The 64,964-nt window shown below is 38.0% G+C and overlaps 8 protein-coding genes across 13 annotated transcripts; 5 read left to right on the forward strand and 3 right to left on the reverse strand.

Moving 5' to 3' along the window:
* Window positions 1-4,898: 4,898 nt before the first annotated feature.
* LOC121989777 (putative DNA glycosylase At3g47830) lies at window positions 4,899-9,641 on the forward strand. Its single transcript, XM_042544014.1, has 5 exons — window positions 4,899-5,380; window positions 5,481-5,681; window positions 6,260-6,316; window positions 6,391-6,607; window positions 8,590-9,641. Exons 1-5 carry the CDS (start codon window positions 5,054-5,056, stop codon window positions 8,694-8,696), a joined length of 909 nt encoding a protein of 302 aa, XP_042399948.1. The 5' UTR covers window positions 4,899-5,053; the 3' UTR covers window positions 8,697-9,641.
* LOC121991617 lies at window positions 8,775-9,367 on the forward strand. The gene is made up of 2 exons (XM_042545601.1): window positions 8,775-8,801; window positions 8,852-9,367. The coding sequence occupies exons 1-2, from the start codon at window positions 8,775-8,777 to the stop codon at window positions 9,365-9,367; spliced, it is 543 nt and encodes a 180-aa protein (XP_042401535.1).
* Window positions 9,642-10,632: 991 nt separating the features above from the next.
* Window positions 10,633-14,990, forward strand: LOC121989778 (chaperone protein dnaJ 16-like). 5 transcript variants are annotated; one of them, XM_042544018.1, is made up of 12 exons: window positions 10,633-11,007; window positions 12,532-12,655; window positions 12,817-12,899; window positions 13,004-13,115; window positions 13,188-13,292; window positions 13,484-13,534; window positions 13,730-13,816; window positions 13,911-14,019; window positions 14,085-14,233; window positions 14,316-14,369; window positions 14,465-14,663; window positions 14,716-14,990. In XM_042544018.1, the coding sequence occupies exons 1-11, from the start codon at window positions 10,850-10,852 to the stop codon at window positions 14,657-14,659; spliced, it is 1,227 nt and encodes a 408-aa protein (XP_042399952.1). In that variant the 5' UTR covers window positions 10,633-10,849; the 3' UTR covers window positions 14,660-14,663; window positions 14,716-14,990. The 5 variants fall into 5 exon arrangements, with proteins under 5 accessions (XP_042399952.1, XP_042399951.1, XP_042399953.1 ...); XM_042544017.1 differs by having other exon boundaries at window positions 14,727-14,990; XM_042544019.1 differs by having other exon boundaries at window positions 14,742-14,990.
* A 348-nt stretch (window positions 14,991-15,338) lies between these two features.
* On the reverse strand, window positions 15,339-16,045 carry LOC121989780 (copper transporter 5.1-like). Its single transcript, XM_042544020.1, has one exon. The coding sequence runs from the start codon at window positions 15,936-15,938 to the stop codon at window positions 15,510-15,512; it is 429 nt and encodes a 142-aa protein (XP_042399954.1). The 5' UTR covers window positions 15,939-16,045; the 3' UTR covers window positions 15,339-15,509.
* A 735-nt stretch (window positions 16,046-16,780) lies between these two features.
* On the reverse strand, window positions 16,781-19,953 carry LOC121989781 (THUMP domain-containing protein 1 homolog). Its single transcript, XM_042544021.1, has 7 exons — window positions 19,815-19,953; window positions 19,593-19,709; window positions 19,038-19,406; window positions 18,077-18,216; window positions 17,862-17,982; window positions 17,427-17,567; window positions 16,781-17,127 (listed from the first exon to the last, which is right to left on the reverse strand). The coding sequence occupies exons 1-7, from the start codon at window positions 19,881-19,883 to the stop codon at window positions 17,044-17,046; spliced, it is 1,041 nt and encodes a 346-aa protein (XP_042399955.1). The 5' UTR covers window positions 19,884-19,953; the 3' UTR covers window positions 16,781-17,043.
* A 154-nt stretch (window positions 19,954-20,107) lies between these two features.
* On the forward strand, window positions 20,108-22,302 carry LOC121989782. The gene is made up of 4 exons (XM_042544023.1): window positions 20,108-20,265; window positions 21,762-21,801; window positions 21,868-21,977; window positions 22,053-22,302. Exons 1-4 carry the CDS (start codon window positions 20,167-20,169, stop codon window positions 22,158-22,160), a joined length of 357 nt encoding a protein of 118 aa, XP_042399957.1. The 5' UTR covers window positions 20,108-20,166; the 3' UTR covers window positions 22,161-22,302.
* A 2,718-nt stretch (window positions 22,303-25,020) lies between these two features.
* LOC121989783 lies at window positions 25,021-35,436 on the forward strand. Of its 2 annotated transcripts, none has more exons than XM_042544024.1 (11): window positions 25,021-27,973; window positions 28,187-28,426; window positions 29,418-29,547; window positions 30,777-30,929; window positions 31,115-31,359; window positions 31,448-31,514; window positions 32,522-32,728; window positions 33,491-33,726; window positions 34,284-34,362; window positions 34,783-35,055; window positions 35,148-35,436. In XM_042544024.1, the coding sequence occupies exons 1-10, from the start codon at window positions 25,248-25,250 to the stop codon at window positions 34,936-34,938; spliced, it is 4,239 nt and encodes a 1,412-aa protein (XP_042399958.1). In that variant the 5' UTR covers window positions 25,021-25,247; the 3' UTR covers window positions 34,939-35,055; window positions 35,148-35,436. The 2 variants fall into 2 exon arrangements, with proteins under 2 accessions (XP_042399958.1, XP_042399959.1); XM_042544025.1 differs by having other exon boundaries at window positions 31,454-31,514.
* A 714-nt stretch (window positions 35,437-36,150) lies between these two features.
* LOC121991618 lies at window positions 36,151-37,461 on the reverse strand. The gene is made up of 5 exons (XM_042545602.1): window positions 37,454-37,461; window positions 37,362-37,407; window positions 36,872-36,979; window positions 36,535-36,600; window positions 36,151-36,222 (listed from the first exon to the last, which is right to left on the reverse strand). Exons 1-5 carry the CDS (start codon window positions 37,459-37,461, stop codon window positions 36,151-36,153), a joined length of 300 nt encoding a protein of 99 aa, XP_042401536.1.
* Window positions 37,462-64,964: the final 27,503 nt, after the last annotated feature.

Here is a 64,964-nt window from a genome sequence, read left to right on the forward strand (position 1 = left end):
TCTCTTGCTCCCCGAGCAATCTTTCGCTTCGGCTTTCATGCCTCGGAACCACCGCACGTTTCCTTCTTGTCCGCCAGTGTACTCTTCCGCAGCGCCTCGTCCCTCGGACGCACCGCGTGCCGTCCTTCTCGCTAGCTGCATTTTCTGCTCGAGTACCTGTGCTCCTAAGCTCCTGCACACTTAGACACAAGGTTAGAAACACACAGGACCTAACTTAACTTGTTGATCACACCAAAACAACCTTGGGGTTCCAACACTTGTGTTCGGTACATGTCTTTCTAAAGTAAAATACTTTCTTTTAACTATTAATTTCTTGTACTTGCACTTGCTTGGTATTTAACCAAACACCTTATGTGCGCTTAATTCCCCCGTACTTATTGGGATGCACTTTAGGCACTTGATTATACTTCTTAGTCCCAAAACTTAATGGGAAGCAAATCAAGACGATCTAAACATGCTCTTAATCCCAAAAATTTAGAGGGCATCATACATAACATGACATGCTTCTTCCTTAACACGTCTAAATCATATCTCAACATGCATCTTCTAAATCATGCATAAAAGACATTACAAAATGCATCTTTAAAGCTACTTATATTGCATGCGAGAGATACTTACATCCTTTCGCTATTCCTTACGAGTATACCACTAGGGTTTTGGGAGAATAAGCCTCCCTAATATGCCTTGGTCTCCGGATTTCTCCTCCCCCACGTATTATTCCTCGTGGGGAAGCCTCCTCATAGGTTTTTTTCTTGAAAAGCTTTGGAAATTTGGAACCCTAGGGTTCTTGGCCGAAAAATGACAAGAGGGGAGAGGGAATTCGGCTAGGGAGGAAGAAAGGGAATCAAGAGTTAGGTTTTTAGTCTCTTAATTTCCTTTTTATACTAAGTGGAAGTTAAAACATCTCTTCACATAAAATCTGCTTATAAGGAATTGTTTTCTATTGCAAATGTGATGCTTTACCACCACCCTAATGACAACTTTAACCAATCTTAAGTAAGAGGTCTAGAGTTCAATCCTAGCCTATGCCATATATAAATTTATTTTTATTTCTTTTCTATTCTTCTACTTCTTTTTGCTCTTTGTAAAAATAAAAGAAATTTACGGGTGTTATACCTTCTATAATCAACAACATACCATATAAATAATATTATTTCCCAACTTATCAGACATATTGATTTAACGAATAAATTTCACCATTTGATAAATTAAAGAAATAAATACTAAGTACATGTGCTTGTTATTATATCGGGATTAAGAGTACGCACATCCATAATAACAGAGGTTCTGTTCTTTTTATACAGTCAGTGTAAAAGGAACAACCTCAAATGATCCTGCTCTATATACATATAGTGTACTAGTGTAATTTTATAGTCAAGATAAACTAATACCAAATTATATTACAACCATTCTAATGGTTTGTCCTAATCCATCTTGGTTGTGTGCTTCTATTTATAATTTATAAGGAACTGATAACATAATCTTCTGTGTGACACCACACACCATGTTATCTATAATATAAATTAAATGGATAACTACATTTAACTAAATACAGACATTTGACCAATGCGATTCTCATTTCAAAATAAATATTTATTCAAAAAACTAGGCTTTTAGTATACATTTTAACAGACTGTTGATGGAGATACGCGTTTAAGGTCGTTACTCGATCATTGATGGAGACACGTGTTTAAGGTCGTCGCTCGACGATTTGACGAAGACTCGGGTTTAAAGTCGCCACTCGACCGCTGATGACGACTTGCGTTTAAGGTCGTCGCTCGACCGTTGATGGAGACATGCGTTTAAGGTCGCCGCTCGACCGTTAATATAATCTCAGGTTTAAGGTCGCCGCTCGACCATTGAGGGAGATGTACTTGAGGACTTTGCTCTTTTATTCAAACTTTGCCATGCGTTCGGGAGACATATAAAAGATATAAAAAGTACAATATTCACTCTCACACCTCTCATCCAGCCTTGTAGGGTTGGAGATGATTCGCGCTCCATGGCCTCTCAAGCTGCCTCTCCTTTTCATCCTCCAGATAATAGGTGTCCGAATGGAACTTCTGCATGACCTTGAAGGTCCTGCCTATGGGGCCTCGAGCTTGGTGACATCGCCAACCAACTTCAGTTTCTTCCAGACGAGGTCGTCGACTTGGAAGGATCTTGGGATCACTCTCCGGTTGTAGTTTTGCTTCATCCGTTGCCGGTACGCCGTTAGCCGATTGTCTGCTTTAGCGCAAGTTTCGTCCACCAAGTAGAGCTCCATATGCCTCTGTTCGGCGTTGTCTTCATCTTAATGTTGTACATGATCGGACTCTACTCCGACTTTTACGAGGACGACTGCCTCTCTGTCGTATACTAAATGGAATGGGATCATGCTAGTCGCCTCCTTTAGAGTCGTGCGAAGAGCCCACAACACATTGGGGAGCTCGTTGACCCAGCTGCCTTCAACGTGGTCGAGCCGAGCGCGTAAGACTCTGAGGATCTCCCGATTGGCGACTTCGGCTTGCCCGTTATCCTATGGGTAGGCCACAAACGTGAAGGCTTGTTGGATACCATAACCTTCGCACCACTCTCTGAGCCTCTGACCGACGAACTGCCTTCCGTTGTCAGATACAAGTCGGCGTGGGATGCCAAACTAGCAAATGATGTTCTGCCAAATAAATTTGATGACCATCTGCTCGGTGATTCTTGCGAGTGGCTCGGCTTCCGCCCATTTAGAGAAGTAGTCGACCGTGACGAGGAGAAACTTCCATTGACCAGTCGTCATTGGGAATGGTCCAACGATATCCATGCCCCATTGGTCGAACGAGCATGATACTATGGATGCCTTCATTTCCCACATACGATGCCAAATATGATCCTGTTCGAAAGTCGATGAGATGGATGCTGGGGATGCGACGCTCCCTCTGACCTCTTGCGGACTTCACTCCGGCCTGCAACACAAGTGGCGTCAGTGCCGAGCCAGGGAAGGGGTCCCCGACGATGATCCTTCGACGTTGAAGTCTGTCTCTAGCGAAGAAAAAAAAAGCAAAGAGCGGAGCAACAAGAAGACTATAACGCAATAGTAAGATATCACATACCTCCGACGATGCTTGGACCTCCCTTTATATAGAGCTCCGGTAGCACACATGCATGCTTCCCAAGGTGAGCACACATCTCAAAGCTTTCCCTGAAAAGACCTGTCAGTAAAGTGTCTCTGACACAATACCTTAACGGACCAAGCATATCTCTGAAGTAACAGTGGAAGCTTCCGTCGTACAATATTCTGTCTGACCATGCCACCTGTCAGCGACACTAGCTCCCAAAAGGATGTCAAAAAGATAGCCTGTTGTGTCTATTGCTTGGCCAAATGGAATAGCTGCTCGGTTGGAAGTCCACTGTCCACATGCTGTCTGTTGTCGAGCCGAGCGGAATAGCGAGCGGGATAGCCGCTCAGCTAGAAGTCCACTGTCTGCATGCTTGTTGTTGGACCGAGCGAGATAGGCGCTCGGCCGGAAGTCCACTGTCTGCGTGTTCGCCTGATGTTGAGTCTGTTGATAGGACGAGCAGAATAGCCGCTCGGCCGAAGTCCACTTACCGCGTGCTCGTCTGATGTCGACTTTGCTGCTAGGTTGAGCGGAAGAGCCGTTTAGCCGGAAGTTCACTGTCCACGTGCTCGTCTGATGTCGAGTTTGCTTTGTTGTCCTCTTATTTTAGTGTTGGGCACTCGATTTATGGCCGAGTTAAAGGTGATATCGGATCGACCGATGATTTTTAAGCGTTGATCGCCTTGACTTGAATCTCCTTTGACCTCTACCATGGTTGCAGGATAGGACCCCTTATCATCACGACATCAATATTCAATAAATTTTAACAATAGCAAAACCACTAATTATAATATAGTTATAGTCCAATATAGCTCACCATTAAATGTGTTTAGTTTGTTGCTTCTTTAATTTAATGTTGTTAAATCTTCTCTTATTTATTTATCTATCATCTCCCTAACTAGGTAGAATTTTTTAAATTATCAAAATTTGAGCTTTAATTATTGATCGAGCCGAGTTTCCCTATCATCTCCCTATCATCTCCCTGTGTCAACAATTATGATGTACAAACTTATTTTGATAAACTAGTCGAGTCTAAAATGAATCTGATCATTGAAATTATTATTCTTGATTTTGCTTATACTTTAAGTTTGATTTATTTATATTCTCTTAACTTGTTTGAATGTTTAAAAAAATTATAATTTTAAGCTTATTCGTTTAGTTATCAAAGTACGATCATATAAACTTATTTATTTTATTTATCATATTGATGAGAATTTTATCCATCAATATAATTTATAAATTTTATTCATGAATATTATTCATGAACAATTCATAAACCTTATTTATTTATTTTTAATTAACATTATATATGTAGCTTACGTCGACTAAATCTAGTATGACGAGCCGACTTCTCAAAAGTTTTCTATCATTTACTAAAGTAAATCGAGAAGTGCTCATAACAGTAACTTATTAGCCAATATTTTTAGGTTAATTATCTATTAAAGGAAATTGAGAAGACACATTATAATGTTATAATGTTAGATGTATGAGAAATTGAGAAGACACATTATAATGTACTGTTATTATACTATTACTCCAGGGGCACAAATCTTATTCACTAAGATTTACAATCCGAAAATATGTATTCAAATTTATTCATTGAGTTTAATAATTATTCAAACTTATTTAATTAACTTGGTATCTAAAGAACATAAATAAATTATTATCAAATTTGAACACCAAATTTATTTAGGGATATTTGTTTCGTCTACCGTCATAGTCAAAATACCTTAATGAGGCCCATGTGTTGTCTAATTGGGCCGATTGGCCCATTATTTATCCCAATTCACTTTTCAAGCCCATGAGGAGCCGGCTTCTGCCAAATGATGATCACGTTGCGCAGCGGCTTCCCGTCGAGCACCTGAACGGCCATCCTGCTCACCGCCGCCTCCGATCGTCGTCCTCCGCTGCCTCCATTTTCCTCGAAGAACCACTCGCGATCCGCTACGTTCCTCTGCTGCAAAATGCCAAGGAACCCTAAGCGGAAGCTCTCGCCCTCGCCTACCCGGTCCATCGAAGCTCTGAAACCCTCCTTCGAGCCCTACGCGGACCTCCTATTCCCTACCTCAGAGCAATGCCAGGCCGTGCGTGACGCTCTCCTTGCCCACCACGGATTCCCCCAGGAGTTCGCCAAGTACCGGAGGTCCACCGACAGCCTGGATGAGGGCGGTGATGCCAGGGAGACGGTCCTTGATGGTCTCGTGAGTACGCTCTTGTCTCAGAATACTACGGAGTCGAACTCGAGAAGGGCGTTCGAGTCCCTTAAAACCGCCTTCCCTACCTGGGATCAAGTTAGTCGTTTCTGGCATCCACAATCCGACCTCCTCCATTTGCCCTAGTAGATAGTAATATTTAATCATTCGCGACTTTTGTGTTTCTTGATGGGAAAAGGCTCTTGTTGCGGACACAAAGCTGGTAGAGGATGCCATCAGGTGTGGAGGATTGGCTGTGACCAAGGCAGCAAGCATAAAGAACATTCTGAGGGCATTGAAGGAGAAAAGAGGCGAAATTTGTTTGGAATACTTGCGAAGCTTGTCTGTGGACGAGATCAAAGCTGAGCTATCCAAGTTCAAGGGAATAGGACCAAAAACGGTACCACTTTTTGCTAATTCTTATTCAATTTTAAGTCTGGGAATCTAAAGGGGAGTGAAGTGAAACCGATTTTAGTTTGATTTCTACTAAGTAGTTCCTTTTCTACTCGAAAGTTAAAATTTTCGAGGATGAACTGTTGGATGAGTCTCCTGGATTACCATGTTTTGGTTACCTTGTTGGCTACATTTGATTCTCGATATCTAGGGTGAAGAATTGAAGATTTACTATGCGATGTGTTTCCATTGAGTTTTGAGCTTATCTCGGGCTTCAAATCATGGGCGTTGTGAGATAGGTTTGATTCAATGCGCTGCTTTGTGCTAATCCAAAGGTTTAGGGGTTTGTGCTAATCCAAAGGCTTAGGGAAAATCCAATTGTGTGAGCAATTGTATTGGCTGGAAGGATGATCAAACAGTGATATTTTTGCTACAAATCTTGATTCGCAAGAACCTTGTCATTGTTCAATTACAAATCTTGTAACTTTGTGAGCTCAAGTTCATCGAATTTGTTATTTTACTATTCTGTGCAATCAAAACGGTCCTTATTTATCAATCATGTTTTAATCACTTTCTACATGCCAGGTAGCGTGTGTTCTAATGTTCCAGCTTCAGCGAGATGATTTCCCAGTGGATACTCATGTGTGCTCTTTTAACTAATCTCAAATTCCAGCAAAGTATCAACTAATATATGCAGAACCATGGTGCTTTTGCAGGTTTTTCGGATAACGAGGGACATTGGTTGGATCCCCATTAAAGCAAACAGAGAGCAAGCATATATCCACCTCAATAATAGAATACCTAATCATTTGAAGTTTGACCTGAATTGTCTTCTTGTAACTCATGGAAGACTTTGTCACAGGTGTTCTGTTAGAAGAGGTAATCAGAACACGGGAGATGGTCCACAGGTTTCCTGCCCTCTCACTCAGTACTGTAAGAATACAACGAAATAAGCTAATCATTTCCAGCTTGCATCTCTGTAAATCTGCATCACCTGCTATCTTTCCCATAAATATTATGAGTGAAGCACTGAAGCTACTGTATTTTATCCTTATGTTGGTTGCAACTCTTCCTTCTTCAATTGCCTGAGCTGTAACACATTGAACTCTACCTAGTCTGTACATCTGCTTGTCATAGTTGGGCCTCATTGGTCATCTCTTAGAGTGCTTGAATAGTCTTTGACCTAAATGAAAGTTACTGAAGATGAACTCATGAAGCTGTACTATGACAATTAGCTATCTTGAAATGTTGCTTTGAATATAGCGCTCCATGAATACATTTAACATACTGAAGTTGGTTGTCCCTTTGTGAGAGAAAAATCAAGGTTTAAAAATCATCACTATATGTATCAGTTCAAATGATGGTCATCTTATCAAGTTTTCAAGAAGCCCTAGTGTTGAAGTTGTATGTGACAAGCTTGGCTGATATGAGGTAGTAGTCCAACTCGAGGGAGAGTGCTAATGAATGATTGTATCAATCAAGGATAGGCAGATAAGTCATTTATATACTTGTATATGCTATAAGATACGGCTAAGAGGGGAAGCCTGAGAGATAATTCTCTCCTCAACAGCTTATCTCTTTAAAGAAAAACATTCTTTGCAATTGGTTATGTCATAAAGCAAACTGTTTTGTCTTTAACCTGTATTGTTTCCTAGAGAATTCAGTCCAAAGCCACCTAATCCTGTTCCTTACTTGAAAAACAATGTAGAAGTTGAAATAGTTCCCTTCCAATTGAACACCCATATCTTATTTGTCCTTGTCCAACAAAAAGGTATTCTTTTTTGGATAGTGTCTTATAGTTCCTTGTTAGTAAATTAAAAAAAAAAGCGATCTTTCATAATTAATGCAATCAATTGATGACTAATTCAAGGATTCTTTTTGTTTTAGTTGTCCACTGGTTCTAACTTGTAACTTGCAAATGGTTGATGACTTGCTAGTCCAATAAAGACATCTATTTAAAAGAGCAATTGGTTGAGTGGGAGTCTTGCAAGAAAGCAGTAGATTAAAGTAACTAATCTTGGTATAAGGATTGATTGCACCAGGAGCTATCGGTGGACTGCGCAACTGAGAACTTTCAAACCAATATGTTAGACGGGGATTTGTCAGGAAGAAAGTGGATGCAATCGAGTTTAATATTCTTGAAAATTTTCTGTTCAACTCTTATTCATTGGCTTGTCTTTGTCTATCATAGAGGTTAGCAACTAACTCATAGGCAATCCTATGCTTTTGGTTCTAAAGAAGATATGTTCTGATATTATCAACATTGTTAATACTTGCTTACATCACTACCCACTCATTATATTCTCTTTTTTTTTTTTCTGGCCAAAATTAGGTTGTGTACCTTTAAGTCACTCTCTTGTCATCTACATTTATAATATTCATACTTCTTTTCCTCTTTGATTCACACTCATGTGTGGGATTATGCAAATAGCTGCATAAGTACTATTATTTGTCTAACTTTACTGGGTACGAGGCCACTCAACCTGCCGTAGTGGACCAGTGCTTCAAGATTTTAAGCATGGTAAGCAAAAAACAAGTTTCTTTCCCATTTTTGTTTTATATTGAATTGGTAGGACAAAGTTGTGGAGCTACACAAATGCATCTCTAGCTTTTCACCTTTTAGGATTTCAAGTGATATGCTCTCTTATTCTCACGTTTATTTGCAACAAAGTTGGATTTTCTGTTAAGTGGTACTAATCTTGTCCTCCTGCAGTTATTAGTATTTTTCCACTTTGTTTATTGAAACGATGAAACTTCCAGAGCATGCTATCATGTAGAAGAAAAATATAAAACAAAAGTTGCATCCACTTGGTGATGCTCTTTGTATCTTGATTTTTTTTTTTCCCTTTGATTGACTCTAGCAATGTATTTGCTGTGGAGAAACATTAATTTACTGATGAGAAAAGTCATGTCAGCTCAGTATAAGGATGGGTTCGATCCGACATTGGCTCTTCATCCAATATCCCTACTGAAGAAATGGAAACTGGTGTGGCAGCACAAGGTTCTGGTTCCAGGGAGCTGAAAGCCAACTCTCTCTATCCAGACAAAGGAGAAGAGAAAAGGATTCGCTTGTTTGGCTTTGAGTTCGATCCAAATGGGGATGGGGAGAGTGGAAACAAGGAGGATGGTGAGAAGATTTCACCTGCCCCTGCTTTCTGCTCTGTCAGTGGACCGGAGGACAAGAAGTATGGGTGCCAATTCTGCCGCAAGGAGTTCCCAAACTCGCAAGCGCTCGGGGGCCATCAGAATGCCCACAAGAAAGAGCGGTTGAAGAGGAAGAAGCTGGAGCTCCAGGCCAGGAGAACTGGCGTCGGTTTCTACCTCCAACCTCTCATCAAAAGCCACTGCTCCGGATTCGACTTATCGGTGCCATGGTACTACCGTGCCACCGCGCCTGACTACCTCTTGTTTGAAGAGTCAAATGGGAACTTCAAGACTGTGGATCAGAATGCCTTCTCAGGCGGTCTCCTGCCATCTAAGCCACCTACCTTTGTGCCTCATCTTCCGGTCGAGCAGCACCCCGGCTTGCAGGGAATGATGCAACAGGAGAAACAATTGCCAAGCTGGCCAATCGCCGCCATATCTTCGTCCTTGTCCAGGTCAAAACAAAGTTACCAAGAACTGGACCTTCAGCTGCGCCTTGCGGTGAAGTCCACTGCCTGCAACACTACCAGAAATGGGTTCCAAGCTTAGCCAAGGGACATGTTCCAGCCTATGAACTCACAAAGTCACAATACACGGATCGACCGATTTCCTCGACTAAAAAAGCTACTTGCAAGGATCTCAATCTACATGGTAGTTTGATCCAATGAATTGTTGCATGTGAATTATATTCTCGCAGCAACTTTTGTTCTCGTAGACTTCAAGAACTAGACAACTGCCCCAACATCGAAGCATCGACTATCGAAGAGGAGCTTCTATGTGAGATGTACATATTTTGCCTCTATAAAGATGAATTCTTTGTTTATATCTTCGTCATCATCTCATCGTCGTTCATTGAGCTCTATGTTGGTCTGTGACTTATTTAACTTTTATGTTAAAGATGATTGATCGATCTATGTAAGGTGATTTGAGATGGTAGATATCAGTAAATCAGTGCTCGAAGCTGTCAATGTTAATCTGGCTGCAACTAAATAATTCTAAGCATTTGGATGTAATTTAGATACTAATTTTATGGGAAAATTTATCTGATTTTCAAAATGCCGTAGACTATAAATTTGTCAAAATACTTTCAAAGCATTTAAAAATTCTTTGCTTTTGATGAAATATGAAATAATAAAATATAATATTTTTATTTGAGTGGAAAATTAATATGTTCAGTTACATAAATATGACTGTATATATAATCAGGAATAAATCGGTTTATATATCTCGGAGCCAGCATCCGGAAAATGAAGATGAATGATCTCTATAAATCGGTTTATATATATCGGTTTATATATGATATTTTAAAAAACATTATTTGAAAGCATGTTCTTGAAGATAGAAGACAAAACTATATGCGTAGCGATAATGGAAAAGCAAAAATACCGATCGAAATACCCATCTCTCTCTCTCTTTTTGTTTCTTTTTGTGTGCATGGTGACCTCACCAAAGGACACCTAATAGAACATAAAGGTATAATTCTGGGTACAACAGATAGTGACCGAGTATTCCTCAGCGGGTCCCATCGGATGCAGGAAATAGTGTACGGTGGACGGACGAGAAGCAGAGCTCCTGCTCCACCGGGCTCCACAAAAAGCTTGCGTTTAAACCCAATCGCGAGTTCGGTATTGGCTTGAGTGGATAGAAAATGAGTCGGAAAAAGTAAAGCTTTCTCTTCCTGAGGGGAAGGATCCACCGTCCGATGTTATAAAATGAATAAATAAACGGTCAGATGTATGATCTCGTATATGTATTTTTATGCGGACGTTAAATGAGCAGGTCGTGTGGCTGAGATTAAGACCGTTCAGAGTGTCCCTGAGGTACATTTGAAAGTCCTCTTCCTCTTTCGCTCTCTTCTCTCCGCCTCTTCCACCGTTCGTGGCGGCTCCGATCACCATCCCGCAACGCCATTGCCTTGGAGTTTGGTTTTGAGAGGTGTAGCCGAGGAAATCCGGGTTGTAGTCTCCGGCGCAGATCCTTTGAAGGAGTTGGGAGTAGTTCTGGGAGGCTGTCGTTCTTCAAAGGAGGTAGATGCCTGCTCCGGGTTTCTCTTCGTCGAAGTCGGAGAAGAAGGTGGATTCCAATAATGCGCCGAATAATCCCAGGAGAGATCCTTACGAAGTTCTCGGGGTGGCTCGCAATGCTACGGATCAGGAAATCAAGAGTGCGTACAGGAAATTGGCGCTCAGGTGGGGACCTGGGTTTAGTTTTGGTTTTGCTTGCTATTTGATTCATGCTTATTTCTTGAATGTCGATCCTGTTGGTGCATTTGTTTTTTTGGATTCGGTTTGTTATTTTCTACAAGGGGCGTGTTTGGATGAGAACGAAATCCAGCCTTTTGGGTTGAATGAAGGACTAATTTGCTAACAGATATGCATAACACAGGAACAAATTCGAAGTTGAAAATTACATATCATATTCCTTTTAGTTTGCAGTTGATCTTACAAAGGATTTATAAATTATAGTAGGAAAAACTTGTATTAAGGTAAACAACATTCAACATGTCAACGACGTCCTTGTAGTCTGCAATGTTAAAATGTACACATTCAACACGTACATTTTAGCTTCACAGTAGAAAAAAAAAATCTATATCCCGATGAACAACATTCAGAATGTCTGTTGTCCAGATATCTAAGGTGTTTAGACTTGACCAGGGTATTTTAGTTTTGGAAACCAAAATCAAGTAGATGCAGCTTTGCTGCTACTACCCGTGATATATAAGAGTGTTTAGAGTTGACCAGGGTATTGAAGTTTTGGAAACCAAAATCAAGTAGATGCGGCTTTGCTGCTACTACCTGTGTCAAGTCTGATGAATATATGTTTCAATATTCACGATTGCACAGCTTTCTCCTCTGCAAATGACCACAAGGCTAGCACTAGGTCTGGACGAAGTTATGTAGATGCTATTAAGGAGCTAAATTATCATCCTCAACACCTACCTTTGGTATATGCAGATTATGTGACTGTGGCATCTTTGAGAATACAGATTACAATTTATCCAACTGATTGAACTCTTTGCTCTGTACCATGTCCTTGCTAACTAATTCTTGAATTATTGTATGAAATCAGCCAGGACTAATAACATGATAATATCCAACTGTGAAAAATCAACTTTGTGATTAAGGTGTTGCTAATTCTATTTTAGGCTTTAGTTCAATGTCATAGGATTCATGGTCAAGGTGAACCATAGTTTTTTTTAATCATTTGCTTCTTGTTTACCACGAAGACTCAAACAATGAAATCCACAAACTCTGAAGCAAATAAGCATCTTTATGTTTGCTAATATATTGAATTCTATATCTTTATTGACAATTCGGCTATAATACAATCCAGATAAAAACATCCAGTTCATACTGACGTTGGTTATGCAGACAATGAGCTAGCTGGTTAGACAAAGAAAATGCTTTAGGTGGATTCAAAGTGTAAGCAAAATCAGTTTACCATTTAACAAAATCAATTTTGGATACTATGTAGTATGCTTCCTACAACTTGGGCATCAAGGACTTGTTTACTTGGACTCATCAATAAGTTAATTTACTAAATTATTTACAGCAAACTTGGTTAATCCATATCTTGGTAGGGAATATTTGTTAAGCTTGTGGTGTTCATTCAATGGTAGCTACTTTCAAGTCATTGCTTGGAAATTCTCTAGTAACAGCAATGAATCGAAACTTCATTGCTTGGAAATCCATGTAGTTGTGCTTACTTTGCAGGTACCATCCTGACAAAAATGCAAATGATGCTGCAGCAGCTGATGTTTTTAAGGAAGTCACTTTTGCATACAGTATATTGTCCGATCCAAATAAACGACGTCAATATGACACATCAGGTTTCGAGGTTTGTGATACAAGTTCATTCATTCTTTATATTGGTTCACTTGCTATTAGCTTTTCTCTCATGATTCTGCATACAGCTATATTTACATTCCGCTTCTTTGTCTATTTCATCGTCTCATTCAAGCACCAAATGGATAACGAGCTAGAATTTAACCTGACCAGGCTATTGAAGCAGAAGGTCAAGAGCTGGAGCTTGATCTTTCCAGTCTTAGTACTGTCAACACTATGTTTGCTGCACTATTCAGGCAAATGCGTTCAGCTACTATTCTTGCATCTCATCATAGCATTTTTGTACAACTATTGAAAAAAGTTTCGATGACTAAATTTCACAATCTGTTCTGCATGTTAGTAAACTTGGTGTTCCAATTAAGACAACTGTTTCTGCAATTGTTTTGGAGGAGGCACTTAATGGTTCAGTTGCTGTTTTTCCGCTTTCGCTGGGGCAGTCAATTTCTAGAAAGGTCAGACTCTGTCTTAGTGGCTTTAGGACTGCATCCCACTTTTCCTTTGTTTACTCTTCCAATGTTGTGCAGGTGGAAAAGCAGTGCGCGCACTTTTATTCAGTAGAAATAACAGAAAGGGAGGCTCACGCGGGAGTGGTTTGTAGGGTCTGCTCATCTGAGAAAAGCAAATTCAAGGTTAATTCAGCATCTTAGTCCACATTTGAATGGAGCATAAATGCCCCAGTTAGCAGTTCTTTATGGATATTTTACGACAAAAAATGATTTTGCTTTTCAATTTGTTCATAACGAGGTTTTAAACTACTTTTTATTTTTTTCATTTCGGGAATTTAAAACCTCTTGTTTTACTTTATTTACCTTTTGTACAGCTCCTGTACTTCGAGCAGGAAGAGAGTGGTGGACTGAGCCTCGTGTTGCAGGTTAGCTAAATGTTGGGCTAATATCTATTATTTGAAATTAAATCTACAAAAGAAGACTGTTTGAAGTTCATACTAAATTGTAATCATGTTGAAATTGTCCTCTCTTTGTAGTTAACTTCATGATGTTATTAGATGATGATATATCTTTTAACTAATAGTACTTCTGATGTTCATCAAACTTAATGAATGGTGCAGGAAGACAGCACTAAAACTGGCAAGGGTGCTTCAGCAGGAATGTTCTTCCTTCGTTTTCCAGTATATCGGTTTGATCCAAGCCATTCGGTAAGGTGGACGACTGTCTCAAAAGTTGTACACCCAACTTTTGGACCATCTAACTTAACCTCTCTTTTGTATTGATCACATTTGTTTCTTCAAGATATCAATTGCTAAAGATCCTGATTCCGCCTTCTTTAAGAAATTGGATGGGTTTCAAGCATGCGAGGTAAATGAGTTGAAACCTGGCATCCATGTCTTTGCAGTCTATGGTAAGTTTTCTAGTCATATTTATATTATTTTGCCGAGTGATTTCTGATCGTAGAGTTCTTTCTAGGCGACAACTTCTTTAAAAGTGCAAATTACACAATAGAAGTTATGTCAGCGGAGAACTTTTCAGTTGAAACAAGAGAACTCCAAGACGTGGAAGCGAAGATATTAACTAAAAGAGCTGAGATCTCCAAGTTTGAGATGGAGTATAGAGAGGTTTATGTGCCTCTTGGTTTACCGATATTTTGTTTACATTGTTCATACCAGTTTTCTTGTCTTCTTCATATGAAATTAACAGGTATTAGCAAGATTCAGAGAGATGACCGACAGATATGCTCAGGAAATGAAAGGGGTGAGTTCTTTGCTTCGCACAACCTGAATAAGTGCACTTTTTCTTATCTACTTTTACTTGGTCTATTACGATTGTTATTGTTACTCCTGCGATAGATCGATGAGCTTCTGAAGGAAAGGAATGCAATCCATGCTTTATACACCACCAATCTTCCTTCAAAACGAACCACCTTCAAGGGGTCTAGGTGTGAAGAAGAGTGCCCGACAAAAGAAAAGAAGCCAAGGGACCGATCGAGAAAGAAGAAATGGTTCAAAATTCACTTGAAGGTCGATCGTCGAAAAGCATGTTAAGACGGTAAGAAATTGCCAATCTTCTACTCGAACTTTCTTACCGTCCAATGGTTTAGCTTTGTTATAGGTTTGCTTTTTGAAGCATTTAGAGATGCTGCAAAGATCAATCATGGATGCCTCTCAAGACCACATTTTGTTCTATCTTTGTAGGGGTCCATTCCTTCCCTTCCCTTTTTCGTGTTCGTCGGTAGATTATCAATCGCGAATTCTGAATGATATAAGCTAATATTATCTATTAGCTGTCATTTTGGCAGTTTGGATATAGGCAATGCTTTGTGTATATTAGACTACCATCAATGGTCTTGATACCTGCCCTGATCCTTTTCATTCATCACTATGAACTTGTGCATCGTAAAACTTATTAACAAGATTCAGCTTTTTATATTATTTTATTTAACTTTATATTGATCTGAATTACATGTTTATTTATTATACAATTAGCATGGCATCAAATAACAACTATTGTTGTTCATTGTGGAGTTTATTCATTATATAATTGAGTGTTACTATAAGTTTCATACAATTCATGTTAAATTCAACCACTAGAAAGAGCGTCATAACCATTATTGACAAGCCTAATCCAAACACAGTAATCACAGATTTAGCTTGATTAAGATGGAAGAATTTAAGTTCATCATTAAATATGATTTAGGGTTTTCAAGATAGAAGATTTGGAGCATATCAAAAAGTGGACAAGATAAATATAGTTATAAAACCTTGTACAAGAGATTTTGCCATAAGGACATCGCAGCCTTTTCAGTTCATATAAGGGAGCAGTGAGATGATACATCAGTAACAAGAGAGAGAGAGGCGTACGTACGAAGAGATCCGGATTCGGATCCGGATCCGATCAAGCGCAGGCGCATGGGTTCTCCACGACGACCAAGTCCTCCTCCCCGCCGCTGCGGAAGAGCAAGTACCCGACGGCCAGGCCCACGACGACGGCTATGAAGATGCCGGCGTTGAAGGACATGACCGCGAGCATGAGAAGGTACCCGATCGCGGAGTTGACGCCGAAGAGGAGGGCGGTGGCGAGCCTGGCCGGTGAACCGGCGACGGCGAAGGAGGCGGGCGCGAGGAGAGGGGCGGCGATCGGGGAGCGCTTGGATCCGACGGCGAGGAACTTGAATCGGAGTCGGCGGTCCTCCATGTATTGGTAGAAGGCGGCGACGGCGAAAAGGGCGACGAGGCTGAGGAGGTAGGAGGTCCAGGAGTCGGTCCGCCAGGAATCGAACAGGATCGTCGCCTTGATGCCCCAATAGAAGGTCATGTGCATCATCTTGAGGGCTGAGATCGGAGGAACCAGCGACGGAAGAAGAAATTGGATAAAAGGAGAAAACTTAAATCGGGAAAGTGTACATAAAAACCCAACGTTCTATCGTCCGCTATATCTCGAACTCTGGGTTCTACCCTGTAACATCTGCCCACGGTGGAAGGACGGATTCGTAATTTTACATTGAGTAATGGGTGCAGTACAACTTGTACTACCAATCCGATAACTGAGATGCACTTAACCAGAATCACGTCCAAATTCCAACTCTTGGGGTCGGACTCGAACCCGGTTCCACACGACACACTTGTTTGATCTTTAATAATTAACATTACCTAAAATTCGAACATATTTCAAATGAATTAAAATTATTTATATTTTTGAATTCCAGATCAAATTTAAATATCATATATATTTTTATATTATTCGGTTTGTTTATATTACTCGGTAGCTTCTGAAATAATGATGTACTGATTAAATCCTCTCATAAATAACTAGAATCTAATATTTAAATTTCAACGAATTTTTCCTTAAATGAGAGCTTAAAATTACTAATTATCTAGATAGATCTAATGAACGATTTACCTTAATCATCGATTAAAAATTTTAAAATTAGATCAATTACTTTCAAGATTAATCGATTGAACTGGATATATAAATTAAAAAAATTACTCGGTAACTATTTCATTTAGTAATATTTTTTAGCTACGTGGAACAAATAATTGGACCAACCTGCATCCGTGCCGAATACTTCATCATTGGGACGGACCACGTTCCACCCTTTTACTATAACCTTCTAGAGGTAAATCACGACACAATGACCCTAGAAGCAGCTTATACAAACTTGCCCATAAACTAAGTAATAAATGAGATTGAAAAATGTCTCTTTAGTCCAAAAATACACGGAAGAATATTTCTAATGATCCCACAATGACACGCATTGATTTAACGAACGAGACTTCCATTTTAATGATACATTGAATGTTCTTTATAACTTACTGAATAAATGGACAGGTCTCTGTTCTATCACACAATTATCGGACCAGGTTATTTCTTGATAATAATAATGCATGTTCTCGTGGATGTATCGGTTTTCATGGAAGTCGTACTACCCTTACTGCTTTGGCGACGTTAATTCCCTCAGGTTGAACTTGGAAAGCTCCTTGTATCTTTCAACCACTCCAATCAAGCAAATCGTCTGTCAACAGATCACCAAAATAATTTCATGATCAGATAAACTTAGCCTGGTTTTGTCAAAGAAAGGCGAAAATATTAATGACCAAGTAAAACTTAACAAGTGAAATCAGTTTCAAGTCAAGAACATCATTTCATACTTCATACTGAGGTTTTGTCTTCAACTGGAAAACTACTACTTCTAATTGTGTATTTATTTTAATCTTATAATATATTTCACTTAGTTTATCTACTCTCAAATGTAAGGATACACAGAACTGAAAGTAGGATTGACAAATCTGCAGTGGTAGAGACGAGAGGTACCTTAGCAATCTGTACTATGATGGACTTATCTGGGTTTTTGAGGTCCACTTTATGAGGCTGGGGAACAGATTTTGCCACTGCATTTATGATCGTCATCCTCTCAACACTGGTATTAGCTCGAGCATCGTATAGTACTGCAAACTACAAGAGCAAGGAGTAGCTAAAGCTATCTTCTATCTTTTTCTTGAATTAAAGAATATTGAAAACAAAAACAATAAATACTTGCATGGAGAAAAGGAGAGAAAAAAAACCCGGGAAATTGTGACAGGAGATACATATAAAATTATGAGCTGAAAGTAACAGAAGTCGCTACTTTCTCAAAACAAAGTGGCAAATTTCTTTATCATTTATTCCTCTATATTTCATCCATGTTCTTAAGAGATGCTTGTAGAAGATATCATGCATAATATCTCAAATAGAAGGATATGACCATACCTTTTGTGGAGTAGGAGCTTCACTCGGAAAGTATTCTGCAACTAATGGTTTGATTGCTTTTGAAATCTCCGATTCTGATGCATAACATGCCAACTCAACTGGTAAAAATCTCAATATAAACCTGGAAGACAAAGTTTGGAATTTGAATAAGTTTGGTCCTTTTATAGTGTTTACCAACAAAATTAGCAAAAATTGAGATGGTATGAAAAATGGACCTTGACATATGCTTCCTTGTCGAAGCAATTCTAGTCATCATGTATTGCACAATTTTACTAGGACCAGGCTCTCCAGCTCGTTTGTGCATTTGAATAAAGATGACACCATTACAACCAGAGTCAAGGCTCACAAAGTGCCTCTGTTTTTAAAATGCAAAGATAAAAAATTAACATAACAAACAAAAAAAAAAAACAAATTCTAAAGCATCAAAGAAACATGAACATAAGTTAGGACAACAAACAACCAGCCTCAGGATATGAAGGATCTAATACACCTAGAAGAAACCCAAATTGAGACCTAGAGCTTACAAAGGATTCTAGTCAGAAGAGAATATATATATATAATTCAATAAAACTACAGTCACAATCTCTGACATAGATTAGTAATGAAAAGGAACCCTATTAATGAAACCCCAGTTCAAGTGCATGGTGCATGGATTAAAATGTCGTCCAAAAAGAGATTGATGGATGTATGTCATTTTTTGCCATAGTGGATATACTTCATTATGTGCTGGCTGGACCATATAATGGAGAGACTGAGATTGAATTTTGGAATACAGCTTTAGCAATTTACAGGATGGACAAAAATAATGCTATATTGAAGATTATGTCTTAGACTAACATTCTTCAGAAAAATAGAAATTGATAAATCCAGTAACTTTTCCAAACAAATTATCATTGGAATGTTTGAGGTCCAAAAAAAAGGTTTTTAAGAAGTAAAGATGCATGAAGTACAGGCAGCAATTAATTAGCACGGACATCAGCAAACAAGGCAGTAATAAAGAAGCATGTAAAGGTCAATTGAGATATCAATTGAAATTAAAGATCATGATTTGAGAGAGTACGACACTAATAAGCTCGATTCTAACTTCCTGATTGTACCATCTTTGAATTTTCTGAGCAAATCAGTATAGCAACAGGATAAGATAGATTTAAAAGTAATAATCAAATTGAAATAAACCTTCTTCCTATCTCCTAGCTCCTTGAGCTCCTCTTCAATCAACTCATCAATAGGTTTATCCTCTTGTTTTCGTGCATCTGCATCTACTCGTTGCTTCTTAGATGGTATCTCCTCCCTTTCATTGGCAAGTTCTGGGATTTCCAATTCTTCACCGTCATGGGGGACAGCGGGGGCATCTTCTTTGTCCTTCCTCGTTTGCAGGTCTTCCTGGTCTTGTGGGCAAGCAGTTGGTTCTTCCGCATGAGCATCATCTTCTTCATCACTAGAAGAATCAGAATCACTAAATTTAATTTTTGTATTTAGTGGTTTGCTAGGAACAGCACTAGATTTCGCATTCGACTCTTTCCCATGCACTAACTCTTCATAAAACTGCACATTGAAGGAAAGCAATCCTACATTAGACCACACATCCATGGATTGCTATGCAACAACAAAGGCCAAAAAGCAGACACAAAAATAAGATGAGAAAGCTCTAATCTTTAATGCTACATAAATACAGTTAACCTAGATATAAAACCTAGGTGGAACCCAATTCAGAGGAGAACAAGAACGAACAGTCTCCAGGAGATTAAGGGCTTCATTTGCCGCCTGGCGCTCCCTCCCTCCGTCGCAAGTAAGGAAAAAACCTTGCACACCTGGACGCAGCGGATATAATCCCTTCCTGACGGATTTCTGCGCGGCAACGGTACAGATCATCGAACACAAAGTTCAGTTGATGATGCATGAGGAGGAGAGAAAGGTAAAAGAAGGTTAAAAGGTGGAGGAGAGAAGATTTACCCCATGGGGAAGGTACTTCCTCTTCTTCCCTTTGCTTCCGTGGACGCTAGCCTTGTTGCTGTCCGCCATGGCCGCTCTCTCTCTCTCTTCTCTGGAAGACCAGTGGCGTTGTCGAGATTTAAACCCTAGGATCGAACCGCCGCAGGTAGTGGGCGAGTGGATCCCGGTTCACCGAACCCGGTTTAGATAAAGGCGGTTCAACTTGATTTTCTACCATCGTGGTCCGTAAAGGAGGAGAAAATCAAAATTGCATTTTTTAGAGGACCAACATAGAGTAAATTAACAACAAACTACAGGGACCAAATTGAATTTTTTTGCTTCTAAAATCGCTCGTCCGATTCGTGGGCGAATAATGGAAGGGCAATCGATGGCGGCGGCGGAGGCCGGGAAGGCTACTTCGGACATGGAAGAGGTCCTCAAGCCCTTCTTCCAAAGGGCTTCTGAAGCTGAGGTACTCTTCTCCATTTCTGCTCTCTTCATCGATCGGAGTCCCCTCTCGGTTTTCGTCCTCTAGAAGTGTTTTTTTTAAGCAACAATTGGGGGAAAAAACTCGATTTTTTGAGCGACACTAATTATTTTTTTTGGAAAACATGGCTCCGATTCTTGTTTTCTCCCCCACGACATGATCTGTCTGAGTCATATTTAGCATGACCTAATAGAGTTGTTTGACATCATTTACTCTTCTCAGTTTACTTGTATCTCCATTTTTCATACTGTTTGATGGTTAGCGATATACTTCTGTGCTATCAGGAGTTCACTGAAGTAATTGATTGTAGTTTCCTTTTGCAAGGACTGTGCACCAGCTGCTCCTTCTCATGTTTGGTGGCACCTTTTAGGTCAACAAAGTTACACCTTCAACTATTAACACGTTATAGAAAGTGGGAAAAAGTTATAGTGCTAATGAAATTAGTACCAGGAGTCTTGTAAGTGATTTCTTAATATCTAAGGCCATTAACTGCTAGGAGGACTGTTAATTGGCATAGAACTTATTGGAATATCACAGACTAGTTAATTCCTTTGCTAACTTTGGTTTTGTACGTGTAGAATAATCATATAGACAAAATTTCCACTTTTTTTCTTCAACTACTATTTTTGGGCTATTTAAGCACTGTTTTAGCCTTCAAACTGTATATATTAGTGCCTAGATGACATCCTAATTACCTATTGGTTCTCAAATAGATATGCTTACTAGAATTTCACAGTATCATTAGTGCAAATCATCATCATCTTCCTTGAGTCATGTTGTTATACCTCAATACTTCCAACTATATAAGAATACTTCCCTACCCTTTTTTTCAACAAAATACATCACATAGAAATAATATTCTTAAAACATCCAAAAGTAGTTGCATCACAATAGCGCAATGGAAATTATCTATTTAACTTGAAACTGTTCTAGTTTACAATATTTCCTTCACCTAATGCGTTCCATATACTTTCGGATGCTCCAACATGGTTCATCTAATGATTACATTCTTCTACCATTTTTTTCAACTCTTTTTGATAAACTCTACAGAATAATTTTCTTGCATTTCGTGATAGCACCATTCGTTTGTTATGTGGTAATTAAGAGACACTTGAGCATCATCTGTACTTGGGACATGATTTGCTCTAACCAAGGGTGCAACTAGTTGTCATGGGTCTTGCCTTTACTGGAAAATAATTACTCAAGACATCACTAATTTTCATCTATGTTATCACTGTAATACATTTTTCTCATACTATATGCCGAATCATAGATAGACATCTTTGCGATAGGATTCTTACTCCTTCGGTTGACAGAACTGTCCTATTCTCACTTCTCGGGCGGCCAATTTGTCCATTTTCTTCCTCTGAGTTTATCTCATTTTCTTTCTTTTTTCCGACTCTACCTATTTATATCTCCTTAAATGATACATTGGTAAAGAACTTGGAATGCCTGTCCTTGACCACCACTTTTTTTTACAGGATCGATTAGCAAAGTTGGAGGCCTTGCTTGCCAGGAAAGGTATGGTTAAATTATCTCAGGAACTAGGTTCAAATTGTATTCATGTGAAACTACTAATTATGTTAGGCGAGACGGATGGTGGATGCGCAAACATGGAAATATCATCCATCATCATTAATGATTTCCAGTCGAAGCTAGAAGCTGCACAGGCTGAATTAGCAAGTGAAAGAGACAAGGTTGTTGTATTACTCAAATTGCTTCTTAAACATGATAGCAATATTTCGATTACAAGCTTACGCATCGACTCGCAGGCCGCAAAGGAAATACAAAAACTTACAGCAGAAAACCGGAAACTTCAATATCGGATCACTCATCTAATTAGTGCAGTGAAGGATGCTGATGCCAAATTGACAACTTAAGTGGTGGTTTGCAACATAATTTCTAACCTTTTCTCTATAGATTACAGATTTATGAGTTACAATTTATGTACCTTTTAAGCTTGTGTTACAGAATATCCGTTTGGTTTTTGGTTTGTGATAACTTTTATTTTGACTTTGGAAAGATTTTTCTCTTCTTTTGACAAAAAACAAATCTTCATATAATTGTAGTGTATTGATTATGGTTGTCTCGAGCATTTGAGATTGAACATTTAAATTATATATTTTTTCCATAAAGTTTTTTTAGAAAGATTATATCAATGTCACAATGCTTGAAAGAATGGCTGTTTGAGAAATTGGATTAGCATTTGTAAATATAATAAAATAGTAACTTTTGTGAATTAATTATTTCTGAATTTTTTAAATTATTTTATATAACATATATTTAGTTTATATGAATTAGTATATGTTAAAATTTATGAAAATATTTTACAAATTATAATTAGTTTTGTATGAAATAATATAATTTTTCAGATAGATTTAAATGTAAGATAAAATGGAAAAGTTCACTTCAGAAAACGTTAAAATGATTTAATGATTACTATTTTTTTAATGGTGCCCAGAATTAATTAATGTTAATTGATTCGGCGGTTGGAATAGGGGATCCTTATTTTGAGGGGTCAACGTCACGTGGAAGTTAAAGGGCCCGGTGATCGACCGGAGAAGGATGGGCCGACCTCCCGGCCGGTCGATCGATGAATGATCGATGGCAAAAGGCGCCCCGACAGGAGTCGGGGTTCCGGCGCTCGATTGAACAGTAACGAAAGGCCAAGCGGAAGTCATGCTCGGGCGAAGACATAAGGTAACATATTGTTAGCAGTCCATACATAGCACCTCACCGAGGATCTCCCCAGCATACCGATGCCTATGGAGGCCTGGACGTGATGTGAGTGTCGTCCGGCCGGCCAGACGGACGCCTCGGCATGGGGTAGGGAGAGAAGGACAAGGACCATCTTATGACAGCTGTCAAGTCCTATGACTAGGTCATACTCTAAATCTGTCGACAAGGTGTTCTACTGTCCCATCGAAGACGTGCCCGGACTGTAGCAGTATGGTGTCAGGTAAACTTTCTGACAAACACATACCGAGATATAGGCTGAGGACATGTATTAGCCTCGGTAGGTGTGCGTGAGCTCTTTCATCGCTCTATATAAGGAGTCTTATACTTCGCCGGAGGTACGCGAGATACGATTTTTGGAGCCACTTCTTTATTGTCGAGCTTTACCTGACTTGAGCGTCGGAGGGTCGTCGCCGGGAACCCCTTCCCGGCCCGACTTTGTGCAGGTTCAGGGCCGTCTCAACCCTTCTTAAGGCCCTAGGCAGAAAAAATAAGACCTTAGTATTTTTAAAATAAATATTATTAGCGATGTTTAATTTTATTAGTTATAGTAAAAAGTAAAAGTTGTCACCCTAGCAGTTTAACACGACTAATTTTACGATTATATGAGGAGGTAAATCAGGAAGCTGTAGTTGACTATTGTGGGAAGAGCATTTTTTCAGCTTTATCGAGATTCAACCTCTTGTCCATTGTGCATTAGTCAACTCAACCATGTCCCGAGCATGATATTTAATTTTATTAGTAAAATTTAAAAGAATAATTTCATATATTGTCAATAATAATTTATACAATTGAAAGTAGTGACAAATCATGTATCAATAACTTTATTTTGCATCAAACTTCACTTCTTTATTAGTTAAATTTTAAAAATAAAAATATTTATGTTAACTAATTTGGAAACGAGTAATAAATTATTATAATATTATTAATATATATTTTTATTGCTAATTAAAAACATATCAATCAATTTTGAGGAAAGAAAGTCTTGACACAATAATAAAATTATTATATGTAACCAAGAGAATATGTTTGAGTGTTGGATTTGTATAGTCTCATATTGTAAAATACATGGAAATGATTAGGGTTTATAAAGAAAAAAGATAATTCTATTGGCATGAGATTTTTTGGGGAGAGCACAAGTGCTAAACCATGAGGACTTAAGTCCAAAGTGAGAAATATTATGCAATTATGGAAATATCTAATTTTTTCGATCCTACAAGTGGTATCAGAGCCTAGACAACTAGAAGGTTTAACTGCACAAGAATTCTATCATAGTAGGATATTAGAGGGAGCTTCATAAATCAAATTATATCTTTTTATTAATTTTAATTTTAATAAAGTATTAAGAAAATTTATTTAATGAAAAATAGTTAACTAGTCAAGATCAACGGTGAAAATCAGAGAAAAAAAATAAAAACGATCTAGATTTTAATCTATTAAAAATTAAAAATTATTGATTAAATCTAAACAAATTTAAAATTACTGACAAAATATAATTTAACTAGCAAAAAAAATTAATATTATCAATAAATATAAATCTCAACTAAATTTATTTTACGCATAATTTTAAATATTTAATAAACTACTTTATTTATATATATATATGAAATTTGGTGGGCCCCAATATAATAGGGGCCCTAGACATCGGCCTTAATGGCTTATGCCTTGAGCCGGCCCTATACAGGTTTATCGGAGGTTCGTGCGATCAGATAGAGACCTACGTCATCGACTCAGAGAGCGCCACGTGCCCAGTATCCATTGATTCAGCATTCGGACAGGATCATTAATATATATTGAAGTTTTTTATTTTATTGTTAAAATTTTTAAATATTCTGTTATCTATTTTAGTCAACGCTATAATAATAAAATAAAATTTTAAAGTGTTTTTATATCGATTAAGTTTTGGAGATATTTTAAAAAATGATTATTCCTAATGATTTAAAAAAAAAAAATTAAAATATGAATAATAATATAAGTTTTCTTGTTGCTGATAAAAAAGGAATAACGTCGCCGACTTCGTAGCGGAACGGACGGCAAATGGTTGAAGAAACCCAAAATTTGAACCCCAAAGATCGATACGTCTACCTCCGACGGCGATCCGTTCGCCGGATTCCGCCTTTCGAGTAGCCGGATTTGAGTCTAGGAAGGAATTCCCGACCAATATAGAGATATCCCCCTGCCCAAATTCGCCGCCTCCAGTTCGCTTCCCCATTTCTTCTGGTTTTGGTTTCATGGATCGGACTGACCTAGGGCATCAATATCACGGCCCTATGCGCTTCGTAGATGGAAAGTCTGATGCTCGATTCGATTCCCCTGTCTCGCCTTTCCCCTCTGTCGACCTTCCTCCGGCTCTGGCTCGTGCGAAGCAGTCGGCGGCTATTGGGCTCTCGAGACCCCGGCTGGCGAAGGCAAGGAAGCAACTTTCCTCGTCGCGAGCGAGGCCGGCTGTGGTTGCAGATACGAAGGATGGATCGGGGTTCAGTACATCCCGCTATACTGCGGCGGGGACAGCATCAGGTGCTCCTGAGAGTGATGGAGCCCAGGGGTTTCGTGAGAGGTTCGTGGGATGGAATCCGTTTGAGAGTTCAAAGTTGGATAATCTTGAGCATTCCAAGCATGGGAAGGATGCTGGTGCTTTTGTTTTTCAGAGTGGCATGGAAGCAAGCTCCAGTATCAGTCAAAGTATAGGAGAAGATCTTTCGAAGCAAGGGCGTGTTGATTATGATTCACAGCCAACAGTCAGAAATTTAGGACCTGAGAGTGTTGTAGCGGACCATGACAGAAACCGGTGTGTTGCTGCAGATGGTATGTTCACATTTGGGAATGGGTCGAAGGAAAATGTTTGTTCTGGTCAAAGTTCACCATTCATTGATCCAAACTTGGACGATTTTGCCTTGTCCAAGTCCAAAAGTGCCAGATTCGTCTATGGTGCTGGATCCTCATTAAATTTCAGCAGGAATTATACTGCCCCTCAGAATAAACCAAGCAATTTGGATCCCTTTGGATCTGTAGCTGGTGGGAAGAAAAGTTTTAAACCTCATTTGACTTCACCGGAGAGATCAAAACTCAGTGACCTAGATTTTAGTGCTTTTCATATAGGGACATCTAGAAGTGCAGCATTTGTTCCGGAGATAGTTAATAATCTAAAAGGACATGATCCTGACAAACTATCAAACAAAACATCTTCTGTTGTTGATAAGACACACATGGATTCTTATTCAAGTGGTCTGAGAAAAAGTGATACCATGAGCAGTAGCAAATCACAAAACCCAGGGGTTCCAGCTGTAAATACTTCTGTACCTACGAAGCTTGAAAGCACTTTCATTTTTGGGGTCAGTTCAACAAGCAATTCAGATTCAAAAGGCAGTGTTCCAGCGAATCACATGAGATCTCTAGGTAATGTGACCAATTGCAAAAGTGGTATTTATGATGAACTTCCTTCGCTATTCAGTAATAGAGTGCGGATAAGTTCTAGTTCAATTGCTTCTAATATTCCTTCATTCACTAGTCTGCATGATGACAAGGAGAAGCTGAATTTGCAAAATTATGGTGATCCTGTTGCTTCTCATTGGAGCAACCAAACTGAAGAGAAAGTGAAACACAACATTGCTAATTCTTTCATATTTGGTAATAATAAGTCTGCTTCAATTAGCCTTTGTGACAACATGGAGAAACTGAATTTGCAAAATTCTGGTGACCATGTTACTTCTCAAATGAAGAACCAAGCTGATGACTGTGGGAAGCTTAATTCTGCTAATTTATTTCTTTTTGGTAATAACAAGGGTGCTCCTAGTTCCTCTGCTGGTAGTCCTGTCAATGCATTGGCTGAGAAGATTGATACAGTGACTATTCAGAGTCCTGTGAATGTGCTGTCGGAGAAGATTAATAAAGTGAGTATTCAGAGTATGCAAGCATCACAATCTAGTGAGGCTCTCTTCAATTTCATGAGCATGCGAGAACAAGTCGGGATGCCACACATGGAATTTAGGAGCTCAAGAACTACTGATGACATGTTGAAAGAGAATTTGTTTTCTGGACCACGGAAAAGCGCGCCATTTAGTGGAAAGAAGGCAGAATCTAAGGCTTCCCGAATGAGAAAAAGAAATGGTAAACTAAATAATCTCAGTCCACAACACCAAACCTTTGCTCAAACATTTCCCTTTGCTGAAGAAGCTTTTGAAAGTAAATATACAGACTCTGCCAATTGTTACTCACCAATGGATTACACTCCTTATCAAGAAAACCTAGTTGTTGATGCAAGTTCAAGAGAAGATTCATCACCATTATATGAATTCAACCATGTTACCGAATCTGGAACACCAATTAATACAGAAAAATCTGTTAACATAGATGAAAGCGAGAATCTTATTTCTGCTACACAATGCTTGAATATCACTGAAGATAATCTACCACATGGAGAACCTGGTCATATTAATGCCAGAGATCAATTTGACAAAGATTTTGATCTCAATACTTCAGAAAGTTTTGTTTCTAAGCCTGAAATTATTGATTTTTCTTGTGAACATTGCTTTAATTCAATGGAAAAGGAAAATGAACTTCTCAGTGAAGGATGTATTGCAGAAGCTAGTGATTGTGGGGCATGCTTTACTTTCACTTCTAGTGTAGAAAGTTTTAGAGGGTCGGATTTTACTTTTGGTTCTTCATCTTTTACTCAAGTTCCATTGTCAACCTCTAAGCATCAATATCGAAGGAAAAACAGGATGGAAGTTGTTCCTGAGGTGTCAGATTCCAATTCAAGTTCCAGTCTCTTGGGTTCCATGACAAATACTATTCCAATTGACAGCAAGTCTATGCAATCAAATAATACAAGAGAAACCAAAAATGTGGGCAATACGGAAGACAAAACAAACACAAACCTGGAGACCAAGAAAGATCTTGAAAATTATCATTCTCAAAGAGTTGCAGAACAGGAAGCCTGTGAAAGATGGAGACTTAGGTACTTTCTAAGTTTCCTATTTGTTGACTCTATGTGCTTTCATATATTTTGTATGTCAGAGGCAGCAGTCCTAGCAGTATCAGTAATTCTATGTATAACTACTGGTAACTTTGATTAATCCTATTAAAGATTAGAGGGTCTTTTGTTTCAAAAAAATGCAATCAATTAATTGCAAACTGGGAATTACATTGTTGACAATTTGGCATGCATTAGGGGCAATCAAGCTTATGCAAACGGTCATCTGCTCAAAGCTGAGGAGTATTATACACAAGGGCTGAACTCTGTGTCTCATAAAGAACATTATGGAAGCTGTAATCGAGAATTGATGTTGTGCTACAGTAATCGTGCAGCTGCAAGGATGTCCCTTGGAAGGATGAGAGAAGCTCTTGATGACTGTATGCAAGCTGTTGCAATAGATTCCCACTTCCTGCGGGCTCAAGTAAGGATTGGAAAGTAAGTTGTCTTGGTTTGATTATTGATATCTTGTCTTCATATATTGTGTGCATACCCAGAATATTGAATTTTGGTTCTTCGAAACTGTACATCTCGCTTGATACTCAGTAGTTGTTGGGAATCCTTGGTTGTTAATTTAACTCATTTGAGAAGTGTGCCCATTTAATGAAATTGGTAGGCACCATAATGAAAATTGTAGATTATCTAATTATAAGGAAAATTATATCAAGTCTTTTATTTTGTTTCTGCGTTGTTTGAAACTTCTGTTTCTATGAAGAAATTTTGAAAAGACGAAAAGAAACCTTTGGCATTCGATATACATTCCGCAAGACAAAATATTTTAGTGAAACTGTGAAAGCATGCACAATTAGACGAAACAAGAAGACTGACCAAGAAATCATATTAATATAAGCTTCTAGTTGTGTCTGAATTTTAAGTTGAAAGTGCAAACTAAGATATGAGAGTTAACTGTTAAGTTAAAATTATTTTCTGTCAATATAGTAGAGTGATACCAGTTAATCTTCCTACTCAGGAACTTTTCATTTTTGCCTAATCTCCACATATCAAATTACATGGTTTAGGCCATTACTACAGTATACCTTTCTTTCTATTCTTTCTAATATGATCTGGTGTTCCATATTTCCATTGTCTTTACCTGAAGATTCTGAGTGAGATGATTTCACCATTCTTTCTAATATGGTCTCGTATTCCATTTTTCCATAGTCCTTATCTGAAAGATTCCCTTGAGATGATTTAATTTTAATACTTGTTGCCAAACAGCTACTTGAATACTAATTTTGCTGCAAAATACTAAGCTCCTTTGCCTATGATAGGAAATTTTAGAGGATTTTCTAGTAGCTATTTACTACTAAGCTTTTAGTTAACTAAAATTGTTTGATAGCGAGATATTTAGTGGAATAATACATTGTTGCTTTTGTCTTGCTTTATGGTAGACAAAACTATGATAATGGCTAATGTTCGTTTGACATAGTTGCTATCTCGCATTGGGAGAAGTTGATAGAGCTATGATACATTTTAAAGAATGCTTATCTTCAATGCCTAAGGGAAACCAGGATGCAAAAATATTGACCGAAGCTTCTGATGGACTTGAGAAAGCTCAGGTAGCACTTGATCTAGTTATTGCATCAAGTATTTTATAGTAGAACTTGATGTGTGATTTACGTTACATACAAAAAGTTTTATGCTTTTGAGATAGCTCTCAATAGCCCAGAAACCAACAAGGACCTGTAATCTCCGAAAGTTTTTTGGGGAGCATGATAGAGATATGGCTATGTGTGGCAGTTCTTTTTTTCAGTTTAATTTCCATGACAAATACTTGAGTAGCAGATTAAAAACCTTTCTGAAAGGAATAATTTGACCTTTTAAGATTAGATGGCAGATACAGAATATCAGGTTCTTTTGAGAAAGGATATCCTTTGGGTAAGTACCAGGATAACTTGGATGATATGGAAAATTTCATGTTTTGTTTGTCATTGCTTATTTGTGGAAAATGAAGAACAATCACCTCATATATGCTATGCAATATCCTGTATCTGAGAATCTTTTCTTATTAGTACTCCCTAGGAGCGGAGTCTAGGCAAGCTAACATGAATACTAGACTCAGCCTACAAAATTAACGTTTTCTATTTTTCTTCCGTCATGTTTCATTTATGCAACTATTTCGTTTATGCAACTAAAGAAATGATGATGCTAAAGATGATTATTTTCAAACCATATAATTTTTTTTTAAAAATAGTAATAGATGGGTTTACCAGTTATATTGAAGATGAAATAATGAGCCTTTTTTTATGTATACTACTTGTAGATGATATTGTGCTAGTTGATTCAGTATAAACACAATAAACTTGGAACTTGAATTATTTAGAGAAATTTAGAAACTAATGGTTTTGAGTTATGTAATTAAAATGATATCTGAGATGTGGTTTCTATTTAGCTAAAAAATAAGGGAATAATTAAGATTAGTGAACCAGAAATCCATGCAAACAGTTTTAAATATCTTCGATTCATTATCCAACTAAGAGATGTTGACGAATATATCATTGTTGATAATAATATAATAGATGAATTAGTAAAATGGTGGTATTTTATATAGTTGTGTGCCTCTTAGGCTAAAAGTACTTTATAATGCTGTTGTACACCCAACTGGTATTAGTGTTAACAGTTAGCAAACAACACAACAAAAAAATAGTGTAGCTAACATGACAATACTAAGATGGAAATTGTAAGCATATTATTAGATGAGAGCAATTAGTTGTAATTTCCAAAGATGATAAATGAAATAAAGTGTGTGAAGATTCTTGGTCTGACATGTATTGTTCTGATGTAACAGCATGTGGCCGATCATGTGGGTCACGCTGAGGAGCTTTTACATAAAAAGAAATTTGATGAAGTGACAAAGGCCTTACAACTGATCTCGGAGTCACTACTAATAAGTACACATTCAGAAAGATTGATGGAATGGAAAGCTGAGGCTCTCCTTATGGTTTGTGGTTTAAATATCTTGGAGTAGCGTCCTTTACATATTAATTTTCTTCTTGCTGCATATATATTAGAAAGTAGCAATAGTAGTCATACTATCTCATAGATTTTGTCGGAATATATATAATCACGTATATTTCTTTTGGCTGTATGTATTTTTCTATCTTGAATGCTTCTTCAATTTTACAGATTCGAAGGTATGAAGAAGTTATCAAATTCTGTGAGCAAACTATGGAACATGCTGAATATAATGTGTTGACATCTGGAACCAATGGGCAGTCAAGCAAAGTAGAAAAACCTGAAAATTTACAAGATTTTCCTCTAGGGCTTTGGCGTTTGCACTTGATGGCAAAGGCTAACTTCTTTTTGGGAAGACTTGATGAAGCATTTGAATTACTAAAGAAGCACAATCAAAGGAAAAGTATAACTGACACGTACGATTCAATCTTATTTGCAATTTATAAGTTACTTGGGACATACCAATTTTCAAATATGTTCTTATAATTATATAATGATACCCAGGAATAGCAATGAGCCAGACTCTTCAACTCAGCTTTTTGCTACCATTCATGATCTTTTACACCTTAAAGTAAGCCCATTCATTTTCTTTAAGCCTTTTCTACTTCTCAGAACTATTTTATAAATTCCATGTAAAATAATGTATACTTGAGACACCTGATCTTGTAGCTATATTATTTAGTTTTTGGTGTTTGGAATCATAGGACATTTGATTACTGTAAGTTGAGGTAAACTTAACCAGGTCAGTTGCTTTTTGTAGTGTAAATACTAGTTAACAACAACACCACAACAATGCTATACACCTGAATTGATTCTTTGACTCTTTGTTTTTTTTAATCTTTAGAAAATGGGAAACATAGTCATGTAAAGACTGGTGATAATTTATTTTAAAACTAATTTTACTAGGCTCCGAACACATTATGAGTAAAGTGCTATAATGGCAGGATAAGGCAGAACTTCTAGGGGATTGAATGAGATGCTGGTAGTCAATATTACATATTATCTGTTGGAGAAGTATTATGAGGCTAACACAGGATTGTAGCATCAAGTAATTTGATAGGCTATTTACATATTCGACCACCCACCAGTAGTGCCTATCTAGATGTTCTATCCTTGTAAACATTTTTTCTTATCTGTAGGCTATATTTTCCTTTTCCTCAAAAAGTAAATAACTGGGAGCATGAACAGTGGTTAAAGGAGAAGAAATGGATTGGTTAAAGCATTGTTTTTTTCATTTAATTACTTCCACCAAAAGCATTAAACAATATGTAGCATGGTGTCCAATTCAATCTAAAAAGGTAATGTTTATTCACAAGAGAGTAGATATAGACCTAGAGTAGGTAAATACACTAACATTCAGAAAGAAGTGAACTAGTAATAAATGAAACAATATGCCCACAATGAATTTTTATGAGGTTCTGCTACTTTACACTTTCTGTGTCAATTTTGTGCTATTTTTCATAATCATGTGGATACTTCTTTTCATGACAATGTTTCGATCTTATCTGTTTGTTTATTCCTTCATATACATGCAGAGGTCTTTGTATTGATGTCATTATTGCAATGTCTCATTATCAGGCTGCTGGAAATGAAGCATTTAAAGAAGGGAGGCATTTGGATGCAATAAAACATTACAGTGCTGCTTTAGCATTGAATATTGAATCACGCCCATTTACTGCAATATGCCTGTCTAACCGTGCTGCTTCATACCAATCCCTAGGCCAAATTACTGATGCAATTGCAGATTGCAGTCTAGCCATAGCTCTTGATCCTACCTACCCAAAGGTTGGCCAGTAACTATATTTCCTGTTTTTCAAATTGTAATTTGAACTTTTAACAGATTTCAGCACCTGGCCTTTGTACTTCAATCAAACCGTAGCCTAGACACATGCTTATAGCTTATATAGAAAATATTCTCTCTCTCTCTTAAACCAGTCAATGAATCCTTAATTGCACAGAAAAACACCTTTCTGGGCATCACCGAACCTGGACTTTGAGTTTTTGTGAAGTAGGAACTGAGTTCAGGTTCTCCCTGGTCACTTTGCTTATTTGATTGTATTGCTTATTTGATTGTATTAGAAAGGAACATTGCAACTAAGATTTGGATATGCATATATTATCAAACCAATCTCAAGTATCTGTGACAAATTCCTAAACCAATTTGGAAAAAACTCCTGGAGAGCACCAAAAAGTTTACAAATCAACCACTTTGCTAGAAATTATCGAAATTGTCTTAAACTAAAATTCCTGAACCAAATTGTTCAAACCTTCTTAGAAACAACTTAACACGGGAAGTATTAGACTTGTTCATTACAAGGACATGGTTTCAAAATTGTTTTAAATGTGCTGCTATTAATAATATGCGTGTACTTTTTGATGATATTGATGACCAGACTAGACCATATAGTTTGTGTATGTTTCTGTTATATGTACTCCTGCAATATAACTCAAAGGTTAAGAATAATGGTATCAGATTTATGCTTAACAAACTATTATTTGAAACTTTGCTCTATGTGCTGATTTGTTGTTTTTGTTGCTGTATGATAGGCACTTTCTAGAAGGGCTTCCTTATATGAGATGATCAAAGACTACGAACAAGCATCTAATGATCTCCACAGACTTGTGTCTCTTTTGCAAAGGCAAATCAAAATCAAGGATAATCAAAATGTTTGTGCAGAGAACTCGGACAGTAACCTTAGTGATCTACATCACACCCGATTGCGACTTTCTATTGCAGAGGAAGCGGCTAGGAAAGATATCCCTTTGGATATGCACCGTATATTGTGAGCTCTCACCAACTTTTGTCTTTTTTAATTCATGGTTATACTATGTTTTTAGAAAGACATTATTTCAAAAAGAAATTCATGATTTTCAAGCCCGAATGTCAATTGTTTATGCTAGTTCTCCACTATTCCAACATTTATAACAGTCACATTAGGGTAAAACATGAATTGAACATTACTAGTGCTATAGACTTACATGGTGCTTTAAGAATCTATGAAGCCTATCCAAGTAGGTTGGGCAAAGACAGATGGATAATGATGAAAATGATGATTAGTGTAAAATGATGAATGGGTTGTGCTGATGGATGTTCACCAATTGTTGTAGACATCCATTTCCCTTTCTTTGCAAAGGGGTCACTACTTTTTTGTTTCTGTCCCCAGATTAAACAGAATTGTTATTCAGAAAATCTTTCAAAAAATTTCAGTTTGAATTTGATATACTGATATTTAGGATTAATTTCATTGATCTAAATATTTGTCCATTAGTGAACATGCATATGCAGAACACTTGCTAGTCTTGTTTGGGCAACCCAGTTTATTACTACTTGTGTATACAGGGGAATTGAACCATCAAGCTCTGCTGCTGATATAAAGAAGGCATACCGGAAAGCTGCACTCCGACATCACCCTGACAAGGTATAGTTTAATGGACAATAATTTTCAAATATTTTGATACGACACCAAAATTGAACCAAAGCACTCAAAGAATTGGGGCTGAGTTGATGCTCCAAAAAAAAAAAAAAACTCAGAGAATGAAAACTCACAACTGGGATTTTTTATCACTTGAAAAATGATTAATATTGAAGAATTTCACCTCTTTGGTTGATCTCAACCCAAACAAACTAGGAAAATAATCTAATGCAAATTAGGAAATACACTAATCTAGATAGATTTCTACTAAAACTATTTTGCCATTCAAATTAGAACATACTAACACTAATTAATATCCTAAAAATTAAACAGTTACCAACTTAAATTCTTCCTAAAAAAATTAGTTTCCTTGTTTGCTTTATATTTAACCCTTTCTCAGTTTATTAACTTCTACTCCAACTTCAGGCTGGTCAGATCTTGGTTAGGAGTGAAACCTCTGAACGGGTTTGGAAAGAGGTAGCTGAGGAAGTCCACATGGATGCAGACAGATTGTTCAAGTTGATAGGAGAGGCATACACAGTGCTTTCTGACGCCACACGGTATAAATTTAATAAAATTTAAGAGAAAATAATTATGCCTCATCTCCCTCCTCCGGAGTTTGCACTCACTAAACCATGCTGAGATACAAAGGCGCTAAAAGTGAGAAAGAAGTTGAGATGCGGCTTTCCTACCCGCAAGGTATAATCTACTAACATTTGAGAGAATATGATTATGCTTCATCTTCCTTTCTCAAAATCTCCACTCAGTAAATCATTTTTTTTGAGAGACAGGAGCCAAAAACAAGAGGAAACTTTGAGGTGCGAGCCCATTTCTATTGACATGCTGAAGAAGAATGTTTATACTTGGTAAACTGAAAACAGAGGACAGTTCATGTATGCTTTGGGCAGATGCATGGGTGACTGCGTCTGCATGCTTCTGTGTGTTGTATACATGTAGAGAGGATTTGTATTTGTATTTGTATTTTGTTTGTGAATATTTTTTTAATTTAATTAACTTGATTTATGTATAATCTACGATGATCTTTGACAGTTAATTCAACACTCGAGCGTTTACGATAAAGAATGTGTGAGGTCAGAAGATTTGACATGATCTTTCACACATGGCTCTTGGTAACCTAATTTTTTTTTTTTCTATATGCCAGATATCTGAATTTTACACCTGATTAATCCTGGAATAGATAATCTGATTTCATATTTTATCCGCTAAGTAAATTCAAGAAATACTGTAGCCCATGACGTGACGCTTTAACTTTATTAATAGTCAATCGCCGTAGATGCAACCTACAAAAAAAATTGAACTTGGTTGTTTGGAAAATATACCCCGCCTCTCATTACTTTTGATCTTACAAAGAATGCATTCTCAGTAAATCAAAATGAGGTGATGAATTTTTCATATAAATTAAAAAAAGAAAACAAAGCCTAACAAGCTGTTCATGATAAGTAAAGAAAAATAAAAATAGGAGAAAAAATGGATCTATTCCTTATCTTTTGAATAAAACAAAAAAAATACAAGCAATATCATTTCTTCCTTCTCCGTAAAATGAAGTCAAAGAAATAGGGTCTGCTCTGTTTCTTTCCGAGCAAAGCAGATAAATTCTAGTATATGTGAGAATTTAATTATCGGATATTTATAACATTATCGACCAAGTAATTGTGGTTTACAACAGATGAAAGAGCATGATGTTTTCGATACAACAAAAGAAATGGAAAATTTTACATGAATTCTTGACTCTGTTTGCTTCTCTTTTTTTTTTTCCATCCTCCTTTCTTTCATCTAATCCTTTTGGCAAAATGCAAGAACAACCAGGTCTGTCTGTACAGAGAAAAGCTGTGTATCCACAAAAAACTGTTCCAACATTTGATCATAAATAAAAAATAATTTATATGTATATAGATAAAAGGTATATAAAAAGAACTTTAGGATTACAAAATTATGATTCTTCAAAACAGTATGTGACTGATCTACTTGTCAATTCAATGAAGGGTTGTACAGGTTCCCATTCTAATCAACAGGTGAAAAAACAAGAACAAATGGATAATTATGAACAGATTATATGAGACGTATCATTTATGAGTAGAATTCAACTGTTTGAGACAAATAAACTCCTCGGATCAATACAAATGGATAGAGCAAGAAAAGGAATGCAATGGAATGTACCTTCATAAAAGGTCTGTCGTGATATGGAAAAGAATCCATATAACTATCTGTCAACAGCACTGAAACCTGTAGATGGCACAAAGCAGAAGGTTAACAATATAATTATCTTTATCCTAGTATCACTACAGTATTATGTCTATTATTTATCTTAGTTACAGAAGTTTCAACTTCAAATCTTCACTTAAACCTTTCAAAAACTTAGTCAAGCCGTTAGGACAATGTAACAGCGATCAAGGTCATGCTAAGAAAAAAAAATTGTTTTTATTGGAATACATGAAATAATAACCTTGGAGATGAGAACATTGTCAAAATCAGAAACAAACCTTGTCATTGGTACCTTGTCATTGTTAGATTGCACATTTGTGATAGTGTGGGATCGTAGATTGGAGCAAAATGAATCAAGATACAACCTAATAATTGCCAAGAAACCTTTAGCAGCTTCAATCTGTGAAGATGAGCAAAAAAACATTAGTAGACCTAATTATAACTTTAGAGTGTACATTAAAATTACTTATTATGAATATACATTCATCTCCATAAATTCCGGATGGAAATTTATATGCAATTAGCTACCATGAAAATACAATCAAGTTGTGTACTCGTGTGTTTTACGATATCAAGGAACATAACACAACAGCTTTTGAGTACCAAAAACAAAAAAAATCCACTACCCAGTATGTGAATTTATCATTTAGTGGGATAATCCACTACCAGTAAATGGGCAAGTCATACTTATGGAAACTGGGTCAACACTACAAATATATACCCAACTTAAAATTCTGTTCGCCATTGTTTGATGTTAACAATCATGCTTGAACAGGAATTACCTGGGCATCTGTGCACTCATACACAGGTCTTCTTTGGGCTAGGTAGCTTTTATCAATGGCAGATAATATGACCTATCAAATATGGAATTTACTTTGCCATAATTGTGCTAATTAGCTGTGTACATATTATTACCTAGAGTAGATTATTTGTAATTAGTACATACTTAAATTAGATTATCAGTAATTAATATGGTAGCTATATTTACTTTGTTACTAAAGATAAATTGTAAAGCAATTCTATTTAATGAGAAAGCTCCGGAGAAGAAAGGGACACTTTTTTCTGGAATTTCAAAACTGTTTTGTCATGGTATCAGAGCCAAAGGAAGGCTGAAATTTCTTCTGCCCTTAAAGCTCTCTGGTTTGTTTCTTTTGGGTTGATTTCCAATCAACAATTTTTTTTTCTCTCTGTTGATTGACTTGTGATTGAGAGTTTGGATTAAGATTTCTGTTTTTCTAGATTGACTTGTTTTTCAGATGGCTAATGAGAATTTTTCTGGAAGAATACCTACGGAGACTTTGGCAATCAAATTTACCGGAAAGAATTATGCAACATGGGAATTTCAGTTCCGGATGTTTCTGAAAGGGAAGGAACTTTGGGGTCACATTGATGGGTCTTTAATGGCTCCTGAAAACGCTAAGGACCTTGGTCAATGGGAGACAAAGGATGCCCGAATTATCTCTTGGCTTCTCGGATCCATCGAAGCTCATATGGTGAACAATTTACGTCCTTTTAATACGGCTAAGGAGATGTGGGATTACCTGAAACGAATAAATCATCAAGATAATACTGCAAGGCGATTCCAACTAGAGCTTGAGATTGGTAACCTCAGTCAAGGTGATCTTTCTATTGAGCAATATTATTCTGGATTTCTTAATCTTTGGGGTGAATATTCTAATATTATATATTCAAAAGTACCAAAGGAGGCCTTAGCTAGTATTCAGGCAATTCATGAAGTTAGTAAATGCGATCAATTTTTAATGAAATTGAGATCAGACTTTGATGTTGCTCGGGCTGGATTGCTAAATAGAAATCCAGTTCCTTCTTTGGATATATGTCTTGGAGAATTGTTGCGTGAAGAACAAAGATTGACTACCCAAGCTGTTCTAGGTGCATCACTAGAAAAATCTACAGTTATCAATGTTGCTTATGCTGCTCAAGGGAGGAACCGTGGTAAGGATCAACTGCAGTGCTATAGTTGTAAGGAGTTTGGGCATATTGCTCGCAACTGCAGTAAGAAATTCTGCAACTATTGTAAGCAACATGGGCACATTATCAAGGAGTGTCCTACACGTCCGGAAAATCGACGAACCCAAGCTTTTCAAGCTACTATTCCAAATCTGAATGTTATTAGTCCTACATCTACAGTCACTGGCACCAATCAATCTGTTCTTACGCCAGAGATGGTCCAACAGATGATTCTTACAGCCTTTTCTACTCTTACTCTTCAGGGCCAAGGTATGAATATTTCTTCTTCATGGATTGTTGATTCTGGGGCGTCCAATCATATGACTGGGTCACCTGATCTGTTGCATAATGTACGACAGTATAATGGCTCACAAAATATTCAAATTGCTAATGGCAATAATCTTCCAATTACAGCCATTGGTGATATAGGGTCTTCTTTTAGTCATGTATTTATCTCTCCTGGGTTGTCTACAAATCTAATTTCTGTTGGTCAGATGGTTGATAATCACTGTGATGTACATTTCTCTCATGATGGTTGTATTGTACAGGATCAGGTGTCGGGTCAGGTGATCGCGAAGGGGCCTAAAGTGGGAAGATTATTTCCGTTGCAGTTTTCTGTTCCTAGAAATTTGTCCTTCTCTTCTATTGTTACTGCAAATAAGGCTGATATTTGGCATAAACGATTGGGCCATCCGAATAATGTGATTTTATCCAATTTAATGAAGAATGACTTTCTTGGTGACAATATTCAGTCTTTTAAACATCTATTACCTCTTGCCTGCACTACTTGTAAACTTGGGAAAAGTAAAGTTCTACCTTTTCCTACTCATGGTGGTCGTGCTAAAACATGCTTTGAGATAATACATAGTGCTGTTTGGGGCATTACTCCAGTTACTTCCCATGCACAATATAGATATTTTGTGACGTTTATTGATGACTATAGTCGATTCACGTGGATATATTTTCTACGTAGTAAAGCTGATGTGTTCACTGTTTTTCAAAAATTTCTGGCTTTTATTGAGACACAATTCTCTACGTGCATTAAGATTTTACGATCTGATAATGGTGGTGAATATCTATCACATGAATTTCAAGCCCTTTTGCAAAACAAAGGTATTTTATCACAACGGTCATGTCCTTATACTCCCCAGCAAAATAGGGTGGCTGAACGAAAACATCGTCACTTATTGGATATGGTACGCACACTCCTCCTAGAGTCCTCAGTTCCGCCTACATTTTGGGTGGAAGCCTTGTCTACTGCTGTGTATTTGATTAATCGGTTGCCCTCTCAACAACTGAATTTTGATTCTCCTTACTATCGTCTTTTCGGTATGCATCCTGATTATCACATGTTGCACACATTTGGGTGTGTTTGTTTTGTCCACTTGCCGTCTCATGAGCGTCACAAGCTTACAGCTCAATCTGTACAGTGTGCTTTTATGGGTTACAACAATGTTCAAAAAGATTTTCTATGTTATGATGCGATTGCTAATCGTTTGCGTATTTCCCGAAATGTGATTTTCTTTGAGCATGAGTATTATTTTCCGCAACATGTTTCTCCTTCTGGAAGTATTCTTCTTCCTCATTTTGAGAATACCTCTCCATCAACTGATCGTTTTATACCTGGCGTTATATATCAACGACGAAAAACCTCACCATCACAAACTCTTCCCGATCCTAATCCAATGGTTCTTCGAAAATCCTCTCGCACTCGTCATCCTCCTGATAAATATGGTTTTTCTGCCACTTTAGCTGATACTACAGTTCCTACCTCTTATTCGCATGCGACTAAGGAGACATGTTGGGTTAAAGCTATGCAGGATGAACTTCAGGCTCTTCAGGAGAATCACACTTGGGATATTGTTCCTTGCCCGAGTGGTGTTAAGCCCATTGGTTGTAAATGGGTATATTCTATTAAGCTACGATCTGATGGCTCACTTGATAGATATAAAGCAAGGCTGGTGGTACTTGGTAATCGCCAGGAGTATGGAGTGGATTATGAGGAGACATTTGCTCCTGTAGCTAAGATGACGACAGTGCGACTTATCCTTACTATCGCTGCTTCCAAGGGATGGTCATTACAACAAATGGATGTGAAAAATGCCTTTTTGCATGGAGATCTTAAGGAAGAAATTTATATGACTCCACCATCAGGATTATTTTCTACACCCTCTTCTGATGTTTGCAAACTAAAACGTTCACTCTATGGTTTAAAGCAGGCTCCACGTGCTTGGTTTGACAAGTTCCGCTCTACGCTTATTAACTTCTCTTTTGTCCAAAGTCAGTATGATTCTTCTTTATTCCTGTGCAAAACTGCAAAAGGAATCGTCTTGCTCCTGGTATATGTTGATGATATTGTTATTACAGGGTCCGACTCTGTCTTAATTTCTCAGCTTCAAGAGCATCTTCAGGGGTCTTTCCATATTAAAGACTTGGGATCTTTACACTATTTTTTGGGGCTTGAAGTACACTCTACTCCAGCTGGAATTTTCTTACACCAACATAAATATCTTCAGGGGACAATGGCTTTAGCTGGTCTACAGGATGGTCGTTCTGTTGATCATCCTTTAGAGGTGAACGTTAAATATCGCCGTGATGAGGGTGATTTTCTCCCAGATCCATCTTTATATAGACAACTAGTGGGGAGCTTGAACTATCTGACTATTACCCGGCCTGATATTGCCTTTTCTGTTCAACAAGTTAGTCAATTTCTACAAGCACCTACACATCTTCATTTGGCTGCAGTTCGACGCATTGTTCGCTATTTGCATGGCACTTCTTCCCGGGGACTTTTCTTCTCTGCGGGCTCTCCTATTCGTTTGGTTGCATATAGTGATGCTGATTGGGCTGGTTGTTCTGATACTCGACGCTCAGTTACAGGTTGGTGCATGTTTTTGGGTACCTCTCTTATTGCGTGGAAAAGTAAGAAGCAAGATCGGGTGTCTAAGTCTTCCACAGAATCAGAGTATCGCGCTATGTCCTCTGCTTGTTCTGAAATAGTTTGGCTTCGGGGACTGTTGGGTGAACTTGGGTTTTCCCAACTTGAACCTACTCCACTTCATGCAGATAATACTAGTGCTATTCAAATTGCTGCTAATCCAGTATTTCATGAACGCACCAAACACATCGAAGTAGATTGTCATTCTATTCGTGAGGCATATGATGCTTGTGTCATCACTCTTCCACATATAACCACTGAATTCCAAATTGCTGATGTGTTTACTAAAGCTCTCTCCCGACATCGTCATCACTTTCTTATTAACAAATTGATGCTTGTTGATCATCCAGCATCAATTTGAGGGGGGATATCAATGGCAGATATTATGGCCTATCAAATATGGAATTTACTTTGCCATAATTGTGCTAATTAGCTGTGTATATATTATTACCTAGAGTAGATTATTTGTAATTAGTACATACTTAAATTAGATTATCAGTAATTAATATGGTAGCTATATTTACTTTGTTACTAAAGATTAATTGTAAAGTAATTCTATTTAATGAGAAAGCTCCGGAGAAGAAAGGAACACTTTTTTCTGGAATTTCAAAGCTGTTTTGTCAATGACTGCCAAGAAACCTTTAGCAGCTTCAATCTGTGAAGATGAGCAAAAACACATTAGTAGACCTAACTGTAACTTTAGAGTGTACATTAAAATTACTTATTATGAATATGCATTCATCTCCATAACTTCCGGATGGAAATTTATGTGCAATTATCTACCATGAAAATACAATCAAGTTGTGTACTCGTGTGTTTTACGATATCAAGGAACATAACACAACGGCTTTTGAGTACCAAAAACAAGAAAAATCCACTACCCAGTATGTGAATTTATCATTTAGTGGGATAATCCACTACCAGTAAATGGGCAAGTCATACTTATGGAAACTGGGTCTACACCACAAATACCTACCCAACTTGAAATTCTTTACACCATTGTTTGATGTTAACAATCATGCTTGAACAGGAATTACCTGAACATCTGTGCACTCCTACACAGGTCTTCTTTGGGCTAGGTAGCTTTCACCAACAAGCTTTGCTAGCAGGAGCCTTGAAGATATAGTGTCTATCTTAATCCAATGTCCTACCTAACTTCATTTTGGAAAGTCATCTCCATGTGGTTTCACTGCAAGTGAATCCCTTGGCAGGAGGACAATGATAGTACAGTTCCTATGTCCTTTGTGACGGGTTGTAAGATCATGGACCCAATGGTAGACAAGAATAGAATTTAAATCTTATCACCGAAGTAATTATACCAAGCTCATAAAGAATCTTTTGTGATTGTTTTCTCATCGAAGTAAATGCACAGGAACTTTGCAAGCAGAAAAATGCATAATGGGAGACCTGTTAACTCTACTGCCACATGACCAACAAACTATTACATCATATCAAAAATATTCTCCTACCATGATTCAGTAGACCAAGGAACTATATTTTAGCATCACTGATATTGAGATAAACCACATATGCAAGAGAACCAAACGATTATTTTAATTCTTTAAGTTGATCATAATATGTATATGCTCAGAAAAGTAAAAAAGGAGACAAAATACTGAACTTATGATGTATGGAACAGGTGCATCAAGAAAGTCCATCATGTCATTTGGCAAAACCTTAATTTCAGATGCAAGCACATGTTATTGGACAATAGGTAGAGAGATAACTCTCCAGCCAAAATATCAATAAAGAATTGGCAAGTTCAAGTTACATAAAACAAGGCATTAGAAGGCAATGCCACTGATAGGGGCGTATCAATGGAAGAACTGTTAATACTGATGCTGACAAGACTCCCTGTTTTTATTAAATGTTGATTACATGATATATACAATAGCTTCAATTTAGAAGATGAGATAGATAACCAAACAACAACTGTTATTTATTACGTGCACCAAAATTCAGAGTCTAGATGACACTAAAGAATGCTTGAGAAACCGCAAACAAGGATTGTAAGATAGGAGTCTAGATGGTCCTCAGTTAATTTGAAAGAACATGACAGTATCACTAGAAGAAGAAAAAAATGAAGATTCCTTAAATGGTTAAACCTACTTGGCAATAAAATTCACAATAGGACAATATTGAATTACTGTTGGAATATGATTAATGAACATAGCAAAGAATTAGGTCAAGCATTTTCCAATACATGAACAGAATATGTTACTGTCTTGGAAACGGGACACAAAAGGTACAACAATAAACAAAATATGAAATAAGAATTAGTAGAAATATAAATTAAAAGACAAGTTAAAAAGAGAGAATAAGTTACCAAATTTGAGCAAACAATAACAATTTGCTTCTCCAAGAGTGCACCGGGACTCCTCCTTGGCTCCTTCTCCGGCAAATCTTGGCGAGGGCTTCAGCCCCCTCCAGCCCTCGCCTAGATCCGTCCCTGTTTGTTTGCTGAGAGAGCAGTATAAACGAGGGAAGATATTGCGGCTTCTTTTTTTTTTCCTTGAAATGTTTATACTGTATTTTGATTATCATTCATTATTTACAACTAAATAATGCGACTTTAATTAATTTAATAATTAGCAAATAATTCATAAATTCAGATAGGATTTAATGAAGTTACTTGAAATTATGAAACATCAAGATATATTGTTGAAGAGACGCAAAATTCTCATTTGCTGATTTCTAATATTTTTAGTCCTTAAATACGAAAGCAATTCAAGCAGAGCCGTACGTGATTCAATGGGTCTTAAACGAATAATAAAGAGTGTTTTTTTTTTTTTTTTTGGTGTTGGGGTAAATAACGGTAAAGTTTAATTTACGAATAGGATGTATGCTAAATAAAAAATAAATCAAAAATAATATATTACATTAATAAAAAATTAATAAATATTTAAAATAATTATATAAACTCACTTGTTTAGCTGTTTTAGAGGTAAAACTATTTATCAAATCTGTATAATCCAATTATCAGATTATTTTTTTCTCAATCGATAGTATTACAAATACATTTAGTAATCCTATGACATTGAGACCAAAACCGTGGCTACAGGCGCTAGCCACCACACGATTAGGTTACAGTTTGTATGAGCGACTGGCGTAGCATGTAACAACCACTGCGCCGTACGAATAGGTCACGTGAGTGGATGTCGTGCGTCGACCCACGTCGCATGCGACATCCACCTCGAGAATCCACGCAATTAGGTTGCGTGAATGACCATTGTTGTGCGATTCGGAGACAATTGGTGTCGCGTGTTTCAAGACAAAGAAGATGGTCGGAGAAGAATATTAGGATTACCTCTTGTTCAGTGGATTCGTGCCTTGGTGGAAAGAACGCCAGAGAAGAAATTGTTTCTTCCGGTGCAGCCGACAAGAGGGGGAATTGCCCTGAAATTACAATTATACCATTCTCGTTCTTTCGACTTGAGTTAGACACACACTTTAATAAAAAGAAAATGCATGTGTATAAATAAATACGAGGCAATCGAGATTTACTTGGTTTGCAACCGAGAAGGTTGCTAATTCAAGGCAATGTAAGCACTAGCAAAGTCTCCTTCTTCAAGCAAAGCCGGAGGCGGAGAAGCCCCGTACAACGTTTGAAAGCACGAAGTGTAAATACGAAAAATAGAGTTGAAAATGAAATACAGAAAGTGTTGTCTATGAATGAAGAGGACTAGGGCTCTATTTATAGTCTACTGGTCGAATTCATCCGTTGGCTGATGTGACACCTCCAGGCGCCTGACACAGGTCCTAGAGCCCCCAACGGTGCAAGCTCAATGGCTACACAACGGTTTGAGGATAAATTTTATCCTTGTTCGGGCGCTTGGAATAACTCCGAGCGCCTTGATTGACGTTGACGTGGACTCGAACGTTATCCTCGAGATAGGGTTCTTGTTCTAGCCCAAAATGATCCATGCGCTGGAACTACTCTGGGCGCCTAGATTCTGGGTGCTTAGAGCTATTCCAAGTGCTAAGAACAAGTCAATTGCATGTTGACTTGTTCGGTCGCTCCTCTAGTCGCTTGGGTGATTTTTTGGTCATCTAGAGTTGAGCTTACCCAAACTCAACTACGGCCTTCTTCTCGAGCAGTCTTCTGTTCCGGCTTCTCGTCCCTTGGAAGCACTGTGCACGTCCTTCTCATCAGCCAGTGTACTCTTCCACATCTCCTCGTCCTTCGGATGCACCGAGTCCGTCGACTCGCTTCTAATGCCATCCTTCTCGCTCGCTGTGTCTTTCGCTCAAATTCTTGTCTTTCTAAGTCCATACACACTTAGACACAAGACATCAAATAACGCAGAACCTAACTTAACCTGGTTGATCACATCAAAATCAACCCGGGGTACTTATAAAAATTACGTGCAAAGAAGAGCAACAGCAGAAAAAAAATCGCATCCAAATTAAGAAGAGTCATGTGTCGATGTTTGCCTCGGAGTCGTGAGAATAGGGTTTAGTGGTTATTTAGGGTCCGTGCCTTTCATATTTTTTTTGGTATCATTAAAAAAATGGACCCTTTCTTGGGTCGGGCCCTAAGGCGGTTGCTTCCTTGGCCTCATGGAAGGTACGACTTTGAATTCAATTGTAAGAGAAATTTGAATCTCATTTCTTTACCATGTAATTCAAGAAACACATCATAGACTTTGAGTTTGAGTCGGTGAAAATAGTTTCGAAACATTTGTAAGAAAGCATGAACATCGGGTTATAACAGAAATTGGTGACATCCATATTGTCGTAGTAGATGACAAGTCGGCTTTTTGTAGGAAGAGAAGTCAAGCTCACCAAGAAGAGAAGACAAGATAACCAACGCAGTTCGGTAGTTGTGATCACAGCAGAGCGATATTCTGCTTCAGTAGAGGATTGAACAACAATGAGTTATTTTTTTAAGCTCTAGAAAATAGGATTTCATGCATCTAAGATAGACAATATAAATGATAGTGGATGTAAAATCATCTTTATTTTCACCCAGACTGCATCAAAAAAGACAGGTACAGTAAGAAACGATTGACGATGAAGTAGAATGTCTTGATCAATAGTACTACATAAATATCTTAAAATGTGTTTGAAAGCATTCCTATGCTCATTAGTATGACGATACATGTGTTGGATCGTGAAAGCGCTAGAGGAATAGCGATCGAAAAATTATCATATCGAATTAGAGTAAGCACAGCGGAAGAATAAAAGCAAAATAATGCTAACACAAACCAATTTATTTGGTTCGGAGCCTTGGTCGACTCCTACTTCAAGGCCCGCACTCGTCGAGTGCTTTCGTTGGGAAATTACTAATAGTTCGCAAAATCAGATTACAATATTGAGTACAAGAACTATTAAGAAAGATATCGACAATAATGAAAGAAAGAAAACTTTAGCAGGTTGTCGGAGAAGCAGCAACACAGGAGCACAACATAGTAGAGCAGTCGTTGGAAGACATTGTTGTTGTTCGTTGCTCCAGGGCTCACCCTCCTTATATAGGAAGCTCCGGGCGCCTGGATCCCTTCCGGGTGCTTGGACTGTGACGTAGCCTAGCCAACCAGTGAGCTCCACGTGTGATGACTGCAACGGGATAAGATTTGCACTCCGGGCGCCCGGACCCCCATTTTCCAGTAATCAACTTTTTGCAAGAAAATGGTAGTCCGAGGTAAATGCAAATTATACTATCCTGTAAAACAAAGTGTTAGCACAGTTATGACAAAAGAATAGTAATTAGATTCTGTCTCACCGAGACCAGAATCTAGTCAAGATCTCAACTTAGATTTCCTAAATGGTCCTAAGTTGGATCGACGCCTAAGTTTCCTAACTGGGAACGTGTCCTCACCAAGTCACTCCCCTCCAATGACTTACCTTAACTTATCTGCCAAACGTCCAGTCAGCCCGTCGACCTGTCTAGACTTCGTGCCAGCTATCAGGTCAGCCCGTTGACCTAGCTGGACTTCGTGCCAGACATCTGGTTAGCCCATCGACCAGTCTGAACTTCATGTCAGACATCCGGTCAACCCGTTGACCAGTCTGGGCTTCGTGCCTTCTATCCGGTCGGTCTGTCGACTTATCTGGGCTTCTCCTGCACACTTCGTCAAAGTGTTAGATTACTATAAAACTAACTTAACTTACTTTGTTATTCATCAAAATCTGAGTTAGACCGTTAGTGCTAACTGCACCAACAATCTCCCCCTTTTTGATGCAATGACAACAAGGTTTAAGTTAGTGAAAAAATATGTAAAACATAAGTAAGTGGAAGACGTGGTTTTTAAGTTAGCCTTGTTTTATGTTTGGTATTTTGTTGCTAACTAACTTAAACCACCTAAACCTCCCCTTTGGCATTCATAAAAAAAATGACAAGCATAGATAATTTTCGGGTTGATAATAAGTTAGAAAAACTTTAGAAAATAAAATTGGACAACAGTGAATTCTGATAAAATTTGTACGTTAACCTTGGGGAGTTAGCTTAGAAAAATAAGTTAGTCAAAATATGTTGAAAATATAAGTTAAAATTTTTCAAAATAAAATTTTCTAAAATAATTTTCAGAGTAAGTTAAAATAAATTTTGTTTTGCAAAAATTCAACACATTTATCAAAAATAAGTTTTATAAAATTTAATTTTCAAAACTAAGTTTGTAAAATTAAAGCAATTTTTCAAAACATTTATCAAAAATAAGTTTAAAAAACTAAAACAATTTTGCTAAAGTATTTTGAGAAATACTTTTCAAAAATAAGTTTACAAAAAATATTTTCAAAGAAGAGAAAATAATAAGTATGAAAATAATTTGAATTAATCCTCCCCTAAACCTAATATTAATATTTAACATAAGATTTTCAAAGTAATTTTTTTTAAAAAAAATGAGGTAGGATTTTCAAAAGAGAAATTTGATAAGGAAAAAAAATCTAAGCAATTTTTAATAAAAAACTTAAGGAAATATTTTTTTAAGTAAAAAAAACTTTGATCTCTTCTTGAATTTGATATTCTTCCTTAATTTATTACTTTCCTTTAATTTATCACTCTCCCTTAAGTTAAACTAAGATTTGAATATGTTAAATTTCAAAGCCTTAACACATTTTTCTAAGTGGTTTAGGGGATTTAGTAACACTAATGTTTATCAAATATATTATTTACATAAGAATTTCTATATATTTGTTTATATAAGTTTGAATAAAATAAGGTTATCAATAATCAATTATTCTACAATTAAGTAAAGAATTTATTTGTTACTAACTCAATAATAAGTAACTCAATTTAATACTTATTTGATTAACACAACTTTAAATTTTATATTAATTGATTGAGTTAATTAATGAAAGTCATAGTTATAATATAATTTTTTATTTATTTCACTTTTTTGTTTTTAGATTTAATTTAAGTATTAATTCAGAGTTAAAGTTATTAAGCCAAGTTAAATAATTTTGAGGTTCTTTAATTAAGATAAAGTAGTAAAAATTTTAATTAATATTTTAATATAAAATCAAGTTTGATTTAAAATGATTTAGAGTAAAGTTGATTAAGTTAAATCAAGATACTAATTAAGTCAATCTTAGTTCTTAAATAAGGTTAGACTAAATAAATAAATTATAAAATTATTATTATTTTTCGTTTAATTAAATTTAAAGTTTAGGTTAATTGAATTTTGATTTAAATGAATTTTTAAAATATTTTTAAAATTATTATTTAAAAATAATTTTCAAGGATTTTAGAAATAATTTTAAAAGTATTTTAAAAATAATTTTAAAGGATTTTAAAAATAAATTTTAAAAATATTTTAAAATAAATTAAAAGGATATTTAAAAGTATTTTAAAATAATTTTTAAAATATTTAAAAAATAATTTTAAAGGCTTTTTAATATAATTTTTAAAAGTATTTTAAAATAATTTTAAAGGATTTTTAAAAATATTTTAATGGATTTTTAAAATAATTTTTAAAAGAATTTTTATATAAAAAATTTATAAAAATAATTTTAAACATGATTTTGATTGAGTGTATTAATAGATTAATTAATCTTTTTAACAAGTTAAGAGATAAGTAGGTTAGGTTAATTTTTTTAAATAAGATTAGGAATTAAGTAAATTAAATAAGTTGTTAATTTCAAATTGTTAAATTAGGTTGAAATATAAGTTAAGCAATATAGATTAGAATTAATTTTAATTCTAAGTTTAGGTTAAATTTAAATTTAACTTAATTTTAATTTTAATTTTAATTTAACTTTAACTTTAAAGTTTAATTTTAATGTTAATTTTAAGTTTAAAGTTTAATTTTTAACTTAATTTAAGTTTTAAGTTTTACATAATTTAATTAGTTTAATTTAATAAAAAAATTTAAAATAAAATTTTAAGTTAAATACATTTTTTATTTTAAAAAACTTAAAAATAATTTTTAGGTTAAAATAATTTTTATGTTAAAATCATTTCTAGAATAAAATAAATTTTAAAATAATTTTGAGGTTAAAATAAATTTTAAAATAAAATATTTTTTAAAAAAATATTTTTTTAAGAAAATTTTAAGTTAAAATAATTTTGCAAATAATTTTTAAGCTAAAATAATTTTTAAAAAAATTTTAAGTTAAAATATTTTTTCAAATAATTTTTAAGTGAAAATAATTTTTTAAAATAATTTATAAGTTAAAATAATTTTTGAAAATAATTTTTAAGCTTAAATAGTTTTTTAAAATAATTTTTAAGTTAATTTAAATTTTAAAATTTTTTCTTACGTTAAATTAATTTTTAAAATGATAATTTTTAAGTTAAAATAATTTTTATGTTATACTAATTTTTAAAATAAAATTTTTATATATAATTTAAAAATAATTTTAAAGTTAAATTAATTTTAAAATAATTTATAAGTAAAAATAAATTTTAAATAATTTTTTAAAGTTAAAATAATTTTTAAGGTAAACTAATTTTTAAAATAAATTTTTAAGTAAAAATAAATTTTAAAATAATTTTTTATTGTTAGAATAATTTTTAAGATAAAATAATTTGAAAAATAAATCTTTTAAGTTAATTTTAAAATACTTTTTAAAATAATATTTTATGTGAAAATTATTTTTAAAATAACTTTTTTTAAAGTTAAAATAAAATTTAAAATAATTTTTTATGTTAATTTAAAATAATTTATGTGTTAAAATAATTGGAAAGTGAATTCTGAATTTAATTTTAAGCTAAATTTAATTTGATTTATTTTTTTTTAATTTAAATTTAATTATAATTGAAATTTTTAATTTAATTTAATTTTTAAATTAATTTGAATTTAATTTTAATTTTAATTTTAATTTTAATTCTAATCTAAATTTAATTTAATTTTAATTTTAGTTTAATTTAATTTTTGTATTAATTTTAATTTAATTATATTTTAATTTATTTGAATTTAATTTAAATTTAATTCGATTTGGTTTGATTGAGTTTGATTTGATTCGATTCGATTCGATTTGGTTCGATTTGGTTTGATTTGAAGTCCTTAGTTATCTCAACCGATCTATATTTTCAATTAGGGAAACCTATAATTTTTGTGAGATGAAGTTAAGTTCAATTTTTAGGGTTTGGTTTAACTTTGTGTTGGATTCAGATTTAACTTTGAGCTCAACAAATAAGTTTTCTTTGGATAAACTTCTGGGCTATGGTGAATTACTTGGACATCATTAGAGTGACCATACATTCGAGGTTTTCCAAATAGTTCTATCCACTGAACTTAGTACAAAACCTTGGTTTAACTAGTTAGGATCCGTAAGGGGTAGCTTCGGTTAGTTCCACTAAGTCAAATGCACCAGGTCGAAGTCATATCTTCCTAGACATGCATAAACAGAGTTTTCCTAACGTACTATCATCCAAAACTTCACCAGTACCGTAGGTCAAGTTAAACTATTGTCCCTTTTTAAACTAGTCCTAATTACCCTACCGGGTAGATTAGTTTTTTGTTACCCTGTCGAGTAGGTTAGTTTTGGAGGTGCCAGCTGATCCTGTCCGAACCGGTTATCAGTGGACGCTGGGCACGTGGCACTTCCTGCTAGATCCTCGAATGCTCCGGTGAACCTGCAACAAAACCGAGCCGGGAGGGGTGTCCCGGCGACGGCCCTCCGACGCTCAAGTCAGGCGAGGAATAACAAAAAGGTGGCTTCAAGATGAAGATTTTTCATACCTCCAGTGGAGAAATGGAAGCCTTATATAGATCTCTCAAAGAAGCCTGGGCGTGCCAATCAAAGCAACCACCTGCCTTTGACCATGCCCAGGTATGGGTCCGGAAGGGCCATGTCTCGAATATGGATCCGCTGTGAGACGTCCATGAGACCATATCACATCAGACGCCTCTCCATGATGTGGCAAGATCGTGCGATCTTGTATACGGCCTAATCATCCCCTCGCCCCTATTTGGCCGAACGGACAACCCCCTCGGCCCTTGGCCCCTGCCGAGCGGACTCCCGCTCGGCCCTTCGGTCTTCCTGCCCTGGCGTCGGAAACATGAGCCCATGGATGGGCTTATCTCTAGCTCCGTTCGGACCTACCCATCCGCTCGGCTCGGCCATCCACCGCACAGCCTTTCATCAGTCCTCAGGTTGATCCCCTTCAGGAAGTGGGTTCCCCATTCTTACTGCCGGATCACTTGCCTTCCCTTCAAGTCTAGTCGAAGGAGGCAGTGAGTCCGACTGACTGGACTATATCACTGGGACCGTCCGGCCCTTCTGCCAAATTCAGCCGCTCGGCTCTTTATTTTGGTTGTCTTGTCGCTTAATGTTGATATTTGCTTGTCTAGATCTCCTCGGAAATTATGCAAATCCTCTCCATTAAGTCGGAGCATGCGCGGTATGGGCGCATTAATTGCACTCGGTGACAGGGCGCCACGTGTCGACCCTTGTGTGGCGGCGGCGTCACTTACGATGGGACGCCCCCGTCTGAAATGGACGGCCCGATGGCGTCCTTGTTTCTCGTGACCTGGATCGGACGGCGGTGGCTGACCGGCCTCGGCCGTATAAAGCCTCCGTCCCTTTTTTGGCCGCATATTCGCTCGCGCGTTGCCTTCTGCTTCGTTCTGTTGCTGCGGCCTCCGGCGATCTAGTGTCTGGTTTTAGGCGGCGATCACCTCATCGGTGATTCTTTCCACCCGTTTCCTTCCCAGTGAGTCCTCTGCCTTCACTTAATAGGTCTTCCCTGCTCATTTCGCCAGTCGTGCTCTTAAGCTTTCTCCCTCACGCGTCCGATAGGCTTGGCTCATTGCATAAAGTGCGAGTGAGCAGACCTACTCGCTCTGCACGTATCCTGCTTGCGTGAAATCAACAAACGCCGAGTGTTGTAGGACCAACCCCCCTTCGGGCCTGAATGCTTTAATATTTATAGTTTCCGCAGTTTCTTACTCCGATATTCGTCCTTCCGCTTGGTATATTTATAGCCGATCGGCGCGGCTCTCGATTTTTAACGACGGTGCTCGTCGGCGCGTCCGCTCGGATTATTTATAGACGCCGGCACGTCTCTCGATTTTTAACGACGGTGCTCGTCGGCGCGGATATTTATAGCCAGTCGGCGCACGGTGCTCGTCGGCTTTCCGCTCGGATTATTTATAGACGCCGGCCCGTCTCTCGATTTTTAACGACGGTGCTCGTCGGCTTTCCGCTCGGATTATTTATAGACGCCGGCTCGTCTCTCGATATTTATCGTCGGAGTTCGACGGCGCGGATATTTATAGCCGGTCGGCGCGGCTCTCGATTTTTAACGACGGTGCTCGTCGGCGCGGATATTTATAGCCGGTCGGCGCGGCTCTCGATTTTTAACGACGGTGCTCGTCGGCTTTCCGCTCGGATTATTTATAGACGCCGGCTCGTCTCTCGATATTTATCGTCGGAGCTCGACGGCACGGATATTTATAGCCGGTCGGCGCGGCTCTCGATTTTTATCGTCGGAGCTCGACGGCACGGATATTTATAGCCGGTCGGCGCGGCTCTCGATTTTTAACGACGGTGCTCGTCGGCTTTCCGCTCGGATTATTTATAGACGCCGGCTCGTCTCTCGATATTTATCGTCGGAGCTCGACGGCACGGATATTTATAGCCGGTCGGCGCGGCTCTCGATTTTTAACGACGGTGCTCGTCGGCTTTCCGCTCGGATTATTTATAGACGCCGGCCCGTCTCTCGATTTTTAACGACGGTGCTCGTCGGCACGGATATTTATAGCCGGTCGGCGCGGCTCTCGATTTTTAACGACGGTGCTCGTCGGCTTGGATATTTATAGCCGGTCGGCGCGGCTCTCGATTTTTAACGACGGTGCTCGTCGGCTTTCCGCTCGGATTATTTATAGACGCCGGCTCGTCTCTCGATATTTATCGTCGGAGCTCGACGGCGCGGATATTTATAGCCGGTCGGCGCGGCTCTCGATTTTTAACGACGGTGCTCGTCGGCTTGGATATTTATAGCCGGTCGGCGCGGCTCTCGATTTTTAACGACGGTGCTCGTCGGCTTTCCGCTCGGATTATTTATAGACGCCGGCCCGTCTCTCGATTTTTAACGACGGTGCTCGTCGGCGCGGATATTTATAGCCGGTCGGCGCGGCTCTCGATTTTTAACGACGGTGCTCGTCGGCTTTCCGCTCGATTTTTAACGACGGTGCTCGTCGGCGCGGATATTTATAGCCGGTCGGCGCGGCTCTCGATTTTTAACGACGGTGCTCGTCGGCTTTCCGCTCGGATTATTTATAGACGCCGGCCCATCTCTCGATTTTTAACGACGGTGCTCGTCGGCACGGATATTTATAGCCGGTCGGCGCGGCTCTCGATTTTTAACGACGGTGCTCGTCGGCTTGGATATTTATAGCCGGTCGGCGCGGTGTATCATTGGATCGGTCCGCAGCCCGATCCAAACTTTTCAGCCCTAAACCTAAGGCTTCCACACCAACATCCGGTCAACCTTGACTTGTTGGTACATCATGCCTAGCATCCGGTCACTCCCTTGACCTGCTAGCACTCCCCGCTAAGTGTCCGGTCAATCCCTTTGACCCACTTAGACTTTTCAACACCAGAAGTCCGATCATCCCTGATCCATCTGGATTTTCCCTTGCCTGGTTTCACTCACCAGGACTTTCCAACTGCCTAACATCCCAGTTAGGACTTTCCCACTGCCTAACATCCCAGTTAGGACTTTCCCACTGCCTGGTTTCACTCACCAGGACTTTCCACACTGCCTAACATCCCAGTTAGGACTTTCTCACTGCCTAACATCCCAGTTAGGACTTTTCAACTGCCTGGTTTCACTCACCAGGACTTTTCCCGTGCCAAGTCTCCATACTTGGACTTTTCGCGTGCCAAGCTCCCTGCTTGGACTTTTCCCGAATCAGGTCAACCAGGTCAACCTTGACCTAAGGTTGCACCTACAATCTCCCGAACACCTATTCTTGTCAAACATCAAGAATACAACTCTCTTCTCGTCAAACATCGTCAAACATCAAAACACAACTCGAGTCAGGTCAACTCGAGTCAGGTCAACCAAGTCAACCTTGACCTAAGGTTGCACCAACAATCTCCCCCTTTTTGATGTTTGACAAAACCATAATCAAGTTAGGTTAACCCGATAACCTAACTTAGGTTTTCAATCATCTTCCAATGTCCAATGTTCTTTCCTTGAACATTCTCTGGACATTCTCCCCTTAGGTTAACCCGATAACCTAACTTGGGTTCTCCAATAATTCTCCCCCTTTTTGACATACATCAAAAAGAATTCCAATGTTCTTCCTTGAACATTCCTTGACATTCTTTCCCTAGCTTAGGTTAACCCGATAACCTAACTTGGGTTCTCCAATAATTCTCCAATGAACACTCTCCCCTTTTTGACACACATCAAAAAGAAAAAGGAGAGTATCAAGGTCAAGAGTTTCTTCCTAATGAAAGTCCCATACCTTTCATTTGAAACTCTTAATTTCCTCCTTGATACTAAACTCAACAATCAACTTAGTGATAATCTATATCACTAATCCTTAAAAGTCTTTTGGAGTAAAAACTCCCCCTAAAAGTCAACTCCCCCTTGACAATTAGGTAAAACTCCCCCTCAAGGTCAACTCCCCCTTGACCATTGCACCAACAATGTCTTAGAGAGTTCCAAACCTTTAGAAATCCAAAAACACCACTTCCATAACTGAAATTTCAGACACCAGCTGAAAAATCAGAAATTCGGCACGCCCTGATCGGTCCCCAGACCGATCAGAAACCCCCTGGATCGGTCCCCAGACCGATCCGTCCTTCACCAGATCGCATCAAGCTTTCTGGATCTTACTGGATCGGTCTGCAGACCGATCCACAACACTCTGGATCGGTCCGCAGACCGATCAGAGCTTCCCTGGATCGGTCCCCGGACCGATCCAGACACTGAAATCAGAATTTCTGATTTCCCCTTCCGGAAATTCAGAAACTCCTAATAAATTCAAGAAAATTCCAAAAATTACGAAACTTTGAGGATACATTCCTCATATCATACACTATCATGGAAAAATAGTTTTCTATGAAAATAACTTCCATTTTTCAATCTTGATACAAAGTTCAAAAACTTTGAAATAGTTCAAGTTTAGCTCAACTTTGTATCACTTCGGTCAATGATGAATGCTATCACTAGGAAAGCTTCATCAAGGTTTTTCAAATCAATTTTAAAATACTTTTAAAACCATTTGAATTTAGGACCATAATCTTAGGGCTAGATGTACATGACTTGTACACAAGCTTTCCCTATGATCCTTAATTTCTTGAATTAGGGTCATCTAGGTACAAGGACAATGCACCTTGATCCTAACTCATGATCCTAATATCTCACACACATCTAAGGTGTATCAAACCACATTCAAGTCAATTTGATGTGAGATATGGATTAAGGTCAACTTAGGCTAAGTTCTCATGCATTTTCTAAACACAAATTTGATCTCAATATCAAGATGTGTTCTTCATCCTTAAATCAATTCAATTGATTATTAATGCAAGAGATGATGACATGGCATAAATGATATCATAAATGGAAAACATGTGCCAATGTCATGATGTCATGGCATAAAGTATGAAAACTTAAATAGAGCATGACATATAAACTAGCCTAAGCACTATCATGACATTTCAAATGATGATAAAACTAAACATGATGTCATGACATGTCATATGGCAAACAACCATGGTAAGTTAACACAAATAAAATACCTAGATTACCTATCTAAGTATCCTTAATCACTTAGTTAACTTAAATTCTAATCCTAGATTGCCCAAAGTGCTCCAAGAAAATGTCAAAACCCAAATTGGCATTTCTTGATCTCTTGTTTGATTTATACCATTTTAAAAATTTTACAAGAGTAGCACTTCTAAATTAAGGCCTGGATTGCCTTGATTACCTAAAAGAATATCAAAAATCCCAATTTGATATTTCTCTAGGTTTTTCCACATTGTGTCAATTTAAAGTAAGATTAATATATTCTCACTTTGGCACACTTTACTCTTCCAAGGAGTGAATGATAAAGATTATTCCATTTCATTTTCAAAGGTTCCCAAAACCTTGAAAATGCTCCTTGAGTGTCAATTTCCTCAAAGTTGGGTTAACTACCCTTCTTATTGGAGTTGACACTCTCTAACCCATCTATGGGGTAGAGAAAATGCTCCTAGGAACCCAATACCTATTTGAGCTCATTGGGTTCACTAAAAATTCACTAGGGATGACTTCCCTAGCAACCCTCCTAATGACCCTCTTAGGCTTTAAAGCCTTGGTCATTTGGGTCTCATCAAGATCAACTCTAGGGGTGACTCCCCTTGTGACCTTGGTGTTGGTCTTCCTAGCCCTAGATTTTGTTCCATAATCAAATGGAACATTGTGATAAGTGAGCTTGACCGTTTGGAACTTAGGTTTGTGACCCAAACCTTTCTTGTCCTTGGACTTGGGTTTTTGACCCCTTGACCCTAGAGTCAAATCCTTAAGAGCCTTTTCTAGAGAGTCAAGTCTTGACCTCAAGACTTGATTTTCTTTCTCTAATACCTCAAGTTTTGATTTATCATTTTTCTTTGAGGTATTCCTAGGCATGTGTCTAGATGATTTGAGATTTCTATCTAGATTTTCCTTAGTCTTAGATGAGTTAATTCTAGGGTTAGCATTTCTAGAATTGTTCTTATCTAGGCTAACATGCTTGGCTCCTAAGCACATGTATCGATTTCTAGTGTTAACATGCTTATCATTATTGACAATGGCAATAAGACTACTAGCATGCATCCTACTAGAATTGCACGAATGAGCCTTAGAGGATACCTTAGGGTTTGCCTTCGCTCCCCCTTTACACGTGCTTGATCTTTTGTCCGTGTGAGATTGCCTCCCCCTTGGACATTGACTCCTATAGTGTCCCCGTTGCTTGCATTGGAAACACACCACGTGCTCCTTGCCCTTGTGTTTTGGAACTCCGACTTCCTTGATCTTTGGCGCCGGTGGAGTCTTCTTAGTCTTCTTTGGACATTTACTCTTGTAATGTCCAAATTCCCTACACTCAAAACACATTATATGCAATTTACTTGAACTTAAAGTGTTTGAGTTACCTAGGGTCAAGGATGGATGGATGCTCTCTTCTTCATCCCTTCCGGAGGTAGATGCTTCTTCTTCTTGCTCCAATCTTGAAGAAGTGCTCTCATCCTCTTCTTCCTTAGATGTTGAGTAACCCTCAACTTCTAATTCCTCTCCTCCATGGTGTGAGCTACTTAGCTCACTTGACTCCTCTTCATGGCTTGAAGTGGAGCTCTCCTCATGGAACTTGGCCAAGTTGTTCCACAATTCCTTGGCGTTGTTGTACCTATCTATCTTGCACAAAACATTATTAGGTAACGCAAATTCAATAATTTTTGTTACCTCGTCATTGATTTCGGATTGTCGGATTTGCTCTTTCGTCCACTCCTTCTTCTTGATAGGTTTTCCTTCCTCATCCATCGGAGGGGAAAACCCTTCTTGTACACAAAACCAATTTAACATATTAGTCCTAAGAAAATACATCATCCTTACCCTCCAATACGTGAAGTTGTCGTGAGACTCGTAGAAGGGTTGAATCGTGATATCTTCTCCATAGAGATCCATCTCTAGCCCGTGCTCCCCCGGGTGTTGATCCGTCGAAGAGCGGCCTCGCTCTGATACCACTTGTTGGGACCTTAGATGGCTAGAGAGGGGGGGTGTGAATAGCCGCCCCAAATTCTCGCGTTCTTCCTACAGTTAGGGTTAGTCGCAGCGGAAATACAAGGAAGAAACTAAGGAGAAGAAAAACAAACCGATGTAACGAGGTTCGGAGATGAACTCCTACTCCTCGGCGTGTCCGTAAGGTGGACGAAGCCTACCAATCCGTCGGTGGATGAGTCCCCGGAGAACCGGCTAAATATGAGCTCCTTATGGGTGGAGAAACCTCGCCACAACTACTTCTTGCAACAGCAAGATAAGGAGTACAAATACAAGAGAAACAAGAAGTAAATACACAGCAAATGTAAGCAACCCTTACCTTCTTGTCGACTGTTGAAGAAGCAACAACTTCTCGACGCCAACCACAGGCTCAGTCGGAGTCCCAGGAAGGAAGAAGCTCACGCGAAGCTTGCGAAGAAGAGCTCAACAAAGCTCAAGCACTAGAACAGCTTCAGAAGAGAAGAGGAAGAAGTTGTCGCGCGGCCTCGACCCCTTTATACCGCGAAGAAGATGAAGAAACTAGGCTGCGTCACGGCTAGAACCTGATCGATCGCGGACCGATCAGTAACATCCTGATCGGTGCGGACCAATCGGAAGAAGCTTATGTTCGTCCCTGATCGGTCCATGGACCGATCAGAAACCTCTCTGATCGGTCCACACATCGATCAGACCTCTGATCGGTCTACGGACCGATCAGCTTCTCCGGCCACTGATCTCCTTCGATCGGTCTCGGACCGATCAGATAACCATCGATCGATCGGTCACCGATCGGTCACCGGACCGATCGATGAGCCATATCATTGGATCGGTCCGGACCGATCCAAACTTTTCAACCCTAAACCTAAGGCTTCCACACCAACATCCGGTCAACCTTGACTTGTTGGTACATCATGCCTAGCATCCGGTCACTCCCTTGACGCTAGCACTCCCGCTAAGTGTCCGGTCAATCCTTTGACCCACTTAGACTTTTCAACACGAAGTCCGATCATCCCCGATCCATCTGGATTTTCCTTGCCCGGTTTCACTCACCAGACTTTCCAACCGCCTAACATCCCGATTAGGACTTTCCCACCGCCTAACATCCCGTTAGGACTTTCCACCGGTTTCACTCACCAGGACTTTCCACACTGCCTAACATCCCAGTTAGGACTTTCTCACTGCCTAACATCCCAGTTAGGACTTTTCAACTGCCTGGTTTCACTCACCAGGACTTTTCCCGTGTCAAGTCTCCATACTTGGACTTTTCGCGTGCCAAGCTCCCTGCTTGGACTTTTCCCGAATCAGGTCAACCAGGTCAACCTTGACCTAAGGTTGCACCTACAATCTCCCGAACACCTATTCTTGTCAAACATCAAGAATACAACTCTCTTTTCGTCAAACATCGTCAAACATCAAAACACAACTCGAGTCAGGTCAACTCGAGTCAGGTCAACCAAGTCAACCTTGACCTAAGGTTGCACCAACAATAAGAAGTTCTTTCGGAAATGTGCAAAATTCGTTCGAAAGGCTATTTTGTGATTTGCAAGAATTTGACGACAAAAATTCTAACTTGCAAAAATCTTTTAACAGTCGATCTCTTAATCCGAAAAATTCTTTTGATAACATATTTGGAAATAAATCTTTTGATAAAGTACTTAATTCGCAAGAATCTAGTTTGCAAGATTTGTTATACAAAAGTTTTTCTGAGCCAAAAATCTCTTTTGATGAATCAATTTCTAATTCGAAAAAATCTTTAGGCAGCTTTTCGATTGGTTTAACCAATTGATTAGAAGATGGAGACCATACCTGACTTACCTTTTTGGCCGTTGGTTCTCCCCCTGTTGAATTAATTTCTTCCGAAGATTCTCCCCCTTCATCGATCTCAGAATGTACTTCTGATGACGGCTCGATGTCTATTGAGGAGACGACTTCAACCGATTCTTCATAGAGCATTAAAAACTTTTCCCAAAGTTCTTTCGCGCTTTTGTACTCTCCGACTCTGTCAAAATCTTTAGTTGGTATTGCGCTTAGAATGTGAAACTCTGCCCGAGCATTCGCCATGGACTCTTCACGTTGCTTCTCGTTCCAGAGGCGTATGCCGATTTTCTCTCCGTTCGTGTCTTTCGGTGCTTCATAACCTGTTTTCATTATTAGAGAAATACCAATATCAGAGTTAAGAAATACCTTCATTTGTTGCTTCCATGAAGAAAGCTCCCCCTCGAATGCTGGTGGGTAGTCGCTAGCTCCGGCCATTGTTGCTTTAGACATCGGTTAGTCCTTCTGAGGCGTCTCGGCTCTGATACCACTTGTAGGACCGTTGGGCCGGCTAGAAGGGTTGGTAAATAACCTGTCAATTAAAAACAGACAACCCTTCCTCGAACGATTAAGCTAACACTTGTAAAATGAATTAAGCAGATAAATAGAAGCATAAAAGAAAAGACGAGGCACCAGATGTTTACTTGGTTACAACCGATGTGGTTGTTAATCCAAGGAAGATTAAGCTCAAAAACTCCTTCAGGCGAAGAAGCCTCTTACAACGTTTAGGCACAGAAAACAGATGCTTAACTACAACTAAAGTATACAAGTGTTTGAAAATAGAATGATCGTAATTGTCGAAAAGCTTATGGACCAAGGCTATATTTATAGCCTTGGTCGGGGTGCCTGGAAGGGTTCCGGGCGCCCTGGGGGATAAAATTTATCCCCCAACGGTTGGATCGAGTCAAGGCTCGATCCTGTGAAAAAGTCTCTTTCGGGCGCCCGGAAGGGCTCCGGGCGCCCCGGAGCCAAAAGTCAACCCAGTTGACTTTTGGTCCGTGCTCTCTTCTCCGGTTCAGCTCGCCTCTGGTCCGGGTCTTTCTGCTCGAGCTCCGCTTGCTTGGGTGATTTCTGACATCCGGAATAGGGCTCACCCAGACTTCGTCCCTCGGTCGCACCCCGTGCCGACCTTCGCGCTAGCTGCGTGTCTTGCTCCCCGAGCAATCTTCCGCTCCGGCTTTCGTACCTCGGAACCACCGCGCGCACTTCCTTCTCGTCCGCCGGTGTACTCTTCCGCAGCACCTCGTCCCTCGGACGCACAGCATGTCGTCCTTCTCGCTAGCTGAGTCTTCCGCTCAAGTACCTGTGCTCCTAAGCTCCTGCACACTTAGACACAAGGTTAGAAACAACGCAGGACCTAACTTAACTTGTTGATCACACCAAAACAACCTTGGGGTTCCAACATTTTCATCTGCTTAACCACAGTTAGGACTTTCCTGAAACACTCAGTCATACACATTAGATAACAATTAAACTTAACTTTGAATCCCTTTGCCATTATCAAAACTAAGGTTCGATCGTCGGATGCTTCCTGCACCAACAGTCTGGATTTCGTGCGGGCTATCAGGTTAGCCCGTTGACCTAGCTGGACTTCATGCCAGACATCTGGTCAGCCCGTTGACCAGTCTGGACTTCGTGCCAGACATTCGGTCAGCTCGTCGACCAGTCTGGGCTTCGTGCCAGCTATCCGGTCGGCTCGTCGACCTAGCTAGGCTTCGTGCCAGCTATCCAGTCGGCCTGCCGACCTAGTTGGGCTTCTCCAGCACACTTCGTCAAAGTGTTAGATTACTATGAAACTAACTTAACCTACTTTGTCATTCATCAAAACTTGAGTTAGACCGTTAGTGATAACCGCACCAACAACATGAACTAAGATAACTTGTTAACAACATAAACAATATCAGGATGAGTAAGAGATAAGTACTAATGACTATCTGCTATAGTACAATACTCAGACGGATCAGAGAGAATTATGTCGTCGCAAAGTGTAAGAGTAGGCATGGAAAGTAGTGGTGTGGAAACTAGACGAGCATCTATCATTTTGGTATGAACAAGAAGGTTAGCAATGTAACTGCGCTGGGAAAGTAATAAACCTAATATAATAGTTCTAAGTCGTCTGGTGTATGGAGATATTAGGTGCTTGGACATGTTCGGTGCCCCGGGATACTTGGTGCTCGGGCATGTCCAGTGTCTTGGGATACTGGGTGCTTGGAGATGTTTTAGGATATTGGGTGCTCGGACATATTCGGTGTCCTGAGATATTGGGTGCTTGGAGATGTTCAATGTTCTGGGATATTGGGTGCTCGGATATGTTTGGCGCCCTGGGATACAGAGTGCTCGAAGATATTTAGTGTTCTGTGATATTGGGTGCTCGGACATGTTCGGTGCCCTATGATACTGAGTTAGGGGTGTAAACGAATCGAGTCGATTCACAAGCTTTTTGAACCGGCTCGATAAATATTTGATTCGTATTCGAACTTATTGAATTTGAGTTGAACTTGAACCTGTTCAAACTTTTTTTAAGCCGAAATCGAGCACAAATTATTTAGTTCGATAGTTGGTGAGCCGCTCATGAGCCTTAATATTTTATTAATATAATATAATTATATATTAAATAAATATATTTCGAGCCTTCGAGTACTTATTTTTAAGCAATAGTTCTAATACTCAAGAACATGTTCAAATCTTTCGAGTCGAACTTGAACCCGAGCTCTGATTCAAGCCGAATTCGAGCCAAAAATTTTAAATTTTTCGAGCTTCGAATCGAGATCGAAGTCGAATATAACTAATTCGAGTTGAATTTGAGTCTTAGATTTTTCTTCATATTCAACTCGATTTGATTCATTTACACCCTACATTGAGTGCTCGGAGACGTTCGGTGCTATGTGATGCTGAGTGCTCGGAACAAACTGACTATAAGCCTAATCACTTTCTTATGTAAAGGCATATAAAAGCGTCATTCTCCTCTCTCTTGTTGGCTGAGCAAATTGAACGAAGCATGGAGAAAGGAGAGCATCTAAAAAGTCTATCATCTACACACTTTCACCATAGAAATTTGAGAAAAATAAGAGACGAACCTTTTCTAATGATTGAAAGAGCCGGCGAACAGAAAATGTTTCCCATAGTTTTTTAACATATACATTAATGTTTTTCTGCCCAACATCACCTCTATCAAACACTGAAGTGGAAGGTCTCTCTAGATGCTAAATCCTAATACGGAGAGGCCGGTCAAAAAATATTATATTAGCGGAGCAACAGGGCCGACAAGGCCGGTCGGGCCTGTTGGCTTACAAGACCCTGCCCTGTCAGCCGTGCAAGCCTCGCCGGCCCTGTAGGCCCACCGGCCCAGCTAGCCTTGCAAGCCCCGCCACTTCGAATAGTTTTTAAGTACAAATTTTAAAACCATTTTTTAAAAATTAGTTTGAAAATTTTTTGAAAATTGTGAGAGAGTTTGGGGAAAAAATCTAAGGAAATTTTGAAAAGTTTTTGAAAATTAATTTTGAAAGTAGCTAAAATTGATGAATTCCTCTCCCTTAATTAAATCTATTCTAAAGTCAAAGTAGATATAAAATGCATAAATTTTGAAAATATTTTAAAGAGAATAAAAATATCTATAAAATAATCTTTAAATATAAGATAGTAATTACTGACTCAGGTTAGTCAAATTGAGTTTTAGTTTCCAACTAATTTATTACTAACTAGATTATTTAAATTGATTAATCTATTTATTTAAAGCCTAAATTTATATTGAAGCATCTGAAATATTAAATTAAGTTCTAAATATCTTACATCATTCTATGTTTCACATATCAGTTTAACCTCTCTGAACAGCTATTAAAAGCTTTAAATCTTTTTACGATAGAGTTCATTGTATCTAAAAGTTAAAAGGTCGATGGGATTTTTTGTTCCTTGTTTTCATTGTGGGAGAAATTCTTGAATGTTTTTTGATTGCATGATGGCATGGAGTGGTAGTGGATATAAGTGGTGGTTGCCAATGTTTTTGTAAGACAACGAAAGAAACGTATATTGCATGATGACATGCTGAATTTCTGGATTAGTCGTCACGTGTGCTTCCAGATTTATCCTGATGATCGGTGGAAAATTTTCATGGGACCAGATTAGTCGTCCCAAAAATAATCAATGAGATTAACTGAGATTATTATTTTTTTATTAATTAAAGAAGTAGAGCCTTGATTATCCATATCTACCCTTTTAAATAGATGATTCAATTTACTGTTTTATGATTCTTTTAATATAAATAAAAGTTTTTTTTTCGACCTTATCATATAATAAATCATTAATTTGAAGTTATTATTTTATCAGATATCGTTGATGTTAAATCCCTGGGCAATGGTCATTCTTAGCTATGATTGGATTTTTTTTTTTTCAGCGTGCCGGATTTATTGTTACTTGATCTGGCTATTTATTATTATTTTTTTTCAATGGACTAATTTAGCACAATATCTATTAGCGCAACATCTTGGCTTAAGTTAGGATTCAACCGGTTCCAAAACAAACTGTCTCTCAATTACTAACCAAACTAAACCGAATCCA

This window comes from Zingiber officinale, chromosome 6B (assembly GCF_018446385.1).
Source record: "Zingiber officinale cultivar Zhangliang chromosome 6B, Zo_v1.1, whole genome shotgun sequence".
Lineage (NCBI taxonomy): Eukaryota > Viridiplantae > Streptophyta > Magnoliopsida > Zingiberales > Zingiberaceae > Zingiber > Zingiber officinale.

Bases quoted from the DNA above. Each gene is read 5' to 3' on its own strand.
- LOC121989777 (XM_042544014.1), top strand. From the start codon at position 5,054: ATGCCAAGGAACCCTAAGCGGAAGCTCTCGCCCTCGCCTACCCGGTCC. The intron at 5,381-5,480 runs GTTAGTCGTTTC...TGATGGGAAAAG, and splicing joins CCTTCCCTACCTGGGATCAA to GCTCTTGTTGCGGACACAAA. The intron at 5,682-6,259 runs GTACCACTTTTT...TCTACATGCCAG, and splicing joins AGGGAATAGGACCAAAAACG to GTAGCGTGTGTTCTAATGTT.
- LOC121989781 (XM_042544021.1), bottom strand. From the start codon at position 19,883: ATGGCGGACAGCAACAAGGCTAGCGTCCACGGAAGCAAAGGGAAGAAG. The intron at 19,710-19,814 runs GTAAATCTTCTC...GTTGCCGCGCAG, and splicing joins GGAAGTACCTTCCCCATGGG to AAATCCGTCAGGAAGGGATT. The intron at 17,568-17,861 runs GTATGGTCATAT...TTGCTCTTGTAG, and splicing joins AAGCTCCTACTCCACAAAAG to TTTGCAGTACTATACGATGC.
- LOC121989778 (XM_042544018.1), top strand. From the start codon at position 10,850: ATGCCTGCTCCGGGTTTCTCTTCGTCGAAGTCGGAGAAGAAGGTGGAT. The intron at 13,116-13,187 runs GTCAGACTCTGT...AATGTTGTGCAG, and splicing joins GGCAGTCAATTTCTAGAAAG to GTGGAAAAGCAGTGCGCGCA. The intron at 14,020-14,084 runs GTAAGTTTTCTA...AGTTCTTTCTAG, and splicing joins CCATGTCTTTGCAGTCTATG to GCGACAACTTCTTTAAAAGT.
- LOC121991618 (XM_042545602.1), bottom strand. The intron at 36,601-36,871 runs GTACCAATGACA...TGCCATCTACAG, and splicing joins TGCAATCTAACAATGACAAG to GTTTCAGTGCTGTTGACAGA. The intron at 36,223-36,534 runs GTACATTCCATT...ATGTTGGAACAG, and splicing joins ACGACAGACCTTTTATGAAG to TTTTTTGTGGATACACAGCT.
- LOC121989783 (XM_042544024.1), top strand. From the start codon at position 25,248: ATGGATCGGACTGACCTAGGGCATCAATATCACGGCCCTATGCGCTTC. The intron at 31,515-32,521 runs GTAAGCCCATTC...TCTCATTATCAG, and splicing joins ATGATCTTTTACACCTTAAA to GCTGCTGGAAATGAAGCATT. The intron at 32,729-33,490 runs GTTGGCCAGTAA...GCTGTATGATAG, and splicing joins TTGATCCTACCTACCCAAAG to GCACTTTCTAGAAGGGCTTC.
- LOC121989782 (XM_042544023.1), top strand. From the start codon at position 20,167: ATGGAAGGGCAATCGATGGCGGCGGCGGAGGCCGGGAAGGCTACTTCG. The intron at 21,802-21,867 runs GTATGGTTAAAT...TAATTATGTTAG, and splicing joins GGCCTTGCTTGCCAGGAAAG to GCGAGACGGATGGTGGATGC. The intron at 21,978-22,052 runs GTTGTTGTATTA...ATCGACTCGCAG, and splicing joins TAGCAAGTGAAAGAGACAAG to GCCGCAAAGGAAATACAAAA.
- LOC121991617 (XM_042545601.1), top strand. From the start codon at position 8,775: ATGGGGAGAGTGGAAACAAGGAGGATG. The intron at 8,802-8,851 runs GTGAGAAGATTT...AGTGGACCGGAG, and splicing joins GAGTGGAAACAAGGAGGATG to GACAAGAAGTATGGGTGCCA.
- LOC121989780 (XM_042544020.1), bottom strand. From the start codon at position 15,938: ATGATGCACATGACCTTCTATTGGGGCATCAAGGCGACGATCCTGTTC.